At 43.5% G+C, this 69452-nt stretch overlaps 2 protein-coding genes across 2 annotated transcripts; one reads left to right on the top strand and one right to left on the bottom strand.

Annotated features, from left to right (window-relative positions):
* Positions 1 to 28646: 28646 nt before the first annotated feature.
* On the bottom strand, positions 28647 to 37164 carry gpx7 (glutathione peroxidase 7). The gene is made up of 3 exons (XM_029633177.2): positions 36930 to 37164; positions 34432 to 34693; positions 28647 to 29423 (listed from the first exon to the last, which is right to left on the bottom strand). Exons 1-3 carry the CDS (start codon positions 37056 to 37058, stop codon positions 29260 to 29262), a joined length of 555 nt encoding a protein of 184 aa, XP_029489037.1. The 5' UTR covers positions 37059 to 37164; the 3' UTR covers positions 28647 to 29259.
* Positions 37165 to 47514: 10350 nt separating this feature from the next.
* LOC115108622 (terminal uridylyltransferase 4-like) lies at positions 47515 to 67258 on the top strand. Its single transcript, XM_029633176.2, is given in 30 exon segments — positions 47515 to 47612; positions 48334 to 48926; positions 49108 to 49268; positions 50547 to 50663; positions 50993 to 51170; positions 51923 to 52011; positions 54310 to 54361; positions 54666 to 54735; positions 54995 to 55121; positions 55436 to 55555; positions 55687 to 55872; positions 56217 to 56391; positions 57589 to 58157; positions 58296 to 58446; positions 58657 to 58743; positions 58855 to 58958; positions 59073 to 59130; positions 59260 to 59363; positions 59538 to 59741; positions 59886 to 59963; positions 60130 to 60307; positions 60392 to 60439; positions 60746 to 60828; positions 61036 to 61151; positions 61427 to 61587; positions 63124 to 63221; positions 63410 to 63903; positions 63905 to 64014; positions 64318 to 64494; positions 66702 to 67258. Coding segments are annotated over 29 exon segments (4686 nt in total). The 5' UTR covers positions 47515 to 47612; positions 48334 to 48424; the 3' UTR covers positions 66791 to 67258.
* Positions 67259 to 69452: the final 2194 nt, after the last annotated feature.

The following is a 69452-nucleotide window of genomic DNA, read 5'->3' as shown; positions in this document are numbered from 1 at the left end:
TAGAATCAGAAATTCCCCATGGTAGATGTTTCGGGCCCCTTGCTTTTTTCCATTTTTACTAACGACATGCCACTGAGTAAAGCCAGAGTGTCTATGTATGCGGATGATTCAATACTTTACACGTTAGCTACTTTTTATTTATTTTTATTTGATCTAATATTTACTAGGCAAGTCAGTTAATAACAAATTCTTATTTACAATGATGGCCTACCAAAAGGCAAAAGGCCTCCCACGGGAACGGGAGCTGGGATTAAAAATGAAAAATAAAGAAATATATAAATATAGGACAAAACACACATCACGACAAGAGAGACAGCACTACATAAAGAGACACCTAAGACAACAACATAGCAAGGCAGCAACACATGACAACACAGCATGGTAGCAACACAACATGACAACAACATGGTAGCAACACAACATGGTAGCAGCACAAAACATGGCACACACATTATTGGGCACAGACAACAGCACAGCAAGGGCAAGAAGGTAGAGACAACAATACATCACACAAAGCAGCCACAACTGTCAGTAAGAGTGTCCATGATTGAGTCTTTGAATGAAGAGATGGAGATAAAACTGTTCAGTTTGAGTATTTGTTGGGTACAGGCCGGTGCTGATGGAGGACGATAGCACCCAGCAACAGTCAACAAATAACTATTTGAAAGTTTAATACTTAAAACCAGCACATCAAATTGTTTGGGGACAGACTTGGTGGAGACAACTGAGCACTGAAGGTGATCCTTAGTAAAGATTGTCACTCCCCCACCTTTGGAAGATCTGTCTTGCCTAAAAAGGTTATAGCCAGAAAGGTTAACATCAGTATTCTAAACACTCTTCCTTAGCCACATCTCAGTAATGACCAACACTACTACAGTGACTGAAATGACTACGACACTTAACAAAGAGTTGCAGTTAGTTTCAGAGTGGGTGGCAAGGAATAAGTTAGCTAAATATTTCTAAAACTAAAAGCATTGTATTTGGTACAAAACATTCACTAAACCGTAAACCTCAACTAAATCTTGTAATAAATCATGTGGAAATTGAGCATGTTGAGATGACTAAACTGCTTAGAGTAACCCTGGATTGTAAACTGTCACGGTCAAAACATATTAATTTAACAGTAGCTAAGATGGGGAGAAGTATGTCCATAATAAAGCACTGCTCTACCTTCTTACCAACACTATCAACAAGACAGGTCCTGCAGGTTCTAGTTTCTACCTTCTTACCAACACTATCAACAAGGCAGGTCCTACAGGTTCTAGTTTCTACCTTCTTATCAACACTATCAACAAGACAGGTCCTACAGGTTCTAGTTTCTAACTTCTTAACAACACTATCAACAAGGCAGGTCCTACAGGCCCTAGTTTCTACCTTCTTAACAACACTATCAACAAGGCAGGTCCTACAGGCCCTAGTTTTGACACACCTTGACTACTGTTCAGTCGTGTGGTCAGCTACCACAAAAAATTGCAATTTGCTCAGAACAGAGCGGCATGGTTGCCCCTTGGATGTACACAGAGAGCTAATATTAATAATCTGCATGTCAATCTCTCCTGGGTCAAGGTGGAGGAGAGATTGACTTCATCACTATGAGAGGTATTGACATGTTGCATATACCAAGCTGTCTATCTAAACTACTGGCACACAGCTCGGACACCCATGCATACCCCACAAGACATGCCACAAGAGGTCTCTTCACAGTCCCCAAGTCCAGAACAGACTATGGGAGGTGCACAGTACTACATAGAACCATAACGACATGGAACTCTATTCCACATCAAGTAACTAGTGCCAGCAGTAAAAGAAGATTGAAAAAACAGATATTTGTTTTTATTTTGGAACACAATTGTGGAACAGTGGGGACTGTGACGCAACACTCACATAGGCACAGACACATGCATACACACACATGGATGTAGTACTGTAGATATGTGGTGGTGGTGGTGGTGGTGGAGTAGGGGCCTGAGGACCCACAGTGTGTTGTGAAATCTGTGAATGTATAGTAATGTTTTTTGAATTATGTAAACTGCCTTCATTTTGCACGACCCCAGGAAGAGTAGCTGCTGCCTTGGCAGGAACTAATGGGGATCCATAATAAACCCCAGGAAGAGTAGCTGCTGCCTTGGAAGAAACTAATGGGGATCCATAATAAATCCCAGGAAGAGTAGCTGCTGCCTTGGCAGGAACTAATGGGGATCCATAATAAATACAAATGCAAAAGAGTTACATTGCTCGTCCTAATTTATGCCTACTTTGCTCCAGTATGCAGAAGTATTCCATTGCTGGACTAAAATAAGAAATGAGTGGTATCATGTGCCCAAGCTGTTTTACAGACAATGATGAGCCTCTAGCTGCAGTCGCTTTTTTGCAAAGGAGGTGTTGGTTGTTCTGTTTGGTATGTGAAATGTTTGTCAACAAAATGTGTTTGTCTCAATCTTTGACTGATTTAAACAATGTGTGCTACTGTGAGGTTTTTATGCATTTTTCAAAGTGCCAAATAAAATGTTTTTGTATTGTTTTATCAGGCAGATAATGATAGCCGGTTGTGTATCATGCACACAAAAACCTGTAGGGTTTATATTCAGAGAACTGAAATGTCTGAATCAGCTGTCGATTGACTTTGTACATAATGGTTGTCAATAATGTCGCTGTTTACAAATGCCAGATTTGTGCTTTTGTCTGGTGAGGCATTGAGAATCCTGATTTAATGTTGTGGTTTGATTAAATATAACAGGATTGCTTCATGTTATGGGCAGCTTCAATAAAACTCAATGTTTCATCTACCACCATAATGAATTCAATATTTTCCAAATAGTGAAAATGATACCACTGTGTAAGGATGAACCTTTTATCTGCCAGATGCACTGTTTATTTATTGATGGTAGAAGGCCTTCATGTAATTACATGATTATTATTATTACTATTATTATTATTTATGATTATTATATATTTATATTAATATGATTTATTAATATTATATATTATGATTTATTTTGATTAAATGATGTATTATTATACATTAACACTGGGAGCAAAGGAGCACAGTAAACAACGTTGAAATGACTGTAGTAATTGAATATCCATTAAAATGTTTGATTTGAGACTTGAGACTCATACTTACAGTATTAGAAGAGTATGAAGACAATAATATCCTCTCTGCCCCCCTCCCTCCCCTCTTCCCTTTCCTCCCTCCCTCCCTCCCTCCCTCCCTCCCTCCCTCCCTAACTCTCTCTCACTCTCTCCTCTCTGTCTCTTTCTTTATTTCTTTCTCTCCCTCTGACTGTTTATTTCTCTCTCTCTGCCTGTTTCTTTCTTTCTCTCTCTCTCTCTCTCTCTCTCTCTCTCTCTCTCTCTCTGTGTCACTGTTTCTTTCTTTCACTCTCTCTCTCATGCTTTATTGTTTCCCATGCTTTATTGGCATAGGAAACATGTGTTTACATTGCCAAAGCAAGTGAAATAGGCAAGAAACTTATCTATTACGTATTTCACCGAACCGATTCCACGCTGCACTTTGGTCTGAGTATGATTACAACGACAATCGTGACAGAAGATCCCACCACAACAGGACCAAGCAGCGTGCCCAGGTGGGGAAAGTATCATGGACTTGGGAGGAGATTTTGGATGGGAAGGGATCCTAGACTTGGGAGGAAATCCTGGCAGGACAGGATCGCCCTCCTTGGTGGGAGACGCAAGAAGAGAAGGGAGGACAGCAACAACGCCGGGGTTCGCGGCCAGGTAGAAAGCCCAAAAGACAGCCCGCAAATGAAAAATTGGGGGGGGGGGGGGGACACGGGGTTGTCGGCGGAGCCGAGAAATGAGCCAGAGTGGAAGGAGGAGGAACTCAATGAAAGATTCCGGAGAGAGGTGGTGGCGATGAGAGTGCTGCAGCGTGGGCGCGCTGAGGAGCGTGACACCAGTTCATCATCGCACTCACCGTGCGAAGTGTGTCATTGTTCCGGTACAATCTGTCCCAGGTCTATGCACCAGGTCTCTAGTGCGCCTCTACAGTCCGGTACGTCCTGTGCCCCCTCCTCGCACTCTCCCTGAAGTGCGTGTCCCCAGTCCGGTACGTCCTGTGCCTGATCCTCGCACTCTCCCTCAAGTGTGCCTTCCCAGTCAGATACGTCCTGTGCCTGCTCCTCGCACTCTCCCTGAAGTGTGTGTCAAATCAAATCAAATCAAATCGATTTATATAGCCCTTCGTACATCAGCTGATACTCAAAGTGCTGTACAGAAACCCAGCCTAAAACCCCAAACAGCAAGCAATGCAGGTGTAGAAGCACGGTGGCTAGGAAAAACTCCCTAGAAAGGCCAAAACCTAGGAAGAACCTAGAGAGGAACCAGGCTATGTGGGGTGGCCAGTCCTCTTCTGGCTGTGCCGGGTGGAGATTATAACAGAACATGGCCAAGATGTTCAAATGTTCATAAATGACCAGCATGGTCCAATAATAATAAGGCAGTCATCAATGTAACAGTTGAAACTGGAGCAGCAGCACGGCCAGGTGGACTGGGGACAGCAAGGAGTCATCATGTCAGGTAGTCCTGAGGCATGGTCCTAGGGCTCAGGTCCTCCGAGAGAGAGAGAGAAAGAAAGAGAGAAAGAGAGAATTAGAGAGAGCACACTTAAATTCACACAGGACATCGAATAGGACAGGAGAAGTACTCCAGATATAACAAACTGACCCTAGCCCCCCGACACATAAACTACTGCAGCATAAATACTGGAGGCTGAGACAGGAGGGGTCAGGAGACACTGTGGCCCCATCCGAGGACACCCCCGGACAGGGCCAAACAGGAAGGATATAACCCCACCCACTTTGCCAAAGCACAGCCCCCACACCACTAGAGGGATATCTTCAACCACCAACTTACCATCCTGAGACAAGGCTGAGTATAGCCCACAAAGATCTCCACCACGGCACAACCCAAGGGGGGGGGGGGGCTCCAACCCAGTCCAGAGCCTCCAGCGAGGGTTCCTAGTCCAGAGCCTCCTGCGGGGGTTCCTAGTCCAGAGCCTCCTGCGGGGGTTCCCATTCCAGAGCCTCCTGCGGGGGTTCCCAGTCTAGAGCCTCCTGCGAGGGTTCCTAGTCCAGAGCCTCCTGCGAGGGTTTCCAGTCCAGAGCCTCCTGCGAAGGTTCCTAGTCCAGAGGCTCCTGCGAAGGTTCCCAGTCCAGAGCCTCCAGCGAGGGTTCCCGGTCCGGAGCCTCCAGCGATGATCCACAGTCCGGTTCTTCCAGCGACGATCCACGGTCCGGAGTCCCCGGCGACGATCCACGGTCCAGTTCTTCTGGCGACGATCTATGGTCCGGAGTCTCCGGCGGTGATCCACGGTCCGGTTCTTACGGTGACGATCCACGGTCCGGAGTCCCCGGCAACGATCCACGGTCAGGTTCCTCCGGCGACGATCCACTGTCCGGTTCCTCCGGCGTCGATCCACGGTCCGGAGCTTCCGGCGGCGATCCCCGCACCAGAGCCACCACCGACGCTGACGGATCCGCGAGCGGAGTGGGGTCTCCCGTCCCGCCCACCCGGACCCTCCCCTATAGAGTCAGGTTATGCGGCCGGAGTCCGCACCTTTGGGGGGGTACTGTCACGCCCTGACCTTAGAGAGCCTTTTATTCTCTAATTTGGTTAGGTCGGGTTATGACTAGGGTGGGTCCAGAGCCTCCTGCGAGGGTTTCCAGTCCAGAGCCTCCTGCGAAGGTTCCTAGTCCAGAGGCTCCTGCGAAGGTTCCCAGTCCAGAGCATCCAGCGAGGGTTCCCGGTCCGGAGCCTCCAGCGATGATCCACGGTCCGGTTCTTCCGGCGACGATCCACGGTCCGGAGTCCCCGGCGACGATCCACGGTCCAGTTCTTCTGGCGACGATCTATGGTCCGGAGTCTCCGGCGGTGATCCACGGTCCGGTTCCTCCAGCGACGATGCACGGTCCGGAGCTTCCGGCGACGATCCACGGTCAGGTTCCTCCGGCGACGATCCACTGTCCGGTTCCTCCGGCGTCGATCCACGGTCCGGAGCTTCCGGCGGCGATCCCCGCACCAGAGCCACCACCGACGCTGACGGATCCGCGAGCGGAGTGGGGTCTACGTCCCGCACCGGAGCCGCCACCGAGGCTAGATGCCCACCCGGACCCTCCCCTATAGAGTCAGGTTATGCGGCCGGAGTCCGCACCTTTGGGGGGGTACTGTCACGCCCTGACCTTAGAGAGCCTTTTATTCTCTAATTTGGTTAGGTCGGGTTATGACTAGGGTGGGTACTCTAGTTTTTGTATTTCTATGTTGGCCTGGTATGGTTCCCAATCAGAGGCAGCTGTCTATCGTTGTCTCTGATTGGGGATCATATTTAGGCAGCCTTTTCCCAATGGGTTTTTGTGGGATCTTGTTTTTGTGTTTATGCCTGTGAGCTCTACAGAACGTCACGTATCGTTTATTCTTTATTGTTTTGTTGTTCGGTTCTCCTTAAATAAAAAGATGTCGAACCGATTCCACGCTGCGCTTTGGTCTGAGTATGATTACAATGACGATCGTGACAGAAGCCTCCATTTTTGTCTTAATCTCTATGGTAAAAAATATAGTAATCTGTTTATTTTGTTAAGTGGTTCCTTGCATCATACAATGATGTAAAAATTGTGTAAAAAATCTGTCCTACTTGTCCAAAGGACAAGTGGCTAAAAAAGTTGAGCCCTGACCGAGCCGACTAGGTGAAAAATCTGTCGATGTGCCCTTGATTCCTTGAGCAAGGCACTTAACCATAATTGCTCCTGTAAGTAGCTCTGAATAAGAGCGTCTACTCAATGACTAAAATGTAAATGCGTAACCAATCTAATTATCAAACTTCCACCTGTCAAAGCACCTCTTCTGAAAAGTACTATGGTTTTAGACCTCTTTCACCTTACCCTCAGGAAGGGACGAGTGCATGGACTAATAGTCCTGATTCACAAGGAGAGTCCCTTTTATCATATCTACAGTAGCGCAGATAGATTCAGTTCGCATACTCTATGCATGCGGACAAGGGGTGAGTCAGGCCAATTATGGGATGGATTGCCCGACTTTCCTCTCCTCTATCTCTGGGTGCAGTGGGTTCATACACTCAGGCTTACCGGTAGATAGACTTCGATCTGTTGAGGTTCTGAAAAGCGGCTATGTGTGTCGATGCTTTCTGTGAGAGAACTCACAGCCTACCCACTGGGCAGAGACATCAGTTTAACGTTTAGTTTTCATTTACATTTGGTTTAGTTGTCAACTAATGTGAAATCAACAAAAATGTCACCATGTCATTGGATTTAGGTTCAAAGTCGGGTGAAAAAAATACGAACTTCCCTTACATTGATGACTTTTTGCCAACTGGCTCTGTCCTGTAAGTAACCACGTATCAGAACTCTGGCTGTGAGGCAGCACACCACTTCAAGCAAGCCCATAATGGACCCTTGATTTTTAATGAAGTCCTTAGTGTGGATGAGCTTGATGTTTGATGATGTCCTTAGTGTGGATGAGCTTGATGCTTGATGATGTCCTTAGTGTGGATGAGCTTGATGCTTAATAATGTCCTTAGTGTGGATGAGCTTGATGCTTAATAATGTCCTTAGTGTGGATGAGCTTGACGTTTGATGATGTCCTTAGTGTGGATGAGCTTGATGCTTAATAATGTCCTTAGTGTGGATGAGCTTGATGCTTAATAATGTCCTTAGTGTGGATGAGCTTGATGCTTAATAAAGTCCTTAGTGTGGATGAGCTTGATGCTTAATGATCTCCTTAGTGTGGATGAGCTTGAAGCTTAACAATGTCCTTAGTGTGGATGAGCTTGATGTTTGATGATGTCCTTAGTGTGGATGAGCTTGATGCTTAATAATGTCCTTAGTGTGGATGAGCTTGATGTTTGATGATGTCCTTAGTGTGGATGAGCTTGATGTTTGATGATGTCCTTAGTGTGGATGAGCTTGATGCTTAATAAAGTCCTTAGTGTGGATGAGCTTGATGCTTAATAATGTCCTTAGTGTGGATGAGATTGATGCTTAATAATGTCCTTAGTGTGGATGAGCGTGATGCTTAATAAAGTCCTTAGTGTGGATGAGCTTGATGTTTGATGATGTCCTTAGTGTGGATGAGCTTGATGCTTAATAATGTCCTTAGTGTGGATGAGCTTGATGCTTAATAATGTCCTTAGTGTGGATGAGATTGATGTTTGAGGGTGTCCTTAGTGTGGATGAGCTTGATGCTTAATAATGTCATTAGTGTGGATGAGCTTGATGATTAATGTTGCCCTTAGTGTGGATGAGCTTGATGCTTAATAAAGTCCTTAGTGTGGATGAGCTTGATGTTTGATGATGTCCTTAGTGTGGATGAGCTTGATGCTTAATAATGTCCTTAGTGTGGCTGTGCTTGATGCTTAATAAAGTCCTTAGTGTGGATGAGCTTGATGCTTAATAAAGTCCTTAGTGTGGATGAGCTTGATGTTTGATGATGTCCTTAGTGTGGATGAGCTTGACATTTGATGATGTCCTTAGTGTGGATGAGCTTGATGCTTAATAAAGTCCTTAGTGTGGATGAGCTTGATGCTTAATAAAGTCCTTAGTGTGGATGAGCTTGATGTTTGATGATGTCCTTAGTGTGGATGAGCTTGATGTTTGATGATGTCCTTAGTGTGGATGAGCTTGATGTTTGATGATGTCCTTAGTGTGGATGAGCTTGATGTTTGATGATGTCCTTAGTGTGGATGAGCTTGATGCTTAATGATCTCCTTAGTGTGGATGAGCTTGATGTTTGATGATGTCCTTAGTGTGGATGAGCTTGATGTTTGATGATGTCCTTAGTGTGGATGAGCTTGATGCTTAATGATCTCCTTAGTGTGGATGAGCTTGAAGCTTAATAAAGTCCTTAGTGTGGATGAGCTTGATGCTTAATGATGTCCTTAGTGTGGATGAGATTGATGTTTGATGATGTCCTTAGTGTGGATGAGCTTGATGCTTAATAAAGTCCTTAGTGTGGATGAGCTTGATGCTTAATAATGTCCTTAGTGTGGATGGCTTGATGATGAGATTGATGTTTGATGATGTCCTTAGTGTGGATGAGCTTGATGCTTAATAATGTCCTTAGTGTGGATGAGCTTGATGCTTAATAATGTCCTTAGTGTGGATGAGCTTGATGCTTAATAATGTCCTTAGTGTGGATGAGCTTGATGAGCTTGATGTTTGATGATGTCCTTAGTGTGGATGAGCTTGATGCTTAATAATGTCCTTAGTGTGGATGAGCTTGATGCTTAATAATGTCCTTAGTGTGGATGAGCTTGATGTTTGATGATGTCCTTAGTGTGGATGAGCTTGATGCTTAATAAAGTCCTTAGTGTGGATGAGCTTGATGCTTAATAATGTCCTTAGTGTGGATGAGCTTGATGCTTAATAAAGTCCTTAGTGTGGATGAGCTTGATGCTTAATAATGTCCTTAGTGTGGATGAGCTTGATGTTTGATGATGTCCTTAGTGTGGATGAGCTTGATGCTTAATAATGTCCTTAGTGTGGATGAGCTTGATGCTTAATAATGTCCTTAGTGTGGATGAGCTTGATGCTTAATAATGTCCTTAGTGTGGATGAGCTTGATGCTTAATAATGTCCTTAGTGTGGATGAGCTTGATGTTTGATGATGTCCTTAGTGTGGATGAGCTTGATGTTTGATGATGTCCTTAGTGTGGATGAGCTTGATGCTTAATGATGTCCTTAGTGTGGATGAGCTTGATGTTTGATGATGTCCTTAGTGTGGATGAGCTTGATGTTTAATGAGCTGTGTCCTTAGTGTGGATGAGCTTGATGCCTTAATGATGTCCTTAGTGTGGATGAGCTTGATGCTTAATAATGTCCTTAGTGTGGAAAGAGCTTGTGGATGAGACCCTTAGTGTGGATGAGCTTGAGTGTGGATGAGCTTGATGCTTAATAAAGTCCTTAGTGTGGATGAGCTTGATGAGCTTGATGCTTAATAAAGTCCTTAGTGTGGATGAGCTTGATGCTTAATAATGTCCTTAGTGTGGATGAGCTTGATGCTTAATAATGTCCTTAGTGTGGATGAGCTTGATGTTTGAATAATGTCCTTAGTGTGGATGAGCTTGATGCTTTGATGAATGTCCTTAGTGTGGATGAGCTTGATGCTTAATGATGTCCTTAGTGTGGATGAGCTTGATGCTTAATAATGTCCTTAGTGTGGATGAGCTTGATGCTTAATAAAGTCCTTAGTGTGGATGAGCTTGATGCTTAATGATGTCCTTAGTGTGGATGAGCTTGATGCTTAGTCCTTAGTGTGATGAGCTTGATGTTTGATGATGTCCTTAGTGTGGATGAGCTTGATGCTTAATAAAGTCCTTAGTGTGGATGAGCTTGATGTTTGATGATGTCCTTAGTGTGAGCTTGATGTTTGAGCTTGATGAGCTTGATGTTTGATGAAGTCCTTAGTGTGGATGAGCTTGATGTTTGATGATGTCCTTAGTGTGGATGAGCTTGATGCTTAATAATGTCCTTAGTGTGGATGAGCTTGATGCTTAGTGTGGATGAATGTTTGATGATGTCCTTAGTGTGGATGAGCTTGATGCTTAATAAAGTCCTTAGTGTGGATGAGCTTGATGTTTGATGATGTCCTTAGTGTGGATGAGCTTGATGTTTGATGATGTCCTTAGTGTGGATGAGCTTGATGCTTAATAAAGTCCTTAGTGTGGATGAGCTTGATGCTTAATAATGTCCTTAGTGTGGATGAGCTTGATGTTTGATGATGTCCTTAGTGTGGATGAGCTTGATGCTTAATAAAGTCCTTAGTGTGGATGAGCTTGATGATGTCCTTAATGAGCTTGATGTCCTTAGTGTGGATGAGCTTGATGCTTAATAATGTCCTTAGTGTGGATGAGCTTGATGCTTAATAATGTCCTTAGTGTGGATGAGCTTGATGTTTGATAATGTCCTTAGTGTGGATGAGCTTGATGTTTGATGATGTCCTTAGTGTGGATGAGCTTGATGTTTGATGATGTCCTTAGTGTGGATGAGCTTGATGCTTAATGATCTCCTTAGTGTGGATGAGCTTGAAGCTTAATAAAGTCCTTAGTGTGGATGAGCTTGATGCTTAATGATGTCCTTAGTGTGGATGAGCTTGATGTTTGATGATGTCCTTAGTGTGGATGAGCTTGATGCTTAATAAAGTCCTTAGTGTGGATGAGCTTGATGCTTAATAATGTCCTTAGTGTGGATGAGCTTGATGTTTGATGATGTCCTTAGTGTGGATGAGCTTGATGCTTAATAATGTCCTTAGTGTGGATGAGCTTGATGCTTAATGATGTCCTTAGTGTGGATGAGCTTGATTCTTAATAAAGTCCTTAGTGTGGATGAGCTTGACGTTTGATGATGTCCTTAGTGTGGATGAGCTTGATGCTTAATAATGTCCTTAGTGTGGACCTTATGTGAGCTTGATGCTTAATAAAGTCCTTAGTGTGGATGAGCTTGATGCCTTAGTGTGGATGAGCTTGTGCCTTAGTGTGGATGAGCTTGATGAGTCCTTAGTGTGGATGAGCTTGATGTTTGATGATGTCCTTAGTGTGGATGAGCTTGATGCTTAATAATGTCCTTAGTGTGGATGAGCTTGATGTTTGATGATGTCCTTAGTGTGGATGAGCTTGATGCTTAATAATGTCCTTAGTGTGGATGAGCTTGATGCTTAATGATGTCCTTAGTGTGGATGAGCTTGATGTTTGATGATGTCCTTAGTGTGGATGAGCTTGATGCTTAATAATGTCCTTAGTGTGGATGAGCTTGATGCTTAATAAAGTCCTTAGTGTGGATGAGCTTGATGTTTGATGATGTCCTTAGTGTGGATGAGCTTGATGCTTAATAAAGTCCTTAGTGTGGATGAGCTTGACGTTTGATGATGTCCTTAGTGTGGATGAGCTTGATGCTTAATAATGTCCTTAGTGTGGATGAGCTTGATGCTTAATAAAGTCCTTAGTGTGGATGAGCTTGATGCTTAATAAAGTCCTTAGTGTGGATGAGCTTGATGTTTGATGATGTCCTTAGTGTGGATGAGCTTGATGCTTAATAATGTCCTTCGTGTGGATGAGCTTGATGCTTAATAAAGTCCTTAGTGTGGATGAGCTTGATGCTTAATAATGTCCTTAGTGTGGATGAGATTGATGTTTGAGGGTGTCCTTAGTGTGGATGAGCTTGATGCTTAATAATGTCCTTAGTGTGGATGAGCTTGATGTTTGATGATGTCCTTAGTGTGGATGAGCTTGATGCTTAATAATGTCCTTAGTGTGGATGAGCTTGATGCTTAATAAAGTCCTTAGTGTGGATGAGCTTGATGTTTGATGATGTCCTTAGTGTGGATGAGCTTGATGCTTAATAATGTCCTTAGTGTGGATGAGCTTGATGCTTAATAATGTCCTTAGTGTGGATGAGCTTGATGCTTAATAATGTCCTTAGTGTGGATGAGCTTGATGTTTGATGATGTCCTTAGTGTGGATGAGCTTGATGCTTAATAATGTCCTTAATGTGGATGAGCTTGATGCTTAATAATGTCCTTAGTGTGGATGAGCTTGATGCTTAATAATGTCCTTAGTGTGGATGAGCTTGATGCTTAATAAAGTCCTTAGTGTGGATGATTGACGTTTGATGATGTCCTTAGTGTGGATGAGCTTGATGCTTAATAATGTCCTTAGTGTGGATGAGCTTGATGCTTAATGTTGCCCTTAGTGTGGATGAGCTTGATGCTTAATGATGTCCTTAGTGTGGATGAGCTTGATGCTTAATAAAGTCCTTAGTGTGGATGAGCTTGACGTTTGATGATGTCCTTAGTGTGGATGAGCTTGATGCTTAATAATGTCCTTAGTGTGGATGAGCTTGATGCTTAATAAAGTCCTTAGTGTGGATGAGCTTGATGCTTAATAAAGTCCTTAGTGTGGATGAGCTTGATGTTTGATGATGTCCTTAGTGTGGATGAGCTTGATGCTTAATAATGTCCTTAGTGTGGATGAGCTTGATGCTTAATAAAGTCCTTAGTGTGGATGAGCTTGATGCTTAATGATGTCCTTAGTGTGGATGAGCTTGATGTTTGATGATGTCCTTAGTGTGGATGAGCTTGATGTTTGATGATGTCCTTACTGTGGATGAGCTTGATGCTTAATAATGTCCTTAGTGTGGATGAGCTTGATGTTTGATGATGTCCTTAGTGTGGATGAGCTTGATGCTTAATAATGTCCTTAGTGTGGATGAGCTTGATGCTTAATAATGTCCTTAGTGTGGATGAGATTGTTGTTTGATGATGTCCTTAGTGTGGATGAGCTTGATGCTTAATAATGTCCTTAGTGTGGATGAGCTTGATGCTTAATAAAGTCCTTAGTGTGGATGAGCTTGATGTTTGATGATGTCCTTAGTGTGGATGAGCTTGATGCTTAATAAAGTCCTTAGTGTGGATGAGCTAGACGTTTGATGATGTCCTTAGTGTGGATGAGCTTGATGCTTAATAATGTCCTTAGTGTGGATGAGCTTGATGCTTAATAAAGTCCTTAGTGTGGATGAGCTTGATGCTTATTAAAGTCCTTAGTGTGGATGAGCTTGATGTTTGATGATGTCCTTAGTGTGGATGAGCTTGATGCTTAATAATGTCCTTCGTGTGGATGAGCTTGATGCTTAATAAAGTCCTTAGTGTGGATGAGCTTGATGCTTAATAATGTCCTTAGTGTGGATGAGATTGATGTTTGAGGGTGTCCTTAGTGTGGATGAGCTTGATGCTTAATAATGTCCTTAGTGTGGATGAGCTTGATGTTTGATGATGTCCTTAGTGTGGATGAGCTTGATGCTTAATAATGTCCTTAGTGTGGATGAGCTTGATGCTTAATAAAGTCCTTAGTGTGGATGAGCTTGATGTTTGATGATGTCCTTAGTGTGGATGAGCTTGATGCTTAATAATGTCCTTAGTGTGGATGAGCTTGATGCTTAATAATGTCCTTAGTGTGGATGAGCTTGATGCTTAATAATGTCCTTAGTGTGGATGAGCTTGATGTTTGATGATGTCCTTAGTGTGGATGAGCTTGATGCTTAATAATGTCCTTAATGTGGATGAGCTTGATGCTTAATAATGTCCTTAGTGTGGATGAGCTTGATGCTTAATAATGTCCTTAGTGTGGATGAGCTTGATGCTTAATAAAGTCCTTAGTGTGGATGAGCTTGACGTTTGATGATGTCCTTAGTGTGGATGAGCTTGATGCTTAATAATGTCCTTAGTGTGGATGAGCTTGATGCTTAATGTTGCCCTTAGTGTGGATGAGCTTGATGCTTAATGATGTCCTTAGTGTGGATGAGCTTGATGCTTAATAAAGTCCTTAGTGTGGATGAGCTTGACGTTTGATGATGTCCTTAGTGTGGATGAGCTTGATGCTTAATAATGTCCTTAGTGTGGATGAGCTTGATGCTTAATAAAGTCCTTAGTGTGGATGAGCTTGATGCTTAATAAAGTCCTTAGTGTGGATGAGCTTGATGTTTGATGATGTCCTTAGTGTGGATGAGCTTGATGCTTAATAATGTCCTTAGTGTGGATGAGCTTGATGCTTAATAAAGTCCTTAGTGTGGATGAGCTTGATGCTTAATGATGTCCTTAGTGTGGATGAGCTTGATGTTTGATGATGTCCTTAGTGTGGATGAGCTTGATGCTTAATAATGTCCTTAGTGTGGATGAGCTTGATGCTTAATAATGTCCTTAGTGTGGATGAGCTTGATGTTTGATGATGTCCTCAGTGTGGATGAGCTTGATGTTTGATGATGTCCTTAGTGTGGATGAGCTTGATGCTTGATGATGTCATTAGTGTGGATGAGATTGATGTTTGAGGATGTCCTTAGTGTGGATGAGCTTGATGCTTAATAATGTCCTTAGTGTGGATGAGCTTAAAGTTTGATGATGTCCTCAGTGTGGATTTGCTTGATGTTTGATGATGTCCTCAGTGTGGATGAGCTTGATGTTTGATGATGTCCTTAGTGTGGATGAGCTTGATGCTTGATGATGTCATTAGTGTGGATGAGATTGATGTTTGAGGATGTCCTTAGTGTGGATGAGCTTGATGCTTAATAATGTCCTTAGTGTGGATGAGCTTAAAGTTTGATGATGTCCTCAGTGTGGATTTGCTTGATGTTTGATGATGTCCTCAGTGTGGATGAGCTTGATGTTTGATGATGTCCTCAGTGTGGATGAGGTTAAAGTTTGATGATGACGTTAGTGTGGATGAGCTTGAAGTTTGATGATGTCCTCAAGTGTGGATTTGCTTGATGTTTGATGATGTCCTCAGTGTGGATGAGCTTAAAGTTTGATGATGTCGTTAGTGTGGATGAGCTTGATGTTTGATGATGTCCTCAGTGTGGATGAGCTTAAAGTTTGATGATGACGTTAGTGTGGATGAGCTTGAAGTTTGATGATGTCCTCAAGTGTGGATTTGCTTGATGTTTGATGATGTCCTCAGTGTGGATGAGCTTAAAGTTTGATGATGTCGTTAGTGTGGATGAGCTTGATGTTTGATGATGTCCTCAGTGTGGATGAGCTTAAAGTTTGATGATGACGTTCGTGTGGATGAGTAATACGAATGCTCACTTGTGTTTACTAAATAACATCCAGTACAGTAGAATACAGGAGTGTTTTTGTTGGACCCGCTACTTTTACTGTTAGTTGATAGTGAAACATTTCCCTTGGAGTCTTTTAAACAGTCTTTTTAATATCACCTGCAAAGGGAGAATGAGATACAGAGTAATAACAAAAAACAGTAACAGCTAACCTTTGTAAACGGCTATTTCAGGTGGAATGGATGTAGGCAGTTGAAGCTTGTTATAACCAAACTTCCACTCATAGTGTTCTGCTGTCCATCACTAGGCTACACTGTGCATCGTGTTGACAGCAACCGTGGGAGGCAGAGGTGCCCACAATATATACAGTATGTTACTTAATGTACGCACGACACAAGATACCCTAGTAGAGTTAGAGTACCTCTAAATGGCAATTAAATAGCCATAAAACTGGGATGATACTGTTGTAAGAGAATCGTTTTACAGCTAGGTTACTTGCCCCCTCCCCTCTCTCTCTCTCTTGCTCCTCTCTTTCTCTTGCTCTCTCTCTCTCGTTCTCTGTCTCGCTCTATCTCACGCATTCCCTCTCTTTCTCCCTCTCTCTCTCTCTCTTTCTCTTGCTCTCTCTCGTTCTCTCTGTCTCGCTCTATCTCACGCATTCTCTCTCTTTCTCCCTCTCTCTCATGCTCTCTCTCTCTCTTTCTCGCTCTTGTCACTCTCTTTCTTTTGTATATTCAGGTAGGTTGTAATGTCAACATTTCATTAAACACACCCACACAAGCTTGATCTTTCCCTGCCACAGAACACCCTGCTGGGAGAATGTTACTAAGCATAATGAGCCCCTGGCCATCTCACAGGAGAACAAACAGGGAATAAAAAGCTTTAGTATACTGAACAAAATTATAAACGTAACATGCAACAGTTCATATAAGTAAATCAGTCAATTGAAATAAATTCATTAGGCCCTAATCTATGGATTTCAGATTTGCCTCATATAGTGCTACACATCTCCTTCGCATAGAGTTGATCAGGCTGTTGTTTGTGGCCTGTGGAATGTTGTCCCACTCCTCTTCAATGGCTGTGGTTGCTGGATATTGGCAGGAACTGTAACATGCTGTCGTACATGTCGATCCAGAGCATCCCAAACGTGCTTAATGGATGACATGTCTGGTGAGTTTGCAGGCCATGGAAAAACTGGGACATTTTCAGCTTCCATTTTCTGCCATCTGCTCGGTACAGTTGAAACTGGGATTCATCCGTGAAGAGCACACTTTTCCAGCGTGCCAGTGGCCATTGAAGGTGAGCATTTGCACACTGAAGTTGGTTACGACACCAAACTGCTGTCAGGTGAAGACCCTGGTGAGGACGACGAGCATGCAGATTAGCTTCCCTGAGATGGTTTCTGACAGTTTGTGCAGAAATGATTTGGTTGTGAAAACCCACAGTTTCATCAGCTGTCCAGGTGGCTGGTCTGAGATGATCCCGCAGGTGAAGAAGCCGGATGTGGAGGTCCAAGGCTGGCGAAGGTTACATGTGGTTCTGCGGTTGTGAGGCTGGTTGGAGGTACTGCCAAATTCTCTAAAATGACGTTGGTGGAAACATTTATATTAAATTATTTGGCAACAGCTCTGGTGGACATTCCAGCAGTCAGCATACCAATTCCACATTGTGTTGTGTGATAAAACTGCACATTTTAGAGTGGCCTTTTATTGTCCCCAGCACAAGGTGCACCTGTGTAATGGTCATGTTGTTTAATCAGTTTCTTGATATGCCACACCTGTCAAGTCGATGGATTATCTTGGCAAATGAGAAATGCTCAATAACAGGGTGGTAAACAAATTTGTTCACAAAATTTGAGAGAAATTAGGTTTTTGTGCATATGGTACATTTCTGGAATCTTTTATTTCAGCTCATGAAACATGACACCACTTAACATGTTGGCTTTATATTTTTGTTCAGTGTAGTTTCACTGAGACACACATCTCTCCATTTGATCAAGCACTGCATGCCTGTAATCATTTGATCAAAATGGCTGTATCCATTTGATCAACCACACCCAAACACCCACACACCATGCACGCACGCACATGCACACACATCCTGCAACAAGCTCTCACAGTCTCACTGTTAAATCCAACGTTTGTCCATAAACATCAAATTTCTAGGTTTAGTTAATAATGGACACTCTTACTGACAGTTGTGGCTGCTTTGCATTATGTATTGTTGTCTCTACCTTCTTGCCCTTTGTGTCTGTGCAAAATAATGTTTGTACCATGTTTTGTGCTGCTACCATGTACTGCTGCCATGTTGTGTTGCTACCATGCTGTGTTGTCATGTGTTGCTGCCATGCTATGTTGTTGTTTTAGGTCTCTCTTCATGTAGTGTTGTGTTGTCTCTCTTGTAGTGATGTGTGTTTTGTCACCTATTTTTATTTTATTTATTTGTATTTGTAATCACAGCCCCCGTCCCGGCAGGAGGCCTTTTGCCTTTTGGTAGGCCGTCATTGTAAATAAGATTTTTTTCTTAACTGACTTGCCTAGTTGAATAAAGGTTAAATAAAAATAAAATAAAACAATTGATTTGCTTAATTAACTCAAGAACCACATTTGTGTGGAGGCACCTGCTTTCAATATACTTTGGATCCCTCATTTATTCAAGTATTTTGGCAGTTACCTGTAGATTATTTGATTTATCACAAGACATGACTGCAAATGATATGTTTCTCTGCGTACAGGAAGCAGGGTTTAACTACAGTCTAAACTGTGTCTAAGCCAGGGGAGGGACTATTTAATTAGGAATTTTAAGACCCCTTTAAGATAAAAAAAAATACATCAAAAATTATTTTTTGCCTTACTGCTATTAGCCCATACAAACTCATTCAATAACACATTCATTACATGGAACAACACATAGTCCCCCAAACAAATCTAAAGGAAGTTTATTTTGAAGTGTCTGTCTGTATGTTTGAGAGATAAAAGAAAGATCAGGAAACATGTTTTTTATTTTATTTTGTACATGTATTTAACCCCTTATTTTTGGTACTAAACTATCTCCTATATACTTCCATTCATTTTTTTAAACTTGCACCGGGGGACCTTCAGATGAGTCTTGTGAGGCCTGTGGGCATCCTAGAGTCAAAACATATTCGTGAGAGTCTCATCGTTCCACAAATGGGTCATATTAGTGTGCAGCCCAAACTGGTCAGAGAGTTTGAGACGCAGATTGAGACGCATCCAATGCAAAAGAACAGATATCTGTAGGTTTGAACCTTTATAACCCCTGGGCATGTATAGCGTATGTGTCTCAAATGGCAGCCTATTCCATAGTGCACTTTAATGACAGCGTAAATGTATAGTGCATACATGTTGACCAAAGCTATGGAAAGTACCCAGTGTAGCACTATTTGGTGGGTATTAAAATAAATAACCTTTCCAAGCACAAAAGAGAATGCTACCTCTAACCTGTTCCATGTTGACATCGTACATCTCTTTGTTTATCCCCATCTCCCTAGCAACACTCTCTTTCTCCTCTCTCTCTCTTTCTCTCTGCTGTTCTTCTTTACGTACATGGCAGGTTAGGGAGTAATGCATTTCACTGGGAATACAAGCACACTCTAGGCCAACACATACATATACAAGTTTCTCCTGTGCAACAGGCAAGGATGACGTGGCAGTACTGTGAAAGGTGAAGCAGGTAAGGCAGATTAGGGAATTTAAAAAATAGTGCTGATGATATTCAAATTAAGTAAGAAACCTAAAACTATTCTAATCTCTTTGTATTGAGATAATGACAGTGCATTGCCTATAATAATCCTGTCTGAGTTTGAAAGCCAAGACCCTAGACATCAGATGAGGAACTCACTGAGACAGCCAGACTTGTCTGACTGCTAAAATGTACTTTTCTACGGACAGACAGGAAATTAGATATTGGGGGCTATTCATGCAATTTTTCTGCCGTGTTAAGTTTAATTAAGTTTACCTCTCGATTTTGATAGCCAAATGTCGTACCTCTGCTCAGTCTGAGGGTGGAAGCACTGTGTCCAAAGCTTCCAGAGTTCTCAAGCACTAGTTCAGCAAGCACTAGAAATACAGGATACATATGCTACATGCTACATGTATGACAAATTCTAAACCATCTCCTGATTCCCTCACACATACAGTACATAACAAAATCAATGTATAGTGACAGATTGCATTATGTCAGATATCCATGCATATGCATTTACTGTAAGCTTTAATTATATTATTGTAAGCGTATTTTCTATTTAATTACATTAGAATTCAGTAGTAACATCAGTATTCTACAATATCCTAAGACCTGTTCAGTATTCTACAATCTCCTAAAACCTGTTCATTATTCTACAATCTCCTAAAACCTGTTCAGTATTCCACAATCTGTAAACGGCCCTCGTCGGTGGAAGAAGGTGAGGACCAAGGTGCAGCGTGATAAGTGTTCATGATTTTTAATATAATCAAAACTGAACACTAAACAAAATAACAACTAGAAAGAACGAACAAACAAAACAGTCCTGTGTAGTGATGACACACAAAACAGAAAATAATCACCCACTAAACACTGGTGGGAAAAGGCTACCTAAGTATGATTCTCAATCAGAGACAACTAACGACATCTGCCTCTGATCTGCCTCGCAAAATACAACATAGAAAAACAAACATAGACTGCCCACCCCAACTCACCACCTGACCATACTAAAACAAAGACAAAACAAAGGAACTACGGTCAGAACGTGACAGTACCCCCCCCCCCCCCCCCCCCCCTCTGCGGTGGCGGCTCCGGCGCGGGACGTGGACCCAACTTCACCATAGTTTTTCTCCGCCTCTTTTTCCGCCTCCGTGGCCTCTTAAAAATGACGGGACCCTAGCCCCGGGTCCCGAATGGACGGGAGATTCCGGCAGTACCGGACAGACGGGAGACTCCGGCAGCTCCGGTGTGACGGACGGCTCTGGCAGCTCCTGGCTGACTGACGGCTCTGGCATGACGGCTCTGGCAGCTCCTGGCTGACTGACGGCTCTGGCATGACGGCTCTGGCAGCTCCTGGCTGACTGACGGCTCTGGCAGCTCCTGGCTCACTGACGGCTCTGGCAGCTCCTGGCTGACCGGTGGCTCTGGCAGCTCCTGGCTGACCGGCGGCTCTGGCAGCTCCTGGCTGACCGGCGGCTCTGGCAGCTCCTGGCTGACCGGCGGCTCTGGCAGCTCCTGACTGGCCGGCGGCTCTGGCAGCTCCTGACTGGCGGGCGACTCTGGCAAGTCAGGACAGACGGGCGACTCTGGCAGCTCAGGACAGACGGGCGACTCTGGCAGCTCAGGACAGACGGGCGACTCTGGCAGCTCAGGACAGACGGGCGACTCTGGCAGCTCAGGACAGACGGGCGACTCTGGCAGCTCAGGACAGACGGGCGACTCTGGCAGCTCAGGACAGACGGGCGACTCTGGCAGCTCAGGACAGACGGGCGACTCTGGCAGCTCAGGACAGACGGGCGACTCTGGCAGCTCAGGACAGACGGGCGACTCTGGCAGCTCAGGACAGACGGGCGACTCTGGCAGCTCAGGACAGACGGGCAACTCTGGCAGCTCAGGACAGACGGGAGACTCTGGCAGCTCAGGACAGACGGGCGACTCTGGCAGCTCAGGACAGACGGGCGACTCTGGCAGCTCAGGACAGACGGGAGACCCTGGCAGCTCAGGACAGACGGGCGACTCTGGCAGCTCAGGACAGACGGGCGACTCTGGCAGCTCAGGACAGACGGGCGACTCTGGCAGCTCAGGATAGACGGGCGACTCTGGCAGCTCAGGACAGACGGGAGACCCTGGCAGCTCCCGGACAGACGGGAGACCCTGGCAGCTCCCGGACAGACGGGAGACCCTGGCAGCTCCGGACAGACGGGAGACCCTGGCAGCTCCGGACAGACGGGAGACCCTGGCAGCTCCGGACAGACGGGAGACCCTGGCAGCTCCGGACAGACGGGAGACCCTGGCAGCTCCGGACAGACGGGAGACCCTGGCAGCTCAGGACAGACGGGCGACTCTGGCAGCTCAGGACAGACGGGCGACTCTGGCAGCTCAGGACAGACGGGCGACTCTGGCAGCTCAGGACAGACGGGCGACTCTGGCAGCTCAGGATAGACGGGCGACTCTGGCAGCTCAGGACAGACGGGAGACCCTGGCAGCTCCGGACAGACGGGAGACCCTGGCAGCTCCGGACAGACGGGAGACCCTGGCAGCTCCGGACAGACGGGAGACCCTGGCAGCTCCGGACAGACGGGAGACCCTGGCAGCTCCGGACAGACGGGAGACCCTGGCAGCTCCGGACAGACGGGAGACCCTGGCAGCTCCGGACAGACGGGAGACCCTGGCAGCTCCGGACAGACGGGAGACTCTGGCAGCTCCGGACAGACGGGAGACTCTGGCAGCTCCGGACAGACGGGAGACTCTGGCAGCTCCGGACAGACGGGAGACTCTGGCAGCTCCGGACAGACGGGAGACTCTGGCAGCTCCGGACAGACGGGAGACTCTGGCAACACTGGACAGGCGGGAGACCCTGGCAGCTCCGGACAGACGGGAGACCCTTGCAGCTCCGGACAGACGGGAGACCCTGGCAGCTCCGGACAGACGGGAGACCCTGGCAGCTCCGGACAGAGGGGAGACCCTGGCAGCTCCGGACAGACGGGAGACTCTGGCAGCTCCGGACAGACGGGAGACTCTGGCAACACTGGACAGGCGGGAGCACCTGTTGGGAGGAGACGGAGAGACAGCCTGGCTGCCACCGGAGGGCTGGTGCGTGGAGGCGGCACCGGATAGACCGGACCATGGAGGCGCACTGCAGGTCTCGAGCACCGAGCCTGCCCAACCCTACCTGGCTGAATGCTCCCCATAGCCAAAATCAAATCAAATCAAATGTTATTTGTCACATACACATGGTTAGCAGATGTTAGTGCGAGTGTAGCGAAATGCTTGTGCTTCTAGTTCCGACAATGCAGTAATAACCAACAAGTAATCTAGATAACAATTCCAAAACTACTACCTTATAGACACAAGTGTAAGGGGATAAAGAATATGTACATAAAGATATATAAATGAGTGATGGTACAGAGCAGCATAGGCAAGATACAGTAGATGGTATTGAGTTCAGTATATACATATGAGATGAGTATGTAAACAAAGTGGCATAGTTAAAGTGGCTAGTGATACATGTATTACATAAAGATGCAGTAGATGATATAGAGTACAGTATATACGTATACATATGAGATGAATAATGTAGGATATGTAAACATTATATTAGGTAGCATTGTTTAAAGTGGCTAGTGATATATTTTACATCATTTCCCATCAATTCCCATTATTAAAGTGGCTGGAGTTGAGTCAGTGTGTTGGCAGCAGCCACTCAATGTTAGTGGTGGCTGTTTAACAGTCTGATGGCCTTGAGATAGAAGCTGTTTTTCAGTCTCTCGGTCCCAGCTTTGATGCACCTGTACTGACCTCGCCTTCTGGATGATAGCGGGGTGAACAGGCAGCGGCTCGGGTGGTTGTTGTCCTTGATGATCTTTATGGCCTTCCTGTGACATCGGGTGGTGTAGGTGTCCTGGAGGGCAGGTAGTTTGCCCCCGGTGATGCGTTGTGCAGACCTCACTACCCTTTGGAGAGCCTTACGGTTGTGGGCGGAGCAGTTGCCGTACCAGGCGGTGATACAGCCCGACAGGATGCTCTCGATTGTGCATCTGTAGAAGTTTGTGAGTGCTTTTGGTGACAAGCCAAATTTCTTCAGCCTCCTGAGGTTGAAGAGACGCTGCTGCGCCTTCTTCACGATGCTGTCTGTGTGGGTGGACCAATTCAGTTTGTCTGTGATGTGTACGCCGAGGAACTTAAAACTTACTACCCTCTCCACTACTGTTCCATCGATGTGGATAGGGGGGTGTTCCCTCTGCTGTTTCCTGAAGTTCACAATCATCTCCTTAGTTTTGTTGACGTTGAGTGTGAGGTTATTTTCCTGACACCACACTCCGAGGGCCCTCACCTCCTCCCTGTAGGCCGTCTCGTCGTTGTTGGTAATCAAGCCTACCACTGTTGTGTCGTCCGCAAACTTGATGATTGAGTTGGAGGTGTGCGTGGCCACGCAGTCGTGGGTGAACAGGGAGTACAGGAGAGGGCTCAGAACGCACCCTTGTGGGGCCCCAGTGTTGAGGATCAGCGGGGTGGAGATGTTGTTGCCTACCCTCACCACCTGGGGGCGGCCCGTCAGGAAGTCCAGTACCCAGTTGCACAGGGCGGGGTCGAGACCCAGGGTCTCGAGCTTGATGACGAGCTTGGAGGGCACTATGGTGTTAAATGCCGAGCTGTAGTCGATGAACAGCATTCTCACATAGGTATTCCTCTTGTCCAGATGGGTTAGGGCAGTGTGCAGTGTGGTTGAGATTGCATCGTCTGTGGACCTATTTGGGCGGTAAGCAAATTGGAGTGGGTCTAGGGTGTCAGGTAGGGTGGAGGTGATATGGTCCTTGACTAGTCTCTCACAGCACTTCATGATGATGGAAGTGAGTGCTACGGGGCGGTAGTCGTTTAGCTCAGTTACCTTAGCTTTCTTGGGAACAGGAACAATGGTGGCCCTCTTGAAGCATGTGGGAACAACAGACTGGGATAGGGATTGATTGAATATGTCCGTAAACACACCAGCCAGCTGGTCTGCGCATGCTCTGAGGGCGCGGCTGGGGATGCCGTCTGGGCCTGCAGCCTTGCGAGGGTTGACACGATTAAATGGCCAGTGCGGCGAGGTGGAATAGCCCGCACTGGGCTGTGCTGGCGAACCGGGGACACCATGCGTAGGGCTGGTGCCATGTACCCCACCCCGAGGAGACGCACTGGAGACCAGATGCGCTGAGCCGGCTTCATGGCACCTGGCTCAATGCCCACTCTAGCCCGGCCGATACGAGGCGCTGCTATGTATCGCACCGGGCTATGCCTGCGCACCGGGGACACCGTGCGCCTCACGGCATAACACGGTGCCTGCCCGGTCCCTCTCTCTCCACGGTAAACACGGGGAGTTGGCGCATGTCTCTTACCTGACTTCGCCACACTCGCTGTGTGCCCCCCTCAATACATTTTTGGGGCTGCCTCTCGGGCTTCCAGCCGCGCTGCCTCCTCATACCACCGCCTCTCAGCTTTCACTGCCTCCAGCTCAGCCTTGGGGCGGCGATATTTCCCAGCCTGTGCTCAGGGTCCCTTGCCGTCCAGGATCTCCTCCCATGTCCAGGAGTCCTGAGATCGCCGCGTCTGCTGCCCGTTACCACGCTGCTTGGTCCTTTGGTGGTGGGTGATTCTGTAACGGCCGTCGTCGGTGGAAGAAGGTGAGGACCAAGGTGCAGCGTGGTAGGTGTTCATGATTTTTAATATAATCAAAACTGAACACTAAACAAAATAACAACTAGGAAGAACGAACAAACAAAACAGTCCTGTGTAGTGATGACACACAAAACAGAAAATAATCACCCACCAAACACTGTTGGGAAAAGGCTACCTAAGTATGATTCTCAATCAGAGACAACTAACGACACCTGCCTCTGATTGAGAACCATACCAGGCCAAACGCAATATACAACATAGACCATACTAAAACAAAGACAAAACAAAGGAGCTAAGGTCAGAACGTGACACAATCTCCCAAGACCTGTTCAGTATTCTACAATCTCCTAAAACCTGTTCAGTATTCTTCAATCTCCCAAGACCTGTTCAGTATTCTACAATCTCCTAAAACCTGTTCAGTATTCTACAATCTCCCAAGACCTGTTCAGTATTCTTCAATCTCCCAAGACCTGTTCAGTATTCTTCAATCTCCTAAGAAGCTGCTCAATATGATTAATTGGTATTACTGTATCTGATCCTAAAGCACATTTTGTAAATTATGTAACACAATTTCAAAAATGTGTCTTTAACTTTCTTCTTGTTGGCCACCAGAGAGGGTTCTATCAGTTTATGTGGGAGTTCTTAAAACATTCAATATTTTCTCCAAATGTAATGTTCAAGAACAAATCAGGTAAATCCTACATTTTTATTAATGTTGTTAGAATTTTCAACAGCTCAGGTTCCAATTATTCCTTTTGGGAACAAAAACCACTAAATCATTTAGCAGTTGTTTGAACAACATCAAAACCTCAGACGTAACACATTTGCCTTGGAATTGGGGTTATATTGACTTTCACAGCCCAGGTGCATCTTAACTTGCATCAAAATGTCTCACAAAGCCATCCTTCAACAATTTGCTAAATTCAATTGGGAGGTGGATTGAAACATCGTTTGCTCACAAATGACATGCATATGACGATCTGTGTTATATAATGTCATGCATATTAATGATACCTTTATGTTTCTGCTCTGAAGTCTTCACATAAACAGAAAACAAAAAGCGAGAACCCTGCTGCCTTTTCTCTCCGTGGTAAGGAACATGTGCAGTCGACAAACAACAGGGTTCTTTCTGATATTCTAGCCTACTGCACATGGGGTCTGAGGACAAGTCCTAAAAAGGGATTGGATAATATAAAAACATAGCTTATGGTGTTTAAATGTGTTAAATTAAGTCTTTAAACTCAGAGCAAGGTCATAGGGATACTACAAAGTAGGTTTAAGGATTTAGCCAGCTAACTTATCTGAACTTTTAATTGAAAGATAGGCTTGAAATGGTCATGGACTAATTGATTCAACAAACAAAAATACATCTAAGTTTAACTTTTTTATTGATCCATAAAATCGAGTTATTTCTGGCTAACTCGTTTATCCTGCCTTGTTGTACAGTCGTGACCAAAAGATTTGAGAATGACACAAATATAAATTTTCACAAAGTCTGCTGCCTTAGTTTGTATGATGGCAATTTGCATCCAGAATGTTATGAAGAGTGATCAGATGAATTGCAAAGTCCCTCTTTGCCATGCAAATGAACTGAATCCCCCAAAAACATTTCCACTGCATTCCAGCCCTGCCACAAAAGGACCAGCTGACATCATGTCAGTGATTCTCTCGTTAACACAGGTGTAAGTGTTGACGAGGACAAGGCTGGAGATCACTCTGTCATGCTGATTGAATTCGAAAAACAGACTGGAAGCTTCAAAAGGAGGGTGGTGCTTGGAATCATTGTTCTTCCTCTGTCAACCATGGTTACCTGCAAGTAAACACGTGCCGTCATCATTGCTTTGCACAAAAAGGGCTTCACAGGCAAGGATATTGCTGCCAGTAAGATTGCACCTAAATCAACCATTTATCGGATCATCAAGAACTTCAAGGAGAGCAGTTCAATTGTTGTGAAGAAGGCTTCAGGGCGCCCAAGGAAGTCCAGCAAGCGCCAGGACAGTCTCCTAAAGTTGATTCAGCTGCGGGATCGGGGCACCACCAGTACAGACCTTGCTCAGGAATGGCAGCAGGCAGGTGTGAGTGCATATGCATGCACAGTGAGGCAAATACTTTTGGAGGATGGCCAGGAGTCAAGAAGGGAGGCAAAGATGCCAATTCTCTCCAGGAAAAACATCAGGGACAGACTGATATTCTGCAAAAGGTACAGGAATTTGACTGCTAATGACTGGGGTAAAGTCATTTTCTCTGATGAATCCCCTTTCCGATTGTTTGGGGCATCCGGATGAAAGCTTGTCCAGAGAAGACAAGGTGAGCACTACCATCAGTCCTGTGTCATGCCAACAGTAAAGCATCCTGAGACCATAAATGTGTGGGGTTGCTTCTCAGCCAAGGGAGTGGGCTCACTCACAATTCTGCCGAAGAACACAGCCATGAATAAAGAATGGTACCAACACATCCTCTGAGAGCAACTTCTTCCAACCATCCATGAACAGTTTGGTGACGAACAATGCCTTTTCCAGCATGATGGAGCATCTTGCCACAAGGCATAAGTGATAACTAAGTGGCTCAGGGAACAACACATCAATATTTTGGGTCCATGGCCAGGAAACTCCCCAGAACTTAATCCCATTGAGAACTTGTGGTCAATCCTCAAGAGGCGGGTGGACAAACAAAAACCCACATATTCTGACAAACTCCAGCATTGATTATGCTGGAATGGGCTGCCAGAAGTTAATTGACAGCATATCAGGGCGGATTGCAGAGGTCTTGAAAAAGAAGGGTCAACACTGCAAATATTGACTCTTTGCATCAACATCATGTAATTGTCAATAAAAGCCTTCGACACTTATGAAATGCTTGTAATTATACTGCAGTATTCCATCGTAACATCTGACAAAAATATCTAAAGACACTGAAGAGACAAACTTTGTGGAAATTAATATTTGTGTCATTCTCAAAACTTTTGGCCACAACTGTATACCCTTAGGGGTGTGTCATGATAGTCTCAAAGGTCCTACAGTCTGTGTCCCCGGCCCTCATTCATCTGTAAGGGCTAATTTACAGACCCTTGTGGTAAATCTGTTCCTGATAGAGACATGAGAGGGAACGGTAATTGTCAGTGGTGGAGATCCGAGGCCTATTGTACATTCCCACTTTCTAGCTGTTCAATGAAACAGAGCTCTGAATGCATTGTATGTTGGTACAACATTCCAGGTTGTTATTTCATCTGAATTCAATCCTACTGACAATGCAGTGTCAGCCAAACTGGGTCTCCGAAATCAACAGCCCTATTTTTTTACCAAGGTAATCAACCGAAATCTTCCAAGGATAAAAACACTTTGCTGAACAGAGAAACGACACCTTGTACCATAGAAAACACATTCAGGACAGGTAATAGGGGAAGGCGGCTAAAACAATTTCCAAAATGTATTTTCATTCTCCAAAGATATGGTTTCAAATGAGTTGAAAGCAAAGCGGTGGCAGGACAAGCACACAGTCTAAGAAAAGTGTAAATGACAACAAGGTAAAGAACTAACACAAAAGCACAAAGCACAGTGTTAACCTTGAAAACATTAGAGAGTGAAAGACTTATCTACAAAGGAATGTGAGTATTCCTTACAGGCAGAAACGTTAATGCAAAAGTCAAGTTTGACCTAAATTAACCTCCTACACATTTCCATGTACAGCTTTGTGTAGAGAAAAGACTGATGAAAGCATTCATGCCACTTTGTAAAAGTATATTTATTAATGTGCACACATGTACCATGAAAAGGCAATCCAATACAAAGAACCTCTCAACAGCACAACAATAAGCTCTGATTACTGATGAGAGTTTTTCGCAGGCAGATCAACTGCTTCCAAAAGAGGATATCAGTATGCTGAATGCAGTCGTAGAGGTGGTTTCATAAAAGTTAATAGGGGCACAGATACAGGATCTTAATTTGATCACCCTGTTGCAGGAGATTTTAAACTATTTAGTGTATTTGAGGTTTAAAAAGGCTTCTGAAGCTTGTAATTTCACATTTGAAATTCCAGACTTGATTTTCCCTAAAAATGTATCAACACCTACAAAAATGCCCATTAATTATAATCCACATAATAATTCACATTTTCTATTGCTGCAGGATTATTTTCCTGATGTAGCAAACTAGCTCAAATTAAGATCCTACATCTGTAGAATACAACATTTACCATATGTAGTGTGTGGTGCTTGGAGTGTGTGGTGCTTAGTGCGTATTTCTATGATGCTCGGGGTGTTTTTGTTGCAGACAGTGGATTTCAATCACATAGGATATTCCTGAATAGATTGTCAGATGGGTCTTGAGGTGTTGAGTTAAAGTTCCTCTTTCTTCTTGAGGATGATATTCCGTACCATTTCAGCTATTTTAGGTCGGAGTTCTTTGACAGAGACACTGGGTCCCCAGGCATCCACGACTTTCCCATCTGTATCGATGAGGTACTTCCAGAAGTTCCAGTCGGGCTCTTTTCCTGACATCTCTGTAAAGAATCAAAAGAGAAAAAAAATGTTGTGATGCTGCTGGGTTTTTCACGCTCAACAGTTTCACGTGTGTATTAAGAATGTGTGTCAAGGCATTATTCCACGGGGACACAGGTGGCAAATAGAACCGTCATTGGTACAGCGCTGGTGTGCCATCCTGATCACATGCTCTATTGATTTAATGACATTAATTGTTGACCAGTTGAAAAGGGATTTTTATTGAAATGGATAACAATTCAAGCGAAACGCACAGCTCTGCCAGGAGCTGTTAATGATGATGGCATATTCAATGAACTGATGAAAACTAACCAAGCGCTCCAGGACAAGTTGTCTACAGAGTAACCGAAAGGTTACAAGATTGAATCTCCGAGCTGACAAGGTAAAAATCTGTCGTTCTGCCCCTGAACAAGGCAGTTAACCCACTGTTCCTAGGTTCCCATTGAAAATAAGAATGTGTTCTTAACTGACTTGCCTAGTTAAATAAAGGTATAAAATTAACCATATATAAGGTATTTTCATTGTGTGGTAATATATCATGAATACAAATTAGCATCTGATCAAAAGCCATGTTGCAACCCCTAATTGTTGCGGTTTAAAAAAAATGCATTGAATAAAATATTTAGACATAGTACACTTAAAGGTGAGGAGAAGATTGCAATCATCATTCATTTCACGAGCACTCCATCAGGAAAATATGAGAGTGTGGTAAAAATGTCCTTTGCCTCTTTTTCTCCTTCCCCTTGATTTTTCCTGACGTTTGAATCACCTACACTCTGAGGGTCCGTTTGTAAAAACGTGCAGCCTGCCAGAAGCCTGCCATTTTATCTCCCGCTGGGGGACCCAACCTGCCACTCAAACCCATAATAAACCAAACACACTTAAGACACACACACTCTCTCTGAGCTGGCCTAGGCTTGCTAATGAGTCCAAAGACGGTCGCTGTCTGCCCATGTCAGTCAGGGGTTATAGACTTGTTGTTCACACTTCAAGCTATTCAGGAAAAAGTTGGAAATGCATCCCCCACCCATAGCCGTGTACAAAACATTAAGAACACTGGCTCTTTCCATGACATCCACTGACCAGGTGAATCCAGGTGAAAGCTATGATCCCTTGTTGATGTCACTAGTCAAATCCACTTCAATCAGTGTAGATGCAGGGGAGGAGACTGGTTGAAGAAGGATTTTATGCCTTGAGACCATTGAGACATGGACTGTGTATGTGTGTCATTCAGAGGGTGAATGGGCAAGACAAAATATTTAAGTGCCTTCGAACGGGGTATGGTAGTTGGTGTCAGGTGCACCGGTTTGTGTCAAGAACTGCAATGCTGCTGGGTTTTTCACGCTCAACAGTTTCGCGTGTGTATTAAGAATGTGTGTCAAGGCATTATTCCACGGGGACACAGGTGGCAAATAGAACATTCATTGGTACAGCGCTGGTGTGCCATCCTGATCACATGCTCTATTGATTTAATGACATTAATTGTTGACCAGTTGAAAAGGGATTTTATTGAAATGGATAACAATTCAAGCGAAACGCACAGCTCTGCCAGGAGCTGTTAATGATGATGGCATATTCAATGAACTGATGAAAACTAACCAAGCGCTCCAGGACAAGTTGTCTACAGAAATAAAGGAGCTTAAAATCAAGAAATTCAACCAAGACAAAAAAGACAAGGCCGAGGATAAAGTCTACTTCTGGACAAACCCTGACAAGAGGTCCTGCTCCTCCTCTCCATGGCAGACGCAGGAGGGATGCAGCTTACTTCTATCAACCCCTGTCTGACCAACGCTCTACAACCAGCGCCTCATCAGCTTCCAGTGGTAGTTTTTTATTCAACAAGAGACTGGACAGACGGAAGGGCTGAGGTGGCCGCAGGCACGCGCATCGACAAGATGCAGCACCCGACGGGGTAAGAAGAAACGACTTTCAGAGGCAGAGGAGCCCGTTCACACGGTCCCAGAACCCACGGGACTGACTTTAATTTATCAAGCAAGATATAGAGCCATGCACATGTCTCTTTGCTTAATAAAGGGTTATGTTGTGCATACAACTCAGTGCAACGATTTTGATTTAAAGGTAGACAAGTTTAAGTGTTTTAGTAACATCCGTTTAAAGGGATACTTTAGCTCCGCTAATCGTTATATTTCTGCTGAACCAGTAGGTTACTCACCTGCACATACTCCGACTCCTTTTAGAAGTAAGAGTTATTTTATGCCTCCAGCCAATCACAATCACTCGATCGAGACATATTGCAGACTCGTTGAAAAAGATGTTGCTCATCTCCTTAAGAACAAACAGGAGTCCAAATCTTTCCATAATTTACCCAAGGATGAAAAACAAGCTTTGCTTGATTTACAATCCGATACGTCAGTCCTTATTCGTCCTGCTGATAAGGGTGGGTCGGTTGTACTCATGGATAGGACAGTTTATGTAAATGAGTGGCATAGACAACTGCTTGACAACACCTTTAACAACAAACTCAGAAGTGACCCCACTTCCCAATTGCAGAACACTGTCTTTACTCTCCTAGATGGGTATTTAATTTCTGGTCAGATCACCAAGAAAGAACATGACTTTTTGGCTATTCAACACCCTAAAATTGCCACTTTCTATACAGAATTACACAAGAATGTAGTTGACGCAGTAACGGCCCCTTTATCGACTTTCGTTGACTTTTTTATTAGACCACCCGCAGAACAGCTCCCCTCCTTTGTAAAGGACACCAGCAGTATGATCTCTATCATTGAATCTCTTCTTCTCCCTGAGAATACCTTGTTCGTCACTTTTGATGTTGAGTCGTTATACACAAATATTACACACGAGGGCGGTATTGAAGGCATGGAACATTTTCTTCTGCAACGTGACCCTAATGAATTACCTTCCAGTGCCTGCATTATAACATTGGCTGAAATAGTACTCACACACAACTACTTCATGTTTCTAAATTATTTCTTTATTCAGACAAAGGGTACTGTGATGGGATCCCCTATGACTCCTAACTATGGTAATTTGTACGTGGGTTACATGGAAAAACAGTCCATTTTCAACTCTCTCAAAAATGTTTTCTTGCCGAACATTACTATTTGCAAACGGTATATTGATGATATTTTTGTTCTATGGAGGGGTGATGCAAAACAGTTCCATGCTTTTCTTAACTCTTGTTCTGAGCACCTAAGATTTACTATGCAATCTGACACACGTCAAATCAGTTTCCTTGATCTTCTGATTTTATGTGAGGATAATGTTCTATACACTGATCTTTACAGGAAACCTACTGATCCTAACAGTTTGTTGAGGGCTGATAGTTGTCACCCACTTCCCTTGAAAAGCAGTTTGCCCTACAGCCAATTCTGTCGAATCAAAAGTGTGGTGTATTGAGAAATGTATTATGTGTTAATGAGTTTAGATTTAAAATGGTTGCAAATAGCCAATGACATTTGTATGCAGAGGTTGAGTTATTTGAATTAACAAATGACAATGGGGTTTCCATTCTTGCATTGAAGTGATTGGATTACGAGATGGAAGGGAGGAAAAGGTTCAATGATGTATAGGAGAGTTGGGCTGAAGACACCGTAGAGAGTAGTTGACTAATGTGTTAAGGAGAACATTAAATAAATCTGTTCTGTTTATTATAAGTACGCTTCGGAGTCTTCAGTAAAAGAACCCAGCATCTTAGGATGCAGTAAAAGAACCCAGCATCTTAGGATGCAGTAAAAGAACCCAGCATCTTAGGATGCAATAAAAATCATTTGCAAAAAACAGAATTCGACAGAAATATGGCTGAGACACAAAGAAAATTAAAGGAGAAGGGGTACCAAAATTGTCAGATTAATACTGCCATTGAGAAAATTCAAAACAAATCGAGACATGATCTCTTACAAGGACAGTCTCGCAAAAAGAAGCATTCTTGCGTTCTAACTACCAGCTATTCAAAGTGCTCTGAACAAATTAAGGCAATCGTTCACAAACATTAGCACATTCTAAGATCCGATGACAGTATCGTTAATGTGTTTTCAGACCCTCCCTTGGTCGTATTCTCACGGGGCAGAAATCTCAGAGATCAATTGGTAAAATGTAGATTTTTCAAACACCCACAAACAGGGAAACAGATCCCAATCAAAGGTGTTATCACGTGCTCCACTAAGGCAGTTATTTAGCTTATAACTTATAAGCGTGAATTAAAAGTATGAATCTCGGAGAAAAAACTCGACTTACCAGTTGCGGCCCACTTTATGGAAGTGAACCACTCGATTTTGTACCTACGTTATATTGGCATCGAACATGTCAACCTCCCTAGGAGAGGCGGTGACCTCGACAATGTATTATTAAAACGAGAGGCTGCCTGGATCTTTAATTTAAAGACCTTTGCTCCTTTCGGTCTCAACGTAGACTTTGACCTGAAGTCATTCTTGTGATTTTGCTATTCATTGTAAACATTTGTAGGCCTATGTAGCCAAATTCTATCTATGATCAAATGCTATCCATTCATATGTTATTTTTATAGGAGAATTAACCAATGATATCAGGCCACACCCGGCCATGATTACAGACACCTGTGTGTGTCCTTTGACACTATATAAACTAGTCACCCCGCAGTGTTTGTCATTATACCCTGATAAAGACTGCTCGTCTGTGGAAACATTGGATATTAGGTTATTAAATGATTACATCTGAGGTCCTAGAGCTCCCCTCAACACCCAAAACACATCCAGTTAGGTGGGTGCTTACATTTGTCCTATTTCACAAATGAATATCCCACTCCCCCTGAGAGTGGGGTCAGAGCCAGGAATCAGCCATTACTGACAGTGACCCTGGAGCAATTATGGTTAAGTGCCTTGCTCAAGGGCATATCGACAGATTTTCACCTAGTTGGCTGGGGAATTTCAACCAGCGACCTTTCGGTTACTGGCCCTACGCTCCTAACCACAAGGCTGCCTGCCGCCCATACAGCGAGATGTATATGTGTGTATGCCTCTGCCCCCATCCATCCCTCATCTGTTCACTCACCCACAAGGTACTTGAAGGCATTGTTGGCCCCGGTGCCCACCACAGCAATCTTGCTGAAGAGGGGGAAGGAGACTCCGTAGACACGCCGGACAAAGGCGTCAATGTCCTTGTCGCTGCCAGGCTCCTGCTGGCCAAACTGGTTGCAGGGGAAGGCCAGGATGTTGAAGTGGGACGGCCCAAAGTCCCTCTGCAGCTGTTGAAGGTCTGTGTAGTGATCCTCAGTGAAGCCACAGTCACTGGCCACATTCACCACAAGAGACACCTGCAGGCAACCATAATACTAAAAATATAAATGGACTGATGAAAACTGTTATCGATAATATGAAAATAACCAGTAGCCTTTCATTGGTGCTGAATGCAATTTCCAGAGCTTGACTGAAATAGGTACCAGTACTCATTGTGGGTACTTCTTATATTTAGGTGGAGGAGCTCCACAATACTTTTGAGCAAATATTCTATAAGAGGAACAGGAGCTCAACAATTAGAACATTTGAGGTGCCGGTATTCAGCTCCAGTGAGCTGCCAAAGTCACGCACTGGCTATTTCAATGTGATGATTTGTTGTCTATGTGACCAGATGACACATTTGGTAAGGGCACAGGGGTTATTCCATTAAATAGTTTGACCTTTTATCCTTCCTGCTCTCTGTGTAGGGAGTACCACAGAGCTACAAGGCTAAGAACTGAGTGGGCATGGTTTCAAGGAAAACAAGATCAAAGGTTTGGAGGTGAATGTAAGTGATGAGTCTCTGAGCAGAGTGAATAGTGGAGGTTCAGGCCAGATAGTAATGAGGGCGATAGGGAAAGAAGCCCTGGAAAATGGTCAATCGTTGCAATAATGTTTGGTCAAGTCAAATTCTTTATATCCATTAAAATATTTGAGCAATTCTGGGCTAATAGCTTGGTTTTAGTATTGAACAGATGCAGTGACTTTTTGATCAAATATAAGATATATTACATGTGATTTGCTATGACACATGTTTTTTTTGCCTGCACTACAGATGGGTCCTCTAATGCAGGACTAGTAAAGGCCCAGTGCACTACTTCTATGCCCCCAAAAATTATCCAATTAATCACTTGAACACTGGAATTATAGAATTGCACAAACACATTCCAAACATCCTTGAGGTGAATGTTTGAGCCATTACTTCCCACTGGGTGCACACTGGTTTAATCAATGCTGTTTCCATCTCATTTCATTGAAGTTATGTTGAACCAACGTGGAATAGATGTTGAAGTAATATCTGTGCCCTGTGGGCTGTCCTATGTTCTCTTATGTGAATGTGTGACTCATCGGAGGCGGCAGCAAAAAAAAAGTGATTTGTGAGCCTGGTTTTGTGAGCCATGTTTATGGCCAACTTTATATTTCTGTATTTTTCTATACATGTCCCTTCCTCTTCAAGGTCTATAATTGTATCCATCAAAATGAAAAGTTGCTATTCCATTTCCAAATTTTGACATTTTACACTACTCCAGAACTACTTACGACGTGAGTGCATACATTTTCATACTGGTCCCCCATGGGAATCAAACCCACAACTCTGGCATTGCATGCTCTACCAACTGAGCTACACAGGACTGTTTCATTATTTATTTTTTAATTGAGCTTCTATGATTTTATAAATCTCTTTTGTAAAATTGTATAAAGCGCTAGAATAATACTGCACAATTATAAACTCTAAAAGGATAAATAAAGAAATGCTTCGCAATAAATTCTTCATGAATGCTCCATTTAGCAGACATGCACTTTTAATTGTGCATTGTGTTTTCGTTTATTAATAGGTTACTTGGACTTCTTAGGTCAAAAAGTGTTTGCATCAGTATCCCTGGCTGTGCACCCGGCCTTTAAATAAATGGAGCTCGGAGGTAAACACTACGAGAGAAAAAAGGTTTTACCTGTAGTGCTCATATGGTATTGCTGTCCTCTAGTGTCAATACGACGGAACTACACGTGGTAAGGATAGAAAATGGGCAGATTTGGGAACGCCTCTCTACTGTATCACTTTAAATTCTGTTCAGATTATGCAGCATGCAGACGGTCTATAAAATGTGTCCTGTGAAGTTTTAAATATGTATTAAAATGGCCCACCTTGATGTTTTAAAAATATTAAATTATCACTGACTACAGAAGGGAATATGACCTCTCTTTTATAGGGTTTATGAAATAATTGCATGCAGGTTACATTATAGTCAGTAATACACAACCAGACATAACAGTTGGATCAAACTAAGGCTAGCTATTGGCCTATAAATCAATTTAGTATTCTAAGCAACGTTGGAGTCCAGCAGCAGTTGCCACGTATACAGATGATAGACACAAAGAATTTGGTCTTAAACTTAGCATTTTATTCATAAGAGTAAGATGCTATTGTTATAAAACGTGCATAGGTCATACATGCCTTGTGAAAGGAAAATCCGCAGCATGCATTCACCGGTAAACAAATGGCACTTTTGCATAGGCTACCGTGCAAAAGTTGGTAGGCTCGAGTTTCAAACTTACCGAACCCCTGTATTTTTCCAAAGAGACTAATCTCCCTCTGCTATTAACAACTTTGAAAGTGTACAAATCTTTCTGTTTGGCCTCATTTAGACTGAACAAGATCAATAGCAATGTGAGGACGGAAAGCATGTCTTCTTATTTATCAATGTACAACGTAAGCTATTTACTGTAGAAGCTTCTGTGCACTGAACTTCTTCTTCTTCTTCTTCTTTTATGGCCGACTACATATTTCGGTGAATTGCCGCCACCTACTGTACCGGGTTTAGTGATGGACATTCCGGTTCTTTTCAGTAAGCTCTTTTAGCTCCAAAACGGCTCTTTAAAAAATATATGTTTTGTATTTTTTCAAGTCAAACAGTTGCGATAGTTTGATTATGATTGGTGTTAAAACGATTCTAATTAAATTATTAAATGAAATCATACTCTACATTAACCACAATGTATTTAAAAATGCATTAGTTTGTTATGAAAAACAATGCTATTAAACATTTGTATTTAAAGTATAACTTTTTAATGTATATAAACAAAGTGCATATAAATCTAACCATTCAAAACGAATACAATCTGAAGAGCATAATAGAATACTGCACTATATCAAAGAAAAATAAATAACAATTTGGAAAACTGCAGCATCCCACTTAAAACATTTAACTGGTCTCTCTTTTCTCTCTCTTCTTTATTGCCATGTTATAACCAGCAGCACACAGCAATGCTGACCAATGCTGCTTTTATGAGAGATTTGCATTCAGAAATGCAAGCTGCCTCACTTTCGAGGGGCTGATACGGTTTCTTCTCTCAGTAATTATTTGCCCCGTTTTCAAGAAGACCCTCTCACAGGGAACGGATGTGGCCACTATGCAGATTCTCCCTGCCATGACTTTAGTAAGCCGTGGGTAGACAGAGGCCTTGTTCTTCCACCAGCTCAGAGGATCTGCAGATCTTTGGAGGAGGGGCTCCTCCAAATAGGACCGGACCTCCATTATGGCATCTGCTGAGGGATTCCTTCGTGCTGCATTCAAACAACAGTTGTTTGTGGCACAACTGCTGGTGCTTCTGCTCCATCTGATCCCTCTTCTTCCTGTTGCCCTGGTGCCTGAGCCAGTTGACTGCTGGGGCTGTCCCTCCCTCTTCTTCCTGTTGCCCTGGTGCCTGAGCCAGTTGACTGCTGGGGCTGTCCCTCCCTCTTCTTCCTGTTGCCCTGGTGCCTGAGCCAGTTGACTGCTGGGGCTGTCCCTCCCTCTTCTTCCTGTTGCCCTGGTGTCTGAGCCAGTTGACTGCTGGGGCTGTCCCTCCCTCTTCCTCCTGTTGCCCTGGTGCCTGAGCCAGCTGACTGCTGGGGCTGACCCTCCCTCTTCTTCCTGTTGCCCTGGTGCCTGAGCCAGTTGACTGCTGGGGCTGTTCCTCCCTGCAGCTGAGGTTATTCTTTGAAGAGCCTCATCAATCCCTCTGGCATCACTGAAGGCTAACTTCTTAAACCTGAGGTCAAGTGCAGCAGTTTCTTATAGCATGTGATTATATTCCATTCTGTGGAACTTTCTGTCCATTTATGAACATAGGGTGTCCATCAACTCTGTCACATGTCCTGTGGTTACATTTGCTTCTCTCTGACGGCTGGCTGTGATTCACTGCAGACCCTTACACAGGAGTATCATTTTTGAGGCTGTCACATAGCTGAAAAGAGAGAACAGTAACTTATTAGTTCAGGTTCATGTTTTGTCTACTGATACTACATTTACATCTATTGCTCATATACATATATAATACTGGATTAAATCATGATGTAGTAATAACTGCTTACTGTACTTCTCTCCACTGATCTCCACAGTGACCTGCTCAAAGGGTTCCAGGACTCTGCACATCTTCTCCATCACCTCCCATTCCTCTTGGGTCAGAGCATCAACAGGTACATTAACAATGGCCAGGGTAGAGATGATGGCACCCTTTGACTCAAGAAACCACTTCAGCATATAAAATGTTGAATTCCACCTTGTAGTGCAGTCTTGTTTAGGCCTCAGCTCAGGCATCCCCATCTGGCGTTGTGTAGATTTGAGTTTTTCAGCACCTACTGTGCTCCTGTGGAAGTATTCCACAGCTGCTTTCACTTTGTCCACAGTGGGCTTCATCACCTTCAGAGCATCTCTTACAATCAGGATGATTGTGTGGGCAATACATGGATGATGGGTCCATTTAAAAATGTTCATGGCTTTGGTTATTTTAGCTGCATTGTCGCTAACACAACATACCACTTTTCCATCTAATTGCCATTCTCTGGCCACTCTCAACAGTTCCTCTGCCAAGTTCTCTGAGGTGTGTCTGTCGCTGAACTCAAAGCAGCCCAGAAGACAGTTAGACATCGAAAAATCTTCGAAGACGTGACATGTAACAGAAATGTAAGAAGTGGTTACCCTTGATGTCCAGCAGTGGGTTTTCCTGCTTGGAATTGTGTACATTGGATTTAGACTATTGCTATAATTTATAAAACCTCCACAATCGAAAATGGCTGGAAATCGGTGGCAATCATTTTAGCCAATGCAGTATCAATTTGGCCTTGTTTTGCTACAGACATAGACTTTGGTATAAACTGGTCCATAGAATACTGCATTGCTGTGGATACAGAGTAGGCCTACTTGACTGAGTGGATACATCTCCACGTGTGGAGGTGCTGGCTCCACCAGTATCACTAGCAGGCCCGCTAGATTCTTAAAGCTCCGCTACAGCTAGCTTCACAGTTGGGTGCATAGTTCGCATATGCCTGTGTAGGTTGTGTGTAGAACCAGCTTTATATGAGATTTTGTTTGGGCAAATACACTGTGCTCTAACATTGTCTACATTATTAAAATGCATCCAAATGCTACTGTGTTTCCGACTCATTTTCCAGCTGTTGTTTTCACAGCTGTCCTTCCTCTCTCTCCTCAGCTGCTAAGTGTGTGATTGTGAGTGAGTTGGCTCGGCCATCCCTCACGCATCTTTGGTTCATTGGTTGACACTGCGTGTCTGATTGACAGGAACAACAGGTGAGGCTGTTAGTCTCAGCAGACAGTCAGATTGAATGTGTGTGAGCATATAGGCCTATATTATTTTATTTATCTTTTCGTTCTTTGAATTAGTTAATTCTATTAATTTAAAACTTTTTATTATTCATATCTTAATTTTTGTATATTTTTATAAATAGATTCAGCTCTTCTGATATACGAGTTGGCTCCCAACATTCATTTACAAGAGCCGGCTCTTACAGCCGACTCGTTCGCGGACGAACCATCACTTCCGGGTATTGAAACAAAAAAATATTCCATTGAGGGAGGGGACGACGATCGGACGTCATAAAAATAGAAAATAAAAATAAATATATCGCACCACTTCAGTCCCAGTTCTAATCACATCCCTAAACAGGCTCAGGTACCTGGGAGAACGGAGCATTCATCGACAGGATTCCTTGTAATGCTGTAAAATATATCAGTCCTAAAAAACGCTTTATTTCTGCAAACCCTCCAATTTTCTCAGATTTCCTCTTTGTTTGAGCTGTGCAGTTGCTACCCAATGCAATACACGCAAAAAAAAATCCACCTTCCTAACATACAACATATCCGTCGGTTGACAAGGAATATTATCTGGTGTCTCTACTCCTACTACCAATATTTCTTCAACTTCACTCCTTTCTTCCACTCTTCTCACCGCCTCCGGGGAGACATGCTGCATTCACTGAACTTTTTTCCCAACTCCTTGATTTGGCCTGTCACAACATCCGAGGATTCCAATTTCAACCAATGGTAATTCCTGAGTCTGATTGACAAACGGTCTACAGTTTCAGTGTTTTGAAAAGGACCTTTATTTGTAGCCAGCCAGTGGAGTAAAAATCCTCCAATACATGTTATAATGATGATACTTGAAAAATTCAATGGCACAGCTTGTCTAGAGACGATATCACACTTCACTTACTGTAGCTTACATATTTCCTCTAACTTCATTGGATAGGCCTAAGTCCCCCTCCATGATACATTGCAGCTAGTACAAATATATGTTGATGTTTGGACACAAAGGCCTTTGATAGTCTTGGTTTTTGATTACGGTTCAGTGTTCCTAGGCCGTCATTGAAAATAAGAATGTGTTCTAACTGACTTGCCTAGTTAAATAATGGTATAAAAACGGCAAATCGGTGCCGAAAAATACCGATTTCCGATTGTTATGAAAACTTGAAATCGGCCCTAATTAATCGCCCATTCCGATTAATTGGTCGACCTCTACTCTGTAGCAGTGGTAACTCTGGGTCTTCCTTTCCTGTGGTGGTCTTCATGAAAGCCAGTTTCATCATAGCGCTTGATAGATTTTGCGACTGCACTTGAAGAAACTTTAAAAGTTCTTGAAATTTTCCGGATTGACTGACATTTATGTCTTAAAGTAATGAGGGACTGTCGTTTCTCTTTGCTTATTTCAAATCAAATCAAATCAAATGTTATTTGTCACATACACATGGTTAGCAGATGTTAATGCGAGTGTAGCGAAATGCTTGTGCTTCTAGTTCCAACAATGCAGTAATAACCAACAAGTAATCTAACTTACAATTCCAAAACTACTGTCTTATACACAGTGTAAGGGGATAAAGAATATGTACATAAAGATATATGAATGAGTGATGATACAGAGCAGCATAGGCAAGATACAGTAGATGGTATCGAGTACAGTATATACATATGAGATGAGTATGTAAACAAAGTGGCATAGTTAAAGTGGCTAGTGATACATGTATTACATAAGGATGCAGTAGATGATATAGAGTACAGTATATACGTATGCATATGAGATGAATAATGTAGGGTATGTAACATTATATTAGGGAGCATTGTTTAAAGTGGCTAGTGATATATTTTACATCATTTCCCATCAATTCCCATTATTAAAGTGGCTGGAGTTGAGACAGTGTCAGTGTCAGTGTGTTGGCAGCAGCCACTCAATGTTAGTGGTGGCTGTTTAACAGTCTGATGGCCTTGAGATAGAAGCTGTTTTTCAGTCTCTCGGTCCCAGCTTTGATGCACCTGTACTGACCTCGCCTTCTGGATGATAGCGGGGTGAACAGGCAGTGGCTCGGGTGGTTTTTGTCCTTGATGATCTTTATGGCCTTCCTGTAACATCGGGTGGTGTAGGTGTCCTGGAGGGCAGGTAGTTTGCCCCCGGTGATGCGTTGTGCAGACCTCACTACCCTCTGGAGAGCCTTGCGGTTGAGGGCAGTGCAGTTGCCGTACCAGGCGGTGATACAGCCCGACAGGATGCTCTCGATTGTGCATCTGTAGAAGTTAAAACAAAAATAAAAAACCTGGAATGAGTAGTTGTGTTCAAACTTTGGACATTACTGTCTTTTATTTATTTTTTATATATTTGCAAACATTTCCAAAAATGTCATTATGGATATTGTGTGTAGATGGCTGAGGGTTGTTTTTTATTTCATCAATTTTAGAATAAGTCTGTAAATTAATCAAATGTGGAAAAAGTCAAGGGGTACTTTCTGAAGGCACTGTATTTGCCATATCTTCAATTTAAGCCTACTAGAAAGTGTGTGCCCTTTGTCCTGGAGGGAAGCGAAAGTTATTCCCCTAGTTAAGAATAGTAAATCCCCCTTTACTGGTTCAAATACCCGACCCATATTACCAACCCTTAGTAAACTTTTGGAAAAAACTGTGTTTGACCAGATTCGATGCTCTTTTACAGTAAACAAATTGACAGCAGACTTTCAGCACACCTATAGGGCCCACCTATTGGGGCGGCAGGTAGCCTAGTGGTTAGAGCGTTAGGCCAGTAACCGAAAGGTTGCTAGATTGAAATCCCGAGCTGACAAGGTAAAAATTTGTTGTTCTACCCCTGAACAAGGCAGTCAACCCCCTGTTCCTAGGCTATCATTGTAAATAAGAATTTGTCCTCAACTGACTTGCCTAGTTAAAAAATAGGGAAGGACATTCAACAACTGATGATTGGCTGAAATAAATTGATGATAAAAAGATTGTGGGGGCTGTTTCGTTAGAATTCAGTGTGGCTTTTGACATTATTGATCAGTCTGTTGCTGGAAAAACATATATGTTATGGCTTTACACCGCCAGCTATATTGCGAATAAAGAGTTACCTGTCTAACAGAACACAGAGGGTGTTCTTTAATGGAGGCTCTCCAACAGAATCCAGGTAGAATCAGGAATTCCCCAGGGCAGCTGTCCCTTACTTTTTTCAATCTTTACTAATAACTTTGAGTAAAGTGTCTATGTATGCGGATGACTCAACACTATACACGTCAGCTACCACAGCGACTGAAATGACAGCAACTCTTAACAAAGAGCTGCAGTTAGTTTCAGAATGGGTGGCAAGGAACAAGTTAGTCTTAAATATTTTTTTAAAAGCATTGTATTTGGGACAAATCATTCACTAAACCCTAAACCTCAACTAAATCTTGTAATGAATTATGTGGAAATTGAGCAAGTTGAGGTGACTAAATGGAGTAAATTGAGTAAATGGAGTAAAACTCAATTGTAAACTGTCATGGTCAAGACATATTGATACAACAGTAGCTAGAATGGTGAGAAGTCTGTCTATAATAAAGCGCCGCTCTGCATTCTTAACAACACTATCAACAAGACAGGTCCTACAGGCCCTAGTTTTGTCACACCTGGACTACTGTTCAGTCATTTGGTCAGGTGCCACAAAGAGGGACTTGTAAAAATTGCAATTGGCTCAGAACAGGGCAGCACGGCTTGCCTTTCGATGGAAAGATAGAGCTAACATTAATAATATGCATGTCAATCTCTCCTGGATCAAAGTGGAGGAGAGATTGACCTCATCACTGATTGTATTTGTGAGAGGTATTGAATGTTGAATGTTTGAACTACTAGCACACAGATCAGACACCCCAGCTTCCAATAGGTTGGGACAAGATGGAACTGGGCCAACATTCTGTTGATTTTCTGATCGAAGAAAAGTCTCATCGCAATAAGGTTTTCTGTTCCCAAAACTAAAATCTGTTACGAACAGAGTACACGTTTTGTTGACATGGCCTTTTGCCAAAGGGAAAAATAGTGTTGTTTACAAGAAGTTCTAGAGCGAATTGAGTTATTGCACAAGTGCACTTCACAGAGAAGTCGTCCCCTAACAGAAATATGCAACAACATGCTAGAACACACCAACAGGATCTGCCAACCTCCTTGCTTGTTCTGCCCACTATGCTTAACTTGCTCCCATTGAAACTGACACAGATGAACTATCTTGGGTTAGTTATAACCCAGTCATAAATAATGCACTGTGCCAAATGGTGATGTAAATAGTCATACAATCTATAGGGACCCCTTGTACTTAGGTTAGGCAGGGCTCGGGTTCTTGAAGTACCGTTATCCTGTTTAATTGATATATATTCCATTTCTGTCTTCTCTAACCTCTTTCGACATCTATCCAACATATTAGCCCAACACATGATACAGTACATTTCTGAAATTCTCAAGATTATAATATAACAAAAAAGTGTGAATTTAATTGTTATTGCGGTACAATCGTGCGGTACAATCGAGCTTGTGCTGTTAGGTGACCTAAACTGGGACATGCTTAACACCCCGGCCATCCTACAATCTAAGCTTGATGCTCTCAATCTCACACAAATGATCAATGAACCCACCAGGTACAACCACAAATCCGTAAACACGGGCACCCTCATAGATATCATCCTAACCAACCTGCCCTCCAAATACACCTCTGCTGTCTTCAACCAGGATCTCAGCGATCACTGCCTCATTGCCTGCATCCGTAATGGGTCTGCGGTCAAACGACTACCCCTCATCACTGTCAAACGCTCCATTAAACACTTCAGCGAGCAGGCATTTCAAATCGACCTGGCCCGGGTATCCTGGAATGATATTGACCTCATTCCGTCAGTAGAGGATGCCTGGTAATTCTTTAAAAGTGCTTTCCTCACCATCTTAAATAAGCATGCTCCATTCAAAAAATGTAGAACCAGGAACAGATATAGCCCTTGGTTCACTCCAGACCTGACTGCCCTTGACCAGCACAAAAACATCCTGCGGCGTTCTGCATTAGCATCGAACAGCCCCCGCGATATGCAACTTTACTCCACCCAAATCCAGATTGCTGATGTTGTGAAAGAGCTGCAAAATCTGGACCCCTACAAATCAGCAGAGCTAGACAATCTGGACCCTCTCTTCCTAAAATGATCAGCCGAAATTGTTGCAAACGCTATTACTAGCTTGTTCAACCTCTCTTTCGTATCGACTGAGATTCCCAAAGATTGGAAAGCTGCCGCGGTCATCCCCTTCTTCAAAGGAGGAGACACTCTAGACCCAAACTGCTACATACCTATATCTATCCTACCCTGCCTTTCTAAGGTCTTCGAAAGCCAAGTTTACAAACAGATCACCGACCATTTCGAATTCCACCGTACCTTCTCCGCTATGCAATCTGGTTTCCGAGCACCTCAGCGACGCTCAAGGTCCTAAATGACATCATAACCGCTATCGATAAGAGACAATACTGTGCAGCTGTATTCATCGACCTGGCCAAGGCTTTCGACTCTGTCAATCACCACATTCTTATCTGCAGACTCAACAGCCTTGATTTCTCAAATGACTGCCTCGCCTGGTTCACCAACTACTTCTCTGACAGAGTTCAGTGTGTCAAATCCGAGGGCCTGTTGTCCGGACCTCTGGCAGTCTCTGTGGGGGTGCCACAGGGTTGAATCCTTGGGCTGACTCTTCTCTGTATACATCAATGATGTCGCTCTTGCTGCTGGTGATTCTCTAATCCACCTCTACACAGACGACACCATTCTGTATACTTCTAGCCCTTCTTTGGACACTGTGTTAACTAACCTCCAGATGAGCTTCAATGCCATACAACTCTCCTTCCGTGGCCTCAAACTGCTCTTAAATGCAAGCAAAACTTAATGCATGCTCTTCAACCGATCGCTGCCCACACTTACCCACCCGTCCAGCATCACTACTCTGGAAGGTTCTGACTGCAAATACCTAGGTGTCTGGTTAGACTGTAAACTCTCCTTCCAGACTCACATTAAGAATCTCCAATCCAAAATTACATCTAGAATCTGCTTCCTATTTTGCAACAAAGCATCCTTCACTCATGCTGCTAATCATACCCTCGTAAAACTGACTATCCTACCGATCCTTGACTTTGGCAATGTCATTTACAAAATAGCCTCCAACACTCTACTCAGAAAATTGGATGCAGTCTATCACAGTGCCATCCATTTTGTCACCAAAGCCCCATATACTACCCACCACTGCGACCTGTATGCTCTCGTTGGCTGGCCCTTGCTTCATATCCGTCGCCAAACCCACTGGCTCAAGGCGTTATCTCAGCTCACTGGTCACCATAGCAACACGCACCCACAGAACCGCGCTCCAGCAGGTATATTTCACTGGTCACCCCCAAAGACAATTCCTCCTGTGGCCGCCTTTCCTTACAGTTCTCTGCTGCCAATGACTGGAACGAACTGCAACAATCACTGAAGCTGGAGACTTATATATCCCTCTCTAGCTTTAAGCACCAGCTGCACACTCATCTTCTGCACATCTATCACTCCAGTGTTTAATTTGCCATACTGTCATAATTTCGCCACTATGGCCTATTTATTGCCTCACCCCCCTTATCCTACCTCATTTGTACACACTGTATATAGACTTTCTCTATTGTATTATTGACTGTATGTTTGTTTATTCCATGTGTAACTCTGTGTTGTTGTTTGTGTCGCACTGCTTTGCTTTATCTTGGCCAGGTCGCAGTTGTAAATGAGAACTTGTTCTCAACTAGCCTACCTGGTTAAATAAAGGTGAAATAAATAAAAATAAAATTTTAAAAACTATTAGGACTATGATAATTGCGTCCCAGTTTACCCAATGTGAACCGAAAATATGGTTTTGGTTGTGTACACAAATGTGTGTGTCATGCCTCCTGCGAATATCATATCAACATGTTATTTTTTTGTGTGATTAGGAAATATCCTTTTAGAAATGTATTAGGTGTTGCGCTAATATAATATATAATGGAAAAGCAAAATGTCTCTCCCTTTTTCTGAATTCACCCTGCTTTTGTATTTTTGGGCTTTGGCTATTTTCTATCAATAAGACTTTCATGAATACAACCCACTGTAAATGGTTCAGGGACCCCATTCCTCCAAATACTTTAGTATTTCTTGGCAATTTTCTATTAATTTAAATTTACTTTACATTAAAAATACTTCCTTAAAATTTCAATGGCTTTCATCCCATAATGCTTTCATGAATATAACCAGAGAGGAAGCGCAGATAGATATAGATATTCATGGCATGAGGCTGGCAGCATACCATCTATATCCGTGGAGATTACTGGCGGTTGACGACAACCCTCATCGAATATTCAAAAAAGTATTAAAAATAATGAGATGTATGCACCAATCCAAAGAAAGATAGGCGGGAGGAAGACAGCCCGAGGTGCCGACTCCCATTGTTAGGGCGGTTAGACAAGTTTATTGTCTGTATATCCATATTCTTTGATACACCTACATTCAATAAAGGTACCCACAATGCCCTATGCAAGAATTAACATGGCGTCTATGGTGCTGTTTTGATCCGTGAATGAAAACAACAAAATACTGAGCAGGAAGATTAAGAGAAATTAGACGTATTTTAGAGCTAAAATCTGCATGTTACAGTAAGGCATTGTATATTATTTTTCATGTTCTGGTGCTTTTGTCGTGTGTCAGTTTTATAGGGTCGGGTGGCTAGTCAAACACTTTATAGAAAGGCTTACCAGCCGCTGGCCAGCTAGCGGATAGATGGCTAACTTGCTAGCTAGCCATTTATCAGGTACTTCGATTTACGAGGTGGCTAGTTCGCTACCGTTAGCAAATACAAACATTTGTCAGGTAGCTAACAAGTCTGCTCTAGCTGCACGGTATTTATTTGTCTAGCTGTTATTTTAAATGTCACTTGCCCCGTTTGTTTCCATCTGCAGTGTGTCTCGCTCCGCGAGAAGGCCCTTGCAGTATATTGTGGGTTGGTTTCGTTTCATAACAAACACAAGTGCTTCAGCCTAGGTTTTTTTCTCAGCTAGCCACTCTTCGTTATATCGTAATAATGTATATTTGCAATAAAATTCGCAAGTTATATTACTACCCTTTATGCACTGGTCTAACTACTGTAACCCATATGTGTTCATAACTAGGATGTATTTGTTTTGATCAGGCCTTTGTGGCTTCATTGCAAGCTAAATGTTTTGCGACTGGCTACTTTCTCAGTTCTTCCTAGCAGATGCAGAATTAGTTCAATATGCTATGTTTTGATAGTGTTGAGTGTCTATGAATAGTTTAGGCTATTGTTCTTTTAAGATCAATGTAAGTAATGCCAAAAATGTATGACTTTCATCTCTTCAGAGTTTCATTGAACTAGCTGCCTCCCCATCCTCAATACAGAGTAGTAGTTTGTTCTCTTCAGCCCGGGTGAGGGAGAGGACTGGATCGTGGCATGGAGGAATCAAAAAGCCCCCTAAAATTAATCAAGCCCTCACGCAATGAGGACAGGGGAGCCACAGCTCCATCCTCCACCAGCTCCAGGTCCCTGAAAGAGGCTCCAGCGACACAGAGAGAGGGGTCTGGCCCCAAACCTGCCACTGCCTGCCGGAGCAAGGAGAACATCACCACAGCCAGGGAGGACCATAAGGACCAAGGCAGTAACCGTGGGACAGGCAGAGCCTCCACGGCCAGCCCTCCCGACCCAGGGAGAGGGAAGCCTCGCAGGCTGACTGGGAGGACCAGCTCTGGGGAGAGGAGGAAGGGGAAGGTGGGACTGGGAGGCCAGCAGCAGGCTTGGCATGGGGGTGATGCTAGGCCCATGGTGGCTTCAGACAGGAGTCCGGCTGGTGGAGAGAGAGACACAGGGGCAGGTATGGTGTCCAACTCATCTGACGAAGTCCTTACTGCACAGACCAAGACCCCCAAGATGGGGCCGTTGAAGGAGAAGTCACCTGGTGCGTTATTCTATACTTTAGCTACATAACTGTTTCATGTTTGAGCCATTTGCTGCTACAATATGTCTGTGTTAGAGTCCTGTTGCAGTTTTTGTTGTTGTTATATAAATACTTCCTGGTCATAAAATTTGTTATCTACATGCTGACTGTAAGTGAAGAGTTGGTTTGTCTGTGTTTTCAGGTGTGAAGGCCGGTGCTGTGTTGGAGACGGGGCAACCTGCTGTGGAGGGGTCAGCGGTCAATGAGGAGGGTCATGGGAGGAACATGACCTCTGAGCAGAAGCTGGGTCTCAGACAGGCTGAAGATCGCCTGTACAGAGACTACATACACAGACTGGTCAAGGTGAGGCGAGAACATAAGTTACTTCAGTTTATCAGTTGTCTGTATTTAGTGCCTTCAGAAAGTATTAACACCCCTTAATTTTTCCCACATTTTGTTACAAATTGGGATTAAAATTGATTTAATTGTCTTTTTTTTGTGTCAATGATGTGTACAAAATACTCATGTCAAAGTGGAAGATTTTTTAAACATGTTTTAAAGATTAGTAAATGCTAATAATCCGTGTATTGAACCCCCTGAGTCAATAGATGTTGGAATCACATTTGGCAGCGATTACAGCTGTGAGTCTTTCTGGGTAAGTCTCTAAGAGCTTCACACACCTGGATTGTTTAAACACTTCAAGCTCTGTCGAGTTGGTTGTTGATAATTGCTAGAAAGCCATTTTAGCTTTGCCATAGATTTTCAAGCAGATGTAATTCAAAACTGTAACTAGGCCACTCAGGAACATTCACTGTCATCTTTTTGTTAGCTTAGCAATATATTTGACCTTGAGTTTTCAGTTATTATCCTGCTGAAAGGTGAATTTGTCCGCTAGTGTCTGTTGGAACGTGGACTGACCCATGTTTTCCTCTAGGATTTTGCCTGTGCTTAGCTCTTCTATTTATTTTTATCCTAAAAAACTCCCTAGTCCATGCAGGTGACAAGCATATCCATAACGTGATGCAGCCACCACCATGCTTGAAAATATGAAGACTGGTACTCGGTGATGTGTTGTGTTTTCCCCATACATAATGCTTTGTATTCAGGACAAAAAGCTTGCAGTGTAACTTTAATGCCATATTGAAAACAGGATGCATGCTTTGGAATATTTTTCTCATTCTTTTCATACTTATTGAGTCAATACATTTCAGCTTTGAGTTTTTTATTCATTTGTAAACAGTTCTTTGAAGAAATCCACTTTGATTATTGTGGGATATTGTGTATAGATCAGTGGCACAAAATCTCAATTAAATCCATTTTAAATTCTGATTATAACGCAACAAAATGTGGAAAAGGTCAAGGTGTGAATACTTCCTGAAGCCACTGTGTTGTCTGTAACAGTTGACTGGAATTTGTGGACACAACTTTACATTTTAAGGCAACTTCTTAGGTCAGATGTCTTATCAGTTTGTTGCTGAGAACCCTCCACCAGGAAAAACAATAACAATGTTAATAGTCAACAGTTCAACACATCGCTGAGGGGTTTAAGAAATAAATAATTTGCATGTGTACAGTGAGGGGCACTATCAGTGACTGGTCTCTCACATATATAATTGGTTTCACTGCTTTCTGTCTCTACAGCCATCTCCAGAGTACCCTAACTTCCAGTACCTATGCAAGCTATGTTCAATACACATAGAGAACATACAGGGGGCACACAAACACATCAAGGAAAAGAGACACAAGAAGAGCATCATGGTGAGAGAAAAAGTTAGCAACTTTTATTTATTTTGTCATAATTGTCATGTTCTCCAACAGCTGATATGTACTGTAACTTGAAAGAAAATCCTAGGCTGTTATTTCCATCTTTGTTATTTCAGAAGTGGAAATGGTTAATTGAGGTGGAGCTTTTTGGTGTATCTGTATACATTCGTACTATTTTGCTGCTTCCTAAGCCTACGTCGGCCATTTTGTATCTCCCCCAAACCCCAAATTCTGTCCACATTCTCTCCAATCGATTAGACAGTGCCATTAGAGGGGATTTGGATTCACCCTGCCTTTGTCTCTCTCCCATGTGTTGTGTTTAGGAGAAGCAGGAGGAGAACGAGCTGCGTGCGCTGCCTGCCCCCTCCCCAGCCCAGCTCAGAGCCGTGGATGCAGCCGTCCTTCAGGTCACCCAACAACATGGTATCTCTGATCAGGACTTCCTGATGCGAAAGGAAGTGGTCACCAGGATGGAGATCATCATCCAGCAGCACCTCTCAGGTAACCTAGTTGTTTTTATTTTTTCAAATTAATTTTTATTTCTCCTTTATTTAACCAAGTAGGCTAGTTGAGAACAAGTTCTCATTTGCAACTGCGACCTGGCCAAGATAAAGCATAGCAGTGTGAACAGACAACACAGAGTTACACATGGAGTAAACAATTAACAAGTCAGTAACACAGAAAAAAAAGCGTCTATATACATTGTGTGCAAAAGGCATGAGGAGGTAGGCGAATAATTATAATTTTGCAGATTAACACTGGAGTGATAAATGATCAGATGGTCATGTGCAGGTAGAGATACTGGTGTGCAAAAGAGCAGAAAAGTAGATAAATGTAAACAGTATGGGGATGAGGTAGGTAAAATTGGGTAAAGTATTTCTATCCTCCTATCTCCTTCCTGTCATCTAGACTGTTCATCTGCCATGTCTAGATGGTTGAAAGTAGCTTATTGTAAGTATCGGCTTACAGGAGTGGCAAAGGTTCCCAGGGTGGCAATAAAACAAATAAAATGCAATAGTAGGGAAATGGTATGAATGAAATCCTGTTGAATGTATGGCATGAATAGAATACTGTTGAATGTATGGCATGAATAGAATACTGTTGAATGTATGGCATGAATAGAATACTGTTGAATGTATGGCATGAATAGAATACTGTTTAATGTATGGTATGAATAGATCCCTGGTTAATGTATGGTATCAATAGATCCCTGGTTAATTAATGGCTTTTGTTGCCGTTATTTTTCTTTTCAGTTTGCGCCCTCCGCCTCTACGGCTCCTGTCTCACCCGATTTGCCTTCAAGACAAGTGACATCAACATTGACGTCACCTACCCCTCCACTGTAAGTCTTGTCTGTTTCTTAACTTCTTATGGGCAGGTGGGACGGTAGCGTCCCACCTGGCCAACATCTGGTGGAATTGCAGAGCGCCAAATTAAAATGACAGAAATATAAATATTTAACGTTCATGAAAAATACAAGTATTTTACATCAAAATAAAGCTTAATTTCTTGTTAATCCAGCCGCTGTGTCATATTTCAAAAAGGCTTTACTGCAAAAGCACACCATGCGATTATCTGAGGACAGCGCCCCGCATACAAAAGCATGAAAAACATTTTTCAACCAGGCAGGTGCGCCACCAAAGTCAGAAATAGTGATATAATAAATGCCTTACCTTTGAAGTTTTTCTTCTGTTGACACTCCAAAAGGTCCCAGCTACATCACAAATGGTCCTTTTGTTCGATTAAGTCATTCTTTATATCCATAAAAACTCAGTTTAGCTGGTGCGCTTAATTCAATAATCCACCGGTTTCCCTCCTTCAAAATCAATCCCAAACGTTACCAATAAACTTATCCAAACAAGTCAAACAATGTTTATAATCAAACCTCAGGTAACCTAATGATAACATTTAAGATGGAAAATAGTATATTCATTACCGGGGATAAATAACAAAGAATGCGCTTTCATCCATGCGCATAGAAACACTACAGCCAAAATGGGAGCCACTTAGAAAAACCATAACTTCTAGCTCATTTTTCCAAAAACCAGCCTGAAACTCTTTCTAAAGACTGTGGAAGCCCTAGGAACTGCAATCTGGGAAGATTTCGCCTCATAATAAACATGACAGCAATTGTAAACAGTGGTAGGCTGAAGTGTTTTTGTTTTTTTGGATGGTTTATCCTCTGGGTTTCGCCTGCCATATCAGTTCTGTTATACTCAGACATTATTTTAACAGTTTTAGAAACTTTTGAGTTTTCTATCCAAATCTACCAATTATATGTATGTCCTAGCTTCTGGGCCTGAGTAACAGGCAGTTAACTTTGGGCATGCTTTTCATCCAGACATGAAAATACTTCCCCCTACCCAAGAGAGGTTAACAACCCACTAATGCAAATTATAATTACGCAATTGCCAGTTTATTTGCTACACCACCCTGTTCACGAAAACGGTTCGCTCCTACAGACAGTGAGTCACGTGGCCTTGGCTTGCTATATAAAGCAGGCAGACAGACATCCAGTTACTGTTCAATTGAACGTTAGTAGACCAAACAAGTGACGTTTGAGTGTGGTATGATCATCTGTGCCAGGCGTGCCGGTTCCAGTGTCTCAAACGTCCTCCTGGACTTTTCACGCATGACAGTGTCTAGGGTTTACCGAGAATGGTGCGACAAACAAAAAACATCTTGTCAGTAGCAGTCTTGTGGGTGAAAACAGCTTGTTGATGAGCGGTCAAAGGCGAATCATGCAAGGTAACAGTCGGGCCACAAATGGCGCAGAACGGCATCTCGGAATGCGCAACTCGTCGGTCCTGGTCAGGGATGGGCTATTGCAGCGGACGACCACACCGGGTTCCACTCCTATCAGCTAAAAACAAGAAGAAGCGGCTCCGGGGGGCATGCAATCATCAACACTGGACAATTGAGGAGTGCAGAAACAGTGCCTTGTTCAACGAATCCTGGTTCCTGAGTCAGGATTGTCGAAATCAGCATGAGACCATGACCCCATCCTGCCTGGTGTCAACATTACAGGCTGGTGGTGGTGCTGTAATGGTGTGTGGAATGTTTTTTTTCCTGACACGTTAGGTCCCTTGATACCAATTGAGCAATGATTCAATGGCCCGTAGAATTCAGGCTGTTCTGGAAGCAAAGGTGTGTCCGACCCAGTACTAGGTGCACCCATCGGACACACACTACCTAATAAATTGGCGTTGTAAATGCGAAGTGTGCAGGTGTTAAATGAAATGTGGGTGCAAGTCAAATGATTGTAAGATCAGTGGGAAACAGGAAGGAAGTTATTCAAGACTATTGGGACATTATTGCCTTATTGTCAGTCTGTTTCGGGTGATCTCTGATCGCTTTCACCGTGATTGTCTTGGATAGGGTTTAACTGATTGGGTATATTTATCAGTTGGAGGGATCCAAGAACCTGTGAATGATTGGACTCCTAGACAGGACACTAAAACAGGACTCAAATGAACTGTGGACTGAATATGATTTGGGTTCTAGGCTGCGGTCACAGTAAAAGCACTTTGACTGCTGCTGATGATGTATAAACTGCTTTATGAAGATGTGATTGAATTTAATATGATAAATGTTGATGCCTTGACTCTTAATAATGCATTTAATGTTTTTGTCTCTCTAGATGACTCAACCAGATGTGCTGATACAAGTATTGGAAATCGTGAAGAACAGTGGTGTGCTAAACACACACACACACACACGCAGTGTTGAGAGAGACTGTAAATTCAGCATAAGAAGCTATATTGAGTTATTTGTTAGCTTGGAGAGCTCATATTAACCACCTCGAATGAAGGTTATGAGAAAATAAAATTAATAGAAATCCAAACTAATGCACAGTAGTTTTAATACAAACACCTTTGGTAAATTAGATTGTTTAATCCTTTTCAGGTGTTAAGCTATGTAAATTAGGTAGCCAGGCAGGAGATAATTGTGTTGGGTTTGGGAGCAGTCAAAGAATGTTGGCCTTTCTTTTTCCAGCTCAATATTCTGAGGTTGAGTCTGACTTTCACGCCAAAGTTCCGGTTGTGTTTTGCAGAGATGTCAAAAGGTCAGTGGAAGGTTAATTCTACTGTTTTCTATGAGCTCTACTGTTATCCATTTACAACCTACTTTTTTGAAATATCCTCTGAGTTGTTCCTGGGTGCATTTTTAATACCTGGGTACAGCATAGCAAAACATTTTGCAACAAAATAAAAATGAGAGTTCCTTATTGGACAAGTTCAGGTAACCCATCTCTGCTTCAGTACGTTTTCTTCTGTTTGGTGTCTAATGAATACAACCCTGATCAGTGTGTTGTATCTCCACAGTGGGTTGATGTGCAAGGTGAGTGCAGGTAATGATGTGGCCTGCCTCACCACCAACCACCTGGCTGCCCTAGCTAGACTGGAACCCAGACTGGTGCCTCTGGTCCTGGCCTTCCGCCTCTGGGCTAAGGTAAGGCTGGTCTAGGGAAAATAGTATTTTATGGATACCAGCATATGATATAAATAGCATATGTCTAGTTGCCCCTAGTGCTTTTAGTGGAAATAGCAAATGTAACTAAATGTATTGGCCTTTGATGACTGAACAAGCATTTATGTGTAGAGTGGATTTCATTGTAAATTATATGGTTGCTTTACCTAACTTAGCATATTGTCGCTTTAGTGGTTTTGATGACAACGACAGCCCTTGACCAGAGAGAATGTGTTCTTAATGACTTACCTGATTTAAATAAAGACTATCGTTTGTGTGCTTGTTTGTCCCTCTAGTTGTGCCACATTGACTGCCAGGCAGAAGGGGGAATCCCGTCCTACTCCTTCTCCCTCATGGTCATCTTCTTCCTCCAACAACGCAGAGAGCCCATCCTTCCTGTCTACTTCGGCTACTGGGTAGGTGACACCACACAAAGGTCGATATTTTTTATATTTTATATTTTATTTGCTTTTGTTAAAGATGTTTTTACTGTGCTTGTTGCTGTTTTTTGTTAATGCTGTTTCTAACTTAATGTGGTTGATTTCAGATCGAAGGCTTTGATGTGAAGGCTGTGGATGAGTACCATCTAACAGGGATAGAGATGGATATATTTGTGGGGTGGGAGCACCGGCCCCCCAGTACAGAGGGACGGGGGGACGGCAGGGGGGAAGGAGGGAAGGTCAAGCCTGAGCAGAAGAAACCAGCTATGAAGAACCAGCATACAGAGGGAATGGTGAGTACTCTCGACAAGGCTTTCATTTTCTTTTTCAAATAAAGTTGTTTCATTTAAGAAATGATATGACTGCATATTGTAATATGTTTACATTCTGCAGTGCTAAAAGCAGAGTTCAAAGGACTGAGTGTATCCCCTTTTCTCAGGAGTGCTACAAAGCATTTTATTGGTGTGTTACCTAGACTGATTACTCACCATATTTCTTACACCAGTCCATTTCCTTTTTTATCAATGCCACCTATGGCGTTGAGTGCCTCTGTTCTTCTTTGTGGTTACTGTCCATGTAGTCTTAGGCTTAGTTCATATGTCCCATCTCACTCTGTTCTCGCTCTGCTCCCTCTCAGACGCGCCTGGCCCTGGACCTGGGTAAGGGGGTGTCCCTGGGCCAGCTGTGGCTGGAGCTGCTTCGGTTCTACACTCTGGAGTTCGCCCTGGAGGAACGCATCATCAGCATCCGCCTCAAAGAGCTCCTCTCCAGAGAGATGAAGAACTGGCCCCGACGAAGGCTGGCCATCGAGGGTAAGACTGAGGGAGAGAGACCACTAAACAGACAGATTGGCCATCGATGGTAAGACTGAGGGAGAGAGACCACTAAACAGACAGATTGGCCATCGATGGTAAGACTGAGGGAGAGAGACCAATAAACAGACAGATTGGCCATCGATGGTAAGACTGAGGGAGAGAGACCACTAAACAGACAGATTGGCCATCGATGGTAAGACTGAGGGAGAGAGACCAATAAACAGACAGATTGGCCATCGATGGTAAGACTGAGGGAGAGAGACCAATAAACAGACAGATTGGCCATCGATGGTAAGACTGAGGGAGAGAGACCACTAAACAGACAGGTTGGCCATCGATGGTAAGACTGAGGGAGAGAGACCACTAAACAGACAGGTTGGCCATCGATGGTAAGACTGAGGGAGAGAGACCACTAAACAGACAGGTTGGCCATCGATGGTAAGACTGAGGGAGAGAGACCACTAAACAGACCGGTTGGCCATCGAGGGAGAGACTACTGAACAGACAGACAGGCTGGGGAGGGAGAGGGAGACGGACCACTGAACAGACAGGCGGGCCATCAAGGGTGAGGGAGAGAGACCACTGAACAGGGTATTCAGAGTTGAAACATTCAGAATGTTCCAGATAGAAATGTAATGAATAGAGCTGACATGATCAATCAATTATGGCATAATGGGTGGACCGGCAACCATTGTGAGTGTACCCATAGGAGCAAAGCAGGAAGTGTACCTATCAATTTGTGCTGTGATTCAACTCAAATGTCATTACAAACAATACATACAATTGCATGAACCACATCAGTTAACATCATTTGAATGAACATTCTATTTTACCATGGAAATTATTGGGTCACAATACTAGACAGCCATTGTGAGTGTACCCATGAGTTTACCTGTTAAATTGCCAGGGTTAGAGGTTCCAAGCCCATTCTGTTCATTCTTATTTCTATGTGACTCCCCCACACACAATTCTAAATGGCAGACAGTCAGATTTGTTTTCTATATGACTAGCTCCCTTCGATTGTCCTTTCTACTTGTCTCCCTCAATGAGACTGCTGACTTACTAGGTGTGAATAGCTTAAAGTAATGTGGTAGAGTCAGAATCAACTTTTTTTTCATGGCTAGTTATTTTAGTCAGTTTCTACACACCACTGCTCTACCACCTTTAAACTTATCCTCTTCTATTTCTTCTCAGATCCGTTTGCCCTGAAGAGGAATGTTGCCCGCAGCCTGAACAGTCAGATGGTCTTTGAGTACGTCCAGGAGCGCTTTCGTACTGCCTACAAATACTTTGCCTGCCCGCAGAGCAAGGACAGGGACACAGGAGGGCGCCAGAGAGGCAAGAAGACATGCAAACATGGCGACATGAAACCGGAGGATGGAGACGGAAAGGGAGAAGAGGTGGCTGAGAAGAGTGGAGGTGGAGAGCGCAATGGGAAAGAAGGGAATAGTCTGAGCTATGAGACGGGACAGATTGAGGATGATGAGTTTGAAAGTGATGAAGAGGTTGGAGCAGAGCGGGCATTAAATGCTGGCCTTATGGACTTGGTCCTCAGTGAGGGGTACAGTTCTACAGATGGGATTGGAGCTGAGCCCGGCGCTACCCTGGAGTATTCCTCCGCCTCCCCCTCGCCCCAGAACGGCCTGCTGGACAGTGATGAAGAGGGGGAAGAGGAAGTTAAGCCTGTTTTTAAGATGCAGGGACATATTGCACCAGAGGACCTGCATTATATATTTGACAGGATGATCTTCACAGGAGGAAAGGTACCTGTACAAAATGCTTTTTGATTGTTTTGAATTGGATAATGAAAATTCTAGACTTGCTTTGACAGAAGTGTAGTGTAAGTTCCAGAATTAGGTTCACAGGCTTTGCTTAATTATCTTGATTTATTTTCTCTGCAGCCTCCTACAGTCGTGTGCAGCATCTGTAAGAGAGATGGCCATCTGAAGGACGATTGTCCTGAGGACTTCAAGAAGATCGAGCTCAAACCGCTGCCTCCCATGACCGATCGCTTCAGAGACATCCTGGATGGCCTTTGTAGACTCTGCTACCGTTAGTCATTTGCTGCTTAACATCATTCTGCTGTCTTGGAAGGAGTTTGTTTGAGTGATTATGTCCAGATTTTGTCTAAGCAGATCTTCTATATTATGGAGCTAAGACATGTCTTGAACACTACACTGGTAAAACCTGTATATATAGACTTCACATGCACAAATAGGAATACTCAAACACGCTAAATATACTTTTTCTGATTGTTTGTAGATGAGCTGTCTCCCTCTCTTGGAGAGCAGCAGAAGAGAGAGCAGGTCATGGGTAGTCTGGAGAGGTTTATACGAAAGGAATACAATGGTATGTACAGAACTAAATTGCATATGTAACAGCAGTTCACAAGAATATGGAACTTACTATTCTGTGTAGTACAACCTCGGTATTATAAACATCTATGATATCATCACACAGACGAGGCCCAGCTGTGTTTGTTTGGCTCCTCCAAGAACGGCTTTGGTTTCCGTGACAGTGACCTGGACATCTGCATGACCTTGGAGGGCCACGACACCGGAGAGGTACGTGGGCTCACTGTGATTGGTGTCCATTTTGAATATTGAAACTCATTCCCGCAGGTCTTTGACTCCCCAGTCATTCTGAGATGTATATCTGTCTATCCCTCTACTCAACAGAAGTTGAACTGCAAAGAGATCATCGAAGACCTAGCCAAGGTGCTAAAGAAACACGCAGGTAAAAGAGGTTCTTTCATAGCACATTACATTGACCCCTTTCAGGATGCGTGGTTTGACTACTTGTTATGAATGCAGACTGTGATATTTTGTGACTTGGTTATTGATGACCTGTGTTTTCCTCTGTCAGGTCTGAGGAACATCCTGCCTATTACGACAGCCAAAGTGCCTATTGTGAAGTTTGAACACAGACCGAGCGGACTGGAGGCAGACATCAGCCTCTACAATACGCTGGTGAGTAAACGGAGATCATTACTTAACGTTACAGATAGCCATAACAAGGGCTGGTAAGGGACAGATTACTATCATTGGGTAACATGTCCTTTGTACGTCAAGCTAAGTTGCTGTGTAATCAGTGATTGTGTACTATCCATCTGTATGGATTCATTGGCGTCGCTCCTCTTTCAGGCTCAACACAACACCAGAATGCTGGCTACCTACGCGGCTCTAGACCCGCGCGTGCAGTTCCTGGGATACACCATGAAGGTGTTTGCGAAGCGCTGCGACATAGGTGACGCGTCCAGAGGAAGTCTGTCGTCCTATGCATACATCCTCATGGTGCTCTACTTCCTGCAGCAGAGAAAGCCCCCCGTCATCCCTGTTCTCCAAGAGGTACTGTTCACTTACCCTCTGCTAACCCTTGTTACAGGTCCATCCTGTTATAGCCAGTCAGTGTGGATGTAGCTGACACCAACAGAAGCCACTCAGTCTTTGTAAAAGCTTTAGGAAATAACCCAATGTCCACCTGTTCCTTAGGTCTTTGATGGACATACTGTACCACAGAGGATGGTGGATGGTTGGAATGCCTTCTTCTGTGATGACCTCGAGGAACTGGTGAGTTAAGTCATCAACGCAACTGAATGTAGCAAATCCTACACACACCTGCCTCTCCTAAATGATGACCTTGAATACGTTTGTTGTTTTGCTTACTAGTCATTGTAGTCTAAAGCATTCTATTAAAGAGTTCTGATAAAGCTCGCTGTCCCTTGTCCTCCCTCAGCGTCGTCATCTGCCAGAGCTGCAGCAAAACCGTGAGTCTGTGGGGGAGCTGTGGCTGGGCCTGCTCAGGTTCTACACCGAGGAGTTTGACTTTAAGGAGCATGTCATTAGCATCCGCCAGAGGAAACGACTCACCACCTTCGAGAAGCAGTGGACCTCCAAGTGCATCGCTATTGAAGGTAATGAAACTTTCCTTCTCACTCACATGGTTGTGATGATGAAAGGACCGATTGATCACTGGTTACTTTTTGTTTGTTCCTTAGATCCCTTTGACTTGAATCACAATCTTGGTGCTGGAGTTTCTCGCAAAAGTAAGTGAACTATGTCTCCTTAGTAGGGTTGCAACATTTCAGGAACTTTCAATAAATTCCCTAGTTTACCTGAAATCCTGGTTGGAGGTTGTCAGGAGATAATGAGCAGGAAATCTGGAATACGCCATCCAGGATTTCTGGAAAATCACAGAATTTATTGAGAGTTTTGCCACCTTACTCCTAAGTTATCCTTATCAGGCCAAGTATGTATCATGTACCACAGTATGTCAGTGATTATGGTCTGTGCTCCCTGTAGTAGTTCAGTGATCATGGTCCCCAACACACCCCTTCTCTGTCTCTCCTTAGTGACTAACTTCATCATGAAGGCCTTTATCAACGGCAGGAAGCTGTTTGGTACTCCCTTCTACCCCCAGCCTGGCTTGGAGGCGGTACGGCACATACTAGATACAGGGCTGTATTCAGAGTGCTGATATAGGATCATTTTTGCCTTTTTTAAATGATGATGAACAAGAGGTTGGACCTGATCCAAGATCCGCACTGTTGTAATTATGGGCATTTATGGGCATTGTTGCCCGGGCTGTACACTTGATGTCAAATTATTCCATTTGTCTAACATTGTTTCTTCTGTGGTGCAGTACTACTTCTTTGACTCCAAGGTGCTAACGGACGGGGAGCTGGCACCTAATGACAGGTGCTGTCGGGTCTGTGGCAAGATCGGCCATTATATGAAGGACTGCCCCAAGAGACGCAGGTACACTGGGAGAGAACATCAGTGAGTTTCTTTCGGAACTAGCGTGTGTGTGTGTGACAGACCTGGGTTTAAATACTATTTGAAATAATTCCTGGTGGTAGGGCTTTGCACTTTTGAGACTTTTTGTTGCATTGGTTCTGTTGGAAGACGAGCTCAATCAAGCACAGATACAGTATTTGAAATGATTTATAATAGTATTTGAACCTATGTCAAGTGGTGGCTGCATGTTTGAATGAGCTAATCCTCTGCTTCTGTGTGCGTGTCTGTCTGAACAGGGGGATGAGGAAGAAGGAGAACGAGAAAGAGGAGGATGTGAAGGAGGGAGATGATCATGAGCTGCGGGAGCGTCGCTGTTTCCAGTGTGGTGACATGGGTCACGTACGGAGGGACTGCCAAGAGTACCGTCATCTTAGACAGAGAGCCGCAGTGGGACTAGGTACACACACACACACCTGATCGAGGGTGTATCCGCTAGGAAGAAAACAGAAATTAAACAGGGAGGGACATACCTGAATTTGTCCAATAGAAAGGGTTTTGCAACTGTTTGCTACTGTCTTGGTCTAATAATTACACCTCTGGTGTGAATTCATTATGTAAACAGTCTACCATTTGAGAAGCAAACAGAGCAAAACAGGAGTTTCATTTGGACAAATTCAGGTAGGAATGTAACGATTCACCGATACGCATTGGTCCCCAATTCAAATGTTTAAGATACAAGTGTATCGGTCTGCGGACCCTAAACCGATCCAAATGTAGCATGCATCAGTCAGATGTCATTTAGGTTGTCATCTGCGCGCTGATTTACTGGAATAAAAGTAAGCTATCGGAGAGACAACTGGCTGTTGGCCTACCTGCTGAAAAGGGCTTAAAATGGAGTTTATTTTGATTATTCAGGTTCACCATCAGCAATATTTTTGGTAGTTTTGCTTCGAACAATCAGTGTAAAGTTAATTATTTCATAACGAGGACGGCAATCACTTTTTAAAAATATATTTTTTTACCCCGTTTGCTCCCCAATTCCGTGGTCTCCAATTAGTAGTTAGTCTTGTCTCATCGCTGCAACTCCCATACGGACTCAGGAGAGGCGAAGGTCGAGAGCCGTGCGTCCTCCGAAACCTAACCAAGCCCCACTGCTTCTTGACACAATTGCCCACTTAACCGGGAAGCCAGCCACACCAATGTGTCGGAGGAAACACTGTACACCTGGCGACCGTGTCAGCGTGCATGCGCTCGGCCTGCTACAGGAGTCGCTAGTGCGCGATGGGACAAGGACATCCCTACCGGCCAAACCCTCCCCTGACCCGGACGACGCTGGGCCAATTGTGCGCCGCCCCATGGGTCTCCCGGTCGTGGGCGGCTGCGACAGCCTGGATTCGAACCCAGAATCTCTAGTGGCACAGCTAGCATTGCGATGCAGTGACTTAGACCACTGCTCCACTCGAGAGGCCAGCAATCACTTTTGCGAGTCGCACTGCATGGCCAAAACTAGAGACGACGAGAAGATCAATCTGTAAAAACGGTTAAAACCATTTGATTTTGAGATGGGAGTGAAATCCAAAGTTGTGCTATATATTCATTGGGTATGTCTGAGCTAATTTGTAAATGATAAATATTAAAAGCTCAAACATGAATCTGCAAAAAATAACAAGCTCAGACAGATCAAGCTCCAAGAGTCCCAACTCATGAGCTCCATCAGCAGCAGATTTTTAATTTAGAATGGAAAATGAATGTGTTTGTGCAACAAATGTTAGTGCATCGAACCGAATCGCATCGATTAGTTCTGTATTCAAACCGAATGGCACCGAATCGTTTCAAACTAAAACGTATCATTCCTGTATTGTATAGGAGCCCATGTACAGTATGTAATTGTTGATTTAAAGACCTGTGTTTTGTCATGACTACTACCTCCCAGCAGAGGACAGCAGTGGCTCGATGACTGAGTGATGTAATGGTTTGCTTCCGTTTCCTTCAGTTCCCCACATGGTGCAAGCCATGGTGAGCTCCCAGTCAATCCCCATCCCCCAGCCTCCACAGGACCGCCCCGGACGCACCAGACAACCCTCCGAATGTGTGAGTACAACTCTGTGTTGTCTCTCTCCCTGAGCCACCCTAACCATGTTCAAACATGCTACAGCTAGCTTCTTTATCTATCAGTACAGACCTCTATGTATGGTGATGCCTTTTAATTGATTTCTCTCTTTCCCTTCCTGTATTTTTCCCTTCTACATCCTTACCCTGCTGTCCCCCGCCCCCCTCAGTCTGATTCCCACCAGACTCCGCCCTACTCCCCCCAGCCCAACCTGTTCTCCCAGGGTTCCAGCCAATCCTCCAGCTCCCCCCAATCCTCCTCCAAGACCTCCGCTGGAGTGGGACCCCCTAAGCAGCCCCAACACCCCCAGGTTCCCCTCTCTCTCTTCGGCTTCCCTCCCTCCCACCCAGGCCAGTACCACCACTCTGCAGCTCTCACTGCTCTGGGACTGCTGCCGTCCCACCACAACCAGCACCAGTCTCATCAGTCCCAGGGGCACCAGGTTCATCACCAACACCACCACCCCTCCAACTCCTGGCCCATCCACGGCCCCATCCTCCAGACTTCCAGTGGCCCTGGTGGGCCCTCCCCGCCCGGCCTTAAATTCCCTCTGCGCCAGGCCCCTGGCCCAGGGAACGGGAACACAGGGCCAGGGGGCTCTTTGGGGGGTGGCAGCCCTAGCCCTATGAACCTAAACGACCCTAGCATCATCTTCGCCCAGCCGGGCGGGGAGGCCCATGGGCCTGGGAGGAGGGCAGGGACGGGAAAGGCACTGGCACAACCACCTGGCACAACAGGGGGCAATGGTGGCTAACGGCACTGTGGGGAAGTCAGGTACACACTGGGTGGCTCCGTCTCTGTGGGCTCTTTCTGTCTCTGCTAGTTGTCTGACTAACTGGTCAGATTCTGTCCTTGTCTTTAGCAGTAACTGTCTGTTTCCTTGTTAACTGTGCTGACTGTGTGGTCAGGTAAGAGACACCAGTGGTTTTGGGCTACACACTTAATTCACTGTGCACTTAAACTGGTGCTGGGTCAGAAGGATGATATCAAATTATTGTGGTTGGCTGAGCAGTTTCTTGTTTAAATTTTCCAATTACGTTTTGTGGACCAAATTTAAAGACCTCCCTTTCCCTGTAGACCCAGGCTACAAGACCCAGTTTGGGGGTGTGAGCCAGCAGGGTTCTAGGACCTGGGAGCACAGCAATGCGGCCCACTACTCCCTGTCCCCGTCCTGGCCTTACCGCATGCCACAGAACTTCATCCAGCAGGGCAACGGGGGCTACCCACAACCCGGCAAACCCTTCATGTCCCAAGGTAAGAGGCTCTGCGATAGAGAGATGCGAATTAGAGGTCTTCACGGTTTCAACAGACCTGAAATCCCGAGATCTGACCCGGGACCCAATCGGGTCCTGGCCCTAAAATCTGACTTTTGGCTCGGATCTGGGTCGGGTCTGACGCAATTGCCACGGGTACCAGGTATGTGCAATTAAAATGTATTACCGTTGGTCCCGATTTGGACCCGTCTTCTGTTAATTACCCTTGTCTACTGTTGATCGTGAAGATTGAGTCCTTTTTCATTGAAGTATAACGAAAGTTAGAGGAGAAAGAGAAAAGTGAAAAGAAGTCGACAAGGGGAACATCCTCGGGGACAAGTTGTGATATTGTAGTTGACAAAGATGAGAAAAATGTTGGCACAGCCAAATGGACTGTGTGCAATTCGCTATTCAGGTTTAATGCATATTTCTACCTTATTTATTTTCATTTATCGTCCAGTCCATTGGTTATTTATTACTATTGTAGGTCTATTTTAATTATCTAAACCAGTTCTTTAAATTACCAATGCAAAAAGTGTTTCATTTTGTTGAACATTTTTTGTCAACGAAAACGTATCTATATTTTTGTGCTATGTATTTAGTTTAAGGCTAAAAGTAGGCCTGTTGTAAAAGAAATAGCATTAACCTATTACTGTCATTTGTTGGGTAGGCCTGCGGTAGGCAGTCACCTTTGTTGGTATTGAATTTATTGCTGCAATATTCGTATTTTCCCAGTGAACAGTGACTTACTTCTGATATTACCCTAATAAAGTTAAGCAACTTTTGTGATTGTTTGGTGTGGTATGCCTATTCGGCTTAGGTACTGCAGACTTATGAATGCAGTGCACACCGAGAGTTGAACTTGAGGTGAGGAGAATGTTTTATGCCTACCGGAGTTACACCTTTAATCTAACAATATAATGCTTATCTTTATAAAAACACATTTGGATAGAAAATGTAGAAATAAAGCTACTGTGTCAGCCTATATCTGTTTAGCAATCTGACAAGGATTTAAAAGATGTCAGGAACATGGCGCTGGAGTATTGCCAAATCCCCCCCCCCCTCCCCGTGTTCTTCATTGTTGCGACTTGCTTGCTAGTTGAGATTTCTGCTCTTCACTCATTTGTCAGTTTAGCCTACATTCACTGATCTTAGTAGCAGAACGCATTTTTGTCTGCAGTTTTCGGTTTGGCTATTTGTTTCAAGTGAATGTGGCGGTTCTAGCTTGTATAGCGCCCTGGGCGAACCCCCCCTTCAGCGCACACACCCCTGGGGCGCCCCGTGCTACCCCCGGCAAGATGCCGCCATAGGCGGCTGCCCTTGTCGCGTACCTAAATCCGCTACTGATTTTTGTATTAGTCTAAATAAATCTCTTTGCCAAAATTCGTCATCTCTCCCATGTCTTAATCAACTAGTATTTTTGAAAGTCTATGGATAATAATTCAGACATAGTTGTTCTGAAAGGTGTATTGCTTGCCAACATTTTACTCCCTCCATGTTTAATAAAACACACATTAATTAATTATACATTTTTGGTTGCCTATCCTGACTTGAAGTTCTACAGAAATTATTTGACACTAGCCACAAAATTAAGGAAATTAGAGGGGGGGGGGGGTCTGGCAGGTGGGAGATTTTCGGCACAACACCGGCATACCTATCTTTTCTGTTGTTCTAAGGCTAGGCCTAAGCCCGTCTCTTTTTAAAGATAAAAATAAATGAATATCATTTTGTATTAGCAAAGTATAGTCCATACGCTACACGTCGAAACAACTAATCGTTTTTTTAAATAATTAGTTATAGGCAGTTTTTAAGGACACGTAACTGTAGTTAATTTGGCCAACATTGCTTGTTTATTGATGGTGCTGGCAGTGCCCAATTGGATATTTTAAATTGCTTTCTTTAGAATCTAAACGGGTGTCTCGGAACCTGAACCAGCATGGGTCTGTTTGGGTCAGTTTCATTCAAACTGTCCTTTTCGGAACGGGTCGGTCTGTCCTTGAGTCCATTCAGAACGGGTGTCCGTTTAAAAAATACAATTAATTATTGCATATCTGGTGGGGTGGGAAAGCCACGGATCCACCTCTCATTTAGTATAGTTTGTAATACTTCATTGATTGGTCTACTCTAAATAATTCTCCCCTTCGATCTTACAAAAATGCCCCTACTGTAGTTAACTTTACTTCCTTCTTTGTCTTGGCCCCGCCCCAGGTTCTGTGGTGCACCCCAATCAGCATTTCCCGCTCCTCCCCCACGGACGACATCACGTCAACCTCAACTACATCCAGCAGAAGAAATGAATTGTGAACTCTGCTCCCATAGCATCTTCTTTCATTTAGGCGTTATGGTCCTTCACCCTGACAAAACAAAAACTATATAATCTTAACTTTTCATCATCTGGTCACAATACTTTTTTAAATGAATTTTATCATTTTTGTACAGTTTTTACGTGTTTTGTCTCATTACATTGATTTGTAATACAAATGTTAAATATTTTAATACCCCCATTTCTGAAGGGGTCCAAAAAGTGTTTTTATTTTGTGTAAAGGAGGGAAAATGATCCTTTATTTTTATTATCTGTGTTCATACTTTGCTTGCTTAAGGATAAAAGCTTTGAATAGACATTTGTTCCAACAAAAAACAACATTTTAACATGCCCACTCCTATCAGATAATTATGTAGTGCCAAAAAGACCTATAAGGGGGAAAAAAATAAGAAAACAATAAGAAAAAAACAAAGCCATAAAAAATAAATAAAGTTAAATCAAACATTTTGTTTTTGGTGACATTATTTGTTAAGTATTTTCCTGTTCTAAAAGTATTTCCAATAGAGATTCTTAATCTGTTTTTGTTTTTTATATATTTTTAATTGCATGCCCTGATATAGCCTGGTCAGGACCGCAAACCACGGCCGCTCTACATACAATTCATTATAGTATCGATACACATAATTTATGATCGGTGAGTTTTATGATTTTACTCATTGTATGAGTACAGATGTTTTACAATCCAGCTTTAGTAATAATGTCCAGAACTGCAGTTGATCTACTACTAGAGCATGAGTTTAATCAGCAGGACATGGACTCTTATCGACTTTTATAGCAAAGTCACTGTACTGTTATTATTCATATTGTTCATTGATAGTAAACTTTACTTTGTTTCATGGATTTCTGTTATTACATAATGGTAGTGGTTGTGTCACCAAAGTTAACCTTTTCCTAGAAAAGACCCTGCGGTGTATTTACTCGGAACCAAACTGGCCTTAATGCTGGAGGGATCGGCTGAACTTTTCCAGTAAGGAACTCTTGTTTTCGTTGCAAATGTTTTGCAACAGTTTCCTATGGTATGCACTAATGAATACACCCCTGGCATGTGTCTTTCTCAATGTTCAATGGCAGGAGCTGTCACACCAGTCTAGCAGTATAAACAAGCTCTTGTAGTATATTGTCCTGCACTGATGGAAACGCTCTGAACTGAGCTTGGGCTCTCCCTCCTTTGCCTAGCCCAGAGCTCTTGTATCGAAAGGAAGGCAGTAGAAGTAGTCTGTACAGTCAGCTAGGACTTCTCCTATTTGCCTCAGGAAATAATAACCACCTATATTTCACTGGCAATTTAGTGTTCATTCCCTTCCATACGTTTGTAGGGTTTCATAGTCTAAATCAAACAATCTTTTATTTATCTCCTCTGTAAACACTCGCATCCTTGTGGGTGAGGGTCAAGTAATAGTGGATACAAATTGTAATAAAAATGAATCGGGACAAACTATTATTATAGTAATAGCTTAAACTATTTAAACTTGCATGGCACAAGACTTGGAACTTGGAATCACGCAGTTCTATGATCAGTGTGGGCAATTAGGGTATTTTTATTATAACAATTTAGGTAGCAGCACCAAACATCGCCAAACTACCTAAATGAAACTTGCTATAGTGCAAGTTGTATATGTACTGCAATGCATATGTGACATGACTACATGCAGAAGACCCAATGTCAGTTTGAATGCACTATGGGATATGCAAAACACAAATTTTCAATTTACACTAGTATAATACTTTATTTATTTTTTATTTTATTTCACCTTTTATTTAACCAGGTAGGCCAGTTGAGAAAAAGTTCTCATTTACACCTGCGACCTGCCCAAGATAAAGCAATGCAGTGGGACATCAACAACAACACAGAGTTACACATAAACAAACTTAGTCAACAACACAATATAAAAATCTATGAACAGTGTGTGCAAATGTAGAAGATTAGGGAGGTAAGGCAATAAATAGGCCATAGAGGTGAAATAATTACAATTTAGCGTTAAAACTGGAGTGATGTGCAGATGTGCAAGTAGAGCTACTGCGGTGCAAAAGAGCAAGAGGATAAATAACAATATGGGGATGAGGTAGTTGAGTATGCTATTTACAGATTGGCTGTGTACAGGTACAGTGATCGGGAAGCTGCTCTGACAGCTGATGCTTAAAGTTAGAGGGGAATATATAAGACTCCACCTTTGGCAGCAGAGAACTGGAATGAAAGGCGGCCAGAGGAAGTGTTGGCCGCATGAGTGAAGGAGGCTTTGTTGTGAAATGGGAAGCCGATTCTAGATTTAATTTTGAATTGGAGATACTTAATGTGAGTCTGGAAGGAGAGTTTACAGTCTAACCAGACACCTAGAATATGTGGACAACTACAAATGCCTAAGTCAGAACCGTCCACAGTAGTGATGCTAGTCGGGTGGACGGGTGCGATGGAGAAAAAAGTTGGCCTGAGAATGAACCCTGTGGCACCCCCATAGACTGCCAGAGGTCCGGACAACAGGCCCATCCTATTTGACACACTGAGCTATCTGAGAAATGGTTGGTGAACCAGGCGAGGCAGTCCATTTGAGAAATCAAGGCTTTTGAGTCTGCTGATAAGAATGCGGTGATTGACAGAGTCAAGCCTTGTCCAGGTCGATGAAGATGGCTGCACAGTA

The sequence above is a fragment of the Oncorhynchus nerka genome, linkage group LG24 (genome assembly GCF_034236695.1).
Source record: "Oncorhynchus nerka isolate Pitt River linkage group LG24, Oner_Uvic_2.0, whole genome shotgun sequence".
NCBI lineage: Eukaryota > Metazoa > Chordata > Actinopteri > Salmoniformes > Salmonidae > Oncorhynchus > Oncorhynchus nerka.
The sequence above is the reverse complement of the archived record's forward strand: the minus strand, read 5'-3'. Positions and strand labels throughout refer to the sequence as shown.

Coding starts and splice junctions, on each gene's coding strand:
- gpx7 (XM_029633177.2), bottom strand. CDS start 37,058: ATGCTTTCCGTCCTCACATTGCTATTGATCTTGTTCAGTCTAAATGAG. Junction 34,694..36,929: donor TGGAAAAATACAGGGGTTCG/GTAAGTTTGAAA, acceptor GGTTGCCTGCAG/GTGTCTCTTGTGGTGAATGT. Junction 29,424..34,431: donor TGCCTTCAAGTACCTTGTGG/GTGAGTGAACAG, acceptor GATTCTTTACAG/AGATGTCAGGAAAAGAGCCC.